The 72,089-nt window shown below is 33.7% G+C and overlaps 2 protein-coding genes across 2 annotated transcripts; both read left to right on the forward strand.

Moving 5' to 3' along the window:
• The first annotated feature begins 28,594 nt into the window (after window positions 1-28,594).
• On the forward strand, window positions 28,595-30,266 carry LOC133202228 (L-rhamnose-binding lectin ELEL-1-like). The gene is made up of 4 exons (XM_061338002.1): window positions 28,595-28,627; window positions 28,866-28,925; window positions 29,186-29,299; window positions 29,394-30,266. The coding sequence occupies exons 1-4, from the start codon at window positions 28,600-28,602 to the stop codon at window positions 29,690-29,692; spliced, it is 501 nt and encodes a 166-aa protein (XP_061193986.1). The 5' UTR covers window positions 28,595-28,599; the 3' UTR covers window positions 29,693-30,266.
• Window positions 30,267-35,347: 5,081 nt separating this feature from the next.
• Window positions 35,348-56,463, forward strand: LOC133202099 (SWI/SNF-related matrix-associated actin-dependent regulator of chromatin subfamily A-like protein 1). The gene is made up of 17 exons (XM_061337881.1): window positions 35,348-35,431; window positions 36,403-37,178; window positions 37,393-37,443; window positions 37,882-38,065; window positions 45,100-45,250; window positions 45,657-45,818; window positions 47,012-47,077; window positions 47,594-47,731; window positions 48,583-48,662; window positions 49,141-49,273; window positions 51,111-51,181; window positions 51,694-51,793; window positions 52,304-52,489; window positions 53,753-53,853; window positions 54,356-54,443; window positions 55,623-55,797; window positions 56,220-56,463. Exons 2-17 carry the CDS (start codon window positions 36,470-36,472, stop codon window positions 56,423-56,425), a joined length of 2,601 nt encoding a protein of 866 aa, XP_061193865.1. The 5' UTR covers window positions 35,348-35,431; window positions 36,403-36,469; the 3' UTR covers window positions 56,426-56,463.
• Window positions 56,464-72,089: the final 15,626 nt, after the last annotated feature.

A 72,089-nucleotide genomic window follows, 5' to 3' on the forward strand; every position in this document is an offset into this window, starting at 1 on the left:
TTATGGCCCCCAATTATGTAACATATGATGTGAATATCATAATATATAGTTGTAATTTGTTGAGATGAACATTTTTGCTTCAGTAATGCATTACAAAATATTGATCGTTAAAGAGTTATTGTTCAAAGACTTTCGGCCCCTCTCAGCCCCTAATTTGAGGGGCCAGCCCCTTTTTCTTCATATCACTTTAAAGCTCTCATGATTTTGAACACTTTTTGTTCAACAACTACTCAGAAATTCTTTTTCGTTTCTAAGATATTTGCAAAGGAAGTATTTAGGGGCCGGCCCTTCAACTCCTAAATGGTGACGTTTAGCAAAAAATGAAAGGTTGCATATTGTTTAGAACATTATTTTGGACATCTTTTGTTCAATATTGCTTATCAAAATATTTCCCACTTTTGAGATATAAAGCGTCAAAGATTTAGCACTCTGGCCCCTTATGGCCCCCAATTATGTAACATATGATGTGAATATCATAATATATAGTTGTAATTTGTTGAGATGAACATTTTTGCTTCAGTAATGCATTACAAAATATTGATCGTTAAAGAGTTATTGTTCAAAGACTTTCGGCCCCTCTCAGCCCCTAATTTGAGGGGCCAGCCCCTTTTTCTTCATATCACTTTAAAGCTCTCATCATTTTGAACACTTTTTGTTCAACAACTATTCAGAAATTCTTTTTCGTTTCCGAGCTATATGCAAAAGATGTATTTAGGGGCCAGCCCTTCAACTCCTTAATGGGGAAGTTTAGCAAAAATTGAAAGGTTAAATATTGTTTAGAACATTATTTTGAACATCTTTTGTTCAATATTGCTTATCAAAATATTTCCCACTTTTGAGATATTAAGCGTCAAAGATTTAGCATTCTGGCCCCTTGTGGCCCCTAATTATGTAACATATGATGTGATTATCATAATATATAGTTGTAAATAGTTGAGATAAACATTTTTGCTTCAGTAATGCATTTCAAAATATTGATCGTTAAAGAGTTATTGATTGAAGATTTTCGGCCCTTCTCAGCCCCTAATTTGAGGGGCCAGCCCCTTTTTCTTTATATCACTTTAAAGATCTCATCATTTTGAACACTTTTTGTTCAACAACTACTCAGAAATTCTTTTTCGTTTCTGAGATATTTGCAAAAGAAGTATTTAGGGGCCGGCCCTTCAACTCCTTAATGGGGACGTTTAGCAAAAAATGAAAGGTTGCATCTTGTTTAGAACATTATTTTGGACATCTTTTGTTCAATATTGCTTATCAAAATATTTCCCACTTTTGAGATATAAAGCGTCAAAGATTTAGCACTCTGGCCCCTTATGGCCCCCAATTATGTAACATATGTTGTGAATATCATAATATATAGTTGTGAATTGTTGAGATAAACATTTTTGCTTCAGTAATGCATTTCAAAATATTGATCGTTAAAGAGTTATTGTTCAAAGACTTTCGGCCTCTCTCAGCCCCTAATTTGAGGGGCCAGCCCCTTTTTCTTCATATCACTTTAAAGCTCTCATGATTTTGAACACTTTTTGTTCAACAACTACTCAGAAATTCTTTTTCGTTTCTAAGATATTTGCAAAGGAAGTATTTAGGGGCCGGCCCTTCAACTCCTAAATGGTGACGTTTAGCAAAAAATGAAAGGTTGCATATTGTTTAGAACATTATTTTGGACATCTTTTGTTCAATATTGCTTATCAAAATATTTCCCACTTTTGAGATATTAAGCGTCAAAGATTTAGCATTCTGGCCCCTTGTGGCCCCTAATTATGTAACATATGATGTGATTATCATAATATATAGTTGTAAATAGTTGAGATAAACATTTTTGCTTCAGTAATGCATTTCAAAATATTGATCGTTAAAGAGTTATTGATTGAAGATTTTCGGCCCTTCTCAGCCCCTAATGTGATGAGTCAGCCCTTTTTCTTTGATATCATATAAAAGATCTTGTAATTCTACACAATTTCTGTTCAATATGTTTAAACAAAATACTCATAGTTAAAAAGTTATCGTAAGAAATGTCTCTAAAATTCACTCATGATTCGCTTCCTAAATTTTGACCCCTACCGAGCTTCCATACTAGGCACTTCCGGAAGATTTGAAAACCCAGGTGATCAATGGCAACATGTCCTCTATCTTCGCTGAAAATTTCAGCACTCTAGCTTTAATCGTTTTTGAGTTCCATTGCAGACAAGGAGGTCCTCTGAATTTTGATTAAAGGGCGATAACTTCCGACCGGAAGTGAATTTCAAAAAAATGAGAAAAACATATAAGGTTCAGACAAAGATATATCTTCCCTGAAATTTTCAAGTAAATCGATCGAGCCATCTCCGAGAAATCTTCTGCACAAAAATTGTAAAGAAAAAAAAAGAATAATAATAATAATAATAAAAGTGAAAAAGAAACAATAGAATAATAGAAGGGTCTTCCGTTGGAGACGGAAGACCCTAATAATAAAAGTGAAAAAGAAACAATAGAATAATAGAAGGGTCTTCCGTTGGAGACGGAAGACCCTAATAATAAAAGTGAAAAAGAAACATAAGAATAATAGAAGGGTCTTCCGCTGAAGACGGAAGACCCTAATAATAATAACTAGTTATAATTGTAACGGGGACCGTTACAGATGTTCCCCAAACGCTCCCCAACACCCTTTTGGTGTCTTATTTCCTGTAAGCTTCATTAAATAAGCCAATGAAGTATATTGATAGTTTTTTGCATTTCACGCGCGCGCACGTGCATGCATGTGCAGGATGACCATGTCATCTCATCTATACTATTAATGCATCTTTATATTCTCAGTATTAAAACATTTCATCAAAAAAATAAATAAGTTCCAGCTATATCAAGTATATTGGTCATCTTAGCATTGCACGCATGCGCACCTGCATGCATGTTCATAATGACCATGCCATTTTGTCTACACTTATAATATGTCGGTTTATTCTTAGTATCAAAGCTTTTCATAAAAAATATAAAAGTTATGGCTACATTAAGTATATTGGTCATTTAACACATTGCACGCGCGCGCATGTGCATTCATGAGCATGATGTCCACATCATCTTGTCTACACTTTTAATATATCTGTATATTCTTAATATCAAAGCTTTTCATAAAAAAATATAAAAATTACGGCTATATTAAGTATATTGGTCATTTAACACATTGCACGCGCGCGCACGTGCATGCATGCATGCATGCATGTGCACGATGACCATGTCGTCTTGTCTACACTTTTAATATATATAAAAATTTTGAGTATCAAAGCATCTCATCAAAAAGTATAAAAGTTACGAGTATATCAAGTATATTTGTCATTTTACGCTTTGCGCGTGCGCACACGTGCATGCATGTGCATGTTGACCATGTCATCTTGTTTACACTTTTAATATATCCTTATATTCTGAGTATCAAAGCATTTTATCAAAAAATATAAAAGTTACAGCTATATCAAGTATATTGGTCATTTTACGCATTGCACGCGCACGCACGTGCATGCACTTGCGCTCAAAATGACCTTGATTCCGCAAATCTACATAACATGCCTATTAACCCTAAAAAGGTTTCAACTCAATCGGATGAGTAGTTGACGAGATCACTCGCGGACAAAAAAGTACCCAGGAAGAAGAAGAAGAAGAAAAATAATAATAATAACTAGAGCAAAGCTCGTTGCAAAGCAACGAGTGGGTCTTCCTTCTTAGCTTGTAAGTTAACGTCGTAATAAAAGGATAAATATTTGTTTAATTTCCACCTAAAGGTTACATGTTTCTGTTTAGATTGTCAACTATGCTAACATTCTCTTTCTTCTTTGACCCAAATATCAAGAGACCTCATCTCCGGAACTCTGAATCTGGAGTGAGCCTGAGGATATATAATTCAACTGTACTCTCTCCAACAGTACTCCTGAAATTGTATCCAAAACACTAATACTCCCAGACCCTCATTTCTTGAACTTTGACTTTTGATTTTTAATTTCTAGACTTTTCTATTCATTTAACATCTTTGACGCAATCATGTTAGTAACACGTGTCATACTACAGAATCATCAGTGTTTTGCTACATCACTGTCATAATAATTGCTTGACAAAACATTTACACAGCATAACTACATAGTAAGTAATCCAAATGTGTTACTGATTGAGGATATCCATTCTTTGACAATCAGTAAGTAGAAAAATACTCTTACAAAAAATGCACAGGGATGATTTCAGTAAGACACGGTGTCACTTGTGGAAAATTTTAACATAACATCTTTTTTAGCCTTTAACTTAAAAGTTAAACTTCATTATCTCAAAAACCTATATCTAAATACATGTACCATTTATATGGTGAAGTGAGTTGGTACTCCCAACCCCTTATTCTTTAAGTTTTTTACCCTGTATGGTTATCTGGAGTCACTGGATATCTTGATGTTTAATCTTGGTCCAGTTGAAATTGAGAAAAAATGGTTTTACTGTACTTCTTGGGTTCATTTATTCAAATGTTTTACAAGGGGGGAAAAAGACACATATATTTACAATTTTTTTTACATGTACATGTATATTACACATATATTCAAGTAAATTTTTTTAATAAGAATTCATTAAAAATATTTGAATCCATTGAAGTTGATTGCAGTAGATATAATGTGAATTATGAGCCTAAGACACAACAAGCAAATTTAAAGAATAGTGGTCTCATTCTGTAATTTGTCAACTGAAAAAGTTTGATGATAATAGGCCTGAAACTGTTCAAAATATGCCTCTAAATCATTTTGAAAAAGAATGGCTGCAAAATTTCAAAAGTAGGTAACCATGAACTACTTTTGAGTCAACATGATACGAGGTCCTTAGATGCATCAACTGATAAGATTTGATGATCCTAGTCCTTATAGTAAGCAAAATATCAACATTTTAATAAACGTAATTTTTGGTCAACTTTGAAGTGAGCGGTTCCCTGTGCAAATTTTAATCTACAATATATCCTCATCCTTTTGTGAAAGTTTGGTGATAATCTGCCCAGTGGTTCTTGAGAGGACGATTTTTTAGCAACCAGTACTTTTGGTTTTATTTACCTAATTACCTCCCCTTGTTTAAGGGTCACAACCCTAAGTTTACTATAAACGAGAGCCCTTGGGCCATGGATACACTGTGACAAATTTGACACTAATTGGCCAAGGGGTTCTTGAGTTATGGCCCATATCCTAACAAGAGGCCCATGGGCCACAATGCTCACCTGAGTTACTTTGGCCCTGCTGTTCTTCACCAGACCCTCCCTCCCTTGTAATACTTATTGCGGCCCCACCCTACCCCCCGGGGGCCATGATTTGAAAAATTAGAATCTACACTACCCCAGGATGATTCCACATATGTTTCAGTTTTTCTGGCCCAGTGGTTCTTGAGAAGAAGATTTTTGAAGATTTTGCCTATATATTTTAAACTTTGATTCCCTATTGTTGCCCTGCCCTACCCCCGGGGGCCATGATTTGAAGAATTTATAATCTACACTACCCCAGGATGCTTCCACATAAGTTTCAGCTTTTCTGGCCCAGTGTTTCTTGAGAAGAAGATTTTTAAAGATTTTGCCTATATATTTCAATGTAAAACTTTGATTCCCTATTGTGGCCCCGCCCTACCCCTGGGGGCCATGATTTGAAGAATTTAGAATCTACATTACCCCAGGATGCTTCCACATACTTTTCAGCTTTTCTGGCCCTGTGGTTCTTGAGAAGATTTTTTAATGACCCCATCCTATTTTTGTCTTCTCTTGATTATCTCCCCTTGTAAAGGGGGTTGGTCCTTCATTTTAACAAACTCCCCTTCACCCAAGGATGCTGTGTACCAACTTTGGTTAAATTTGGCTCAGTGGTTCTTGAGAAGAAGATGAAAATATGAAAAGTTTACAGACGGACGGACAGACAAACGGACAGACGACGGACAACTGGTGATCAGAAAAGCTCACTTAAGCTTTCAGCTCAGGTGAGCTAAAAAGTTTACATACACCGCACAAATGGCCATAGCATTAGCTCTTTGAGCCTTTGGCTCACAAGAGCTAAAAAGATAAAAAGAATTATGTATCTTAGTGTTGTCTATTTGTAATCAAAGCTATATTGAAATCAGACCAATTTCTTGAAATAAAAAATTGCACTGTTGTAGGGCAAAAAAATTAATGATATTTTACATGTTGCTACAATATTCAAAGAGGGCATGTTGCATAATTTTGAATTAAATTAGAGGGGTTATGACTGTTTCATCGCTAATTATAGATGATCAATGCGAAAACACAAAGTTGAGAATTGCAATGTCATTGAAAGTCTTGGAGAGCACCGAGCTATTAAAAAATTATTTCTTCAGACAGGTCATTTTTCAAAGTGCACAGTAAATTTTCCTTAAATCAATGTGTCCACAAACTTTCCTAACAATCCTCGTTCATGTACATGCCCTTAGCACTGAAGTCATTTGAAATATGCACATGTTAACATTTGCTGTTGTATATGCCAAAATAGCAGTTCTCTCTAAATTTTTTTGTAAAAATACATATATTACAAGTTCTTAATGTATTAAGGCCTGATGTGTCCATAATCCTAGATGGAAGGACTTTTATCCTTGTGTGACTGTTTAAATTTCACTATGCTGCTTATTCTTTCTCATCTCCAAACAGATGCTCTTCTGGCAAATATGGTCATGCTTGGTATCAAATTTCAGTTATCAGATGGCAGTCACACCTATCCAAAAAAAATTGAAATTTCTCATTTAAAATTAAAAAAAAAAAACTGTACAACTTATAAATGATAAATAGCAATGTTAATTTTACTCGGACAGCTAAGTGGCACAGTCAGAGGCTTCAGTCAAATGAAAGTCGAGTATTCGTTGAAATTTAAATTAATTTTTCATGTCATTTTCCTTTTTTAGAGACTGCTAGCCTGTACAATATTTAAACTACGTTATAACCATTATACAACAAATTATTGAATCATTAACATTTCCGTAGTAATAAATTATTTACAACTCTGTATATGATAAGCATCATAGTGACACCTACAAGTTGCACATCATTTTTTTCAGCAAGCACTTTGCTACACTGCAAATGTGTCCCATAATTATTCTAATCATTTTTCTACATAAACTATCACATCAAACAGGGGATATCTCAATTTTTTTAAGAAATTTGACCGGGTCTTTTAGTACAAGACTATCCCCTGCCACCTTTAACTTTCAAAGTTTGTTTTTTAATTAAAATAACTTTCCATATTTAGAAAGTGCAATCAATTCTGAGTAAAAATATACTAAATATGTCTTATTTCAATGAAAAATAAAAAAGTTAGAGGCAAATAACTGACCCCACCAATTGTCAACCACCTTAACCCCATATTCTTTGTGTTACTTCAAAAATGACCAACTCCTACAATCCAAAAGAATCTATTTCTTATCCAAACAGTGTTTAATGGTAACTTTGATCAATTTCAAATGCAGCTACATATAAAAAATTCAATAAGAATTGCATGCCTTCATGAAATGTACTCACATGAAACACATACTCTCCTATTTTTGATGTTTTGAGAAATCCCATTTTACCTCTTAATTGCTTGAATTTATACATCTACAGCTTGTTTGCAAAAAGAAAACCTAACCTATTTTTCAGGATATTTATTGTAATATACAAAAACCCCTCTTGCATCAAAGGTTCAAGAAGAAGTGTCCTGAAAATTGCAGTTATCTACCCTACCCTTCCAACCATTACCTGATTCTATAGAAAATATACTGTGGAAATCTGATTTTACTGACTGTCCTTTTTCTGTCATGAATTGAACAAATTTGAATCTACATTATCTGAGGATGCTTCCATGTAAATATGACCAATCATGGCTTTGCTGTTCTTGAGAAGAAGATTTTTAAAGATTTTCCTATATATTCCTATGTAAAATATTGATCGCCCATTGTGGCCCCACCCGACCCCCGGGGGTCATGATTTGAACAAACTTGAATCTACACTATCTGAGGATGCTACCATATAAATATGACCAATCATGGCTTTGCTGTTCTTGAGAAGAAGATTTTTACAGATTTTTCCTTTATATTCCTATGTAAAACTTTGATCGCCCATTGTGGCCCCACCTGACCCCCGGGGGTCATGATTTAAACAAATTTGAATCTACACTATCTGAGGATGCTACCATATAAATATGACCAATCATGGCTTTGTTGTTCTTGAGAAGAAGATTTTTAAAGATTTTTCCTATATATTCCTATGTAAAACTTTGATCGCCCATTGTGGCCCCACCTGACCCCCGGGGGTCATGATTTAAACAAATTTGAATCTACACTATATGAGGATGCTACCATATAAATATGACCAATCATGGCTTTGTTGTTCTTGAGAAGAAGATTTTTTTACAGATTTTTCCTTTATATTCCTATGTAAAACTTTGATCGCCCATTGTGGCCCCACCCGACCCCCGGGGGTCATGATTTGAACAAATTTGAATCTACATTATCTGAGGATGCTTCCATTTAAATATGACCAATCATAGCATTGTTGCTCTTGAGTAGAAGATTTTTACAGATTTTTCCTATATATTCCTATGTAAAACTTTGATCGCCCATTGTGGCCCCACCCGACCCCTGGGGGTCATGATTTGAACAAATTTGAATCTACACTACCTGAGGATGCTTCCATGTAAATATGATCAATCATGGCTTTGCTGTTCTTGAGAAGAAGATTTTTAAAGATTTTTCCTATATATTCCTATGTAAAACTTTGATCGCCCATTGTGGCCCCACCTGACCCCCGGGGGTCATGATTTAAACAAATTTGAATCTACACTATCTGAGGATGCTACCATATAAATATGACCAATCATGGCTTTGCTGTTCTTGAGAAGAAGATTTTTTTACAGATTTTTCCTTTATATTCCTATGTAAAACTTTGATCGCCCATTGTGGCCCCACCCGACCCCCGGGGGTCATGATTTGAACAAACTTGAATCTACACTACCTGAGGATGCTTCCATGTAAATATGACCAATCATGGCTTTGCTGTTCTTGAGAAGAAGATTTTTAAAGATTTTTCCTATATATTCCTATGTAAAACTTTGATCGCCCATTGTGGCCCCACCCGACCCCCGGGGGTCATGATTTGAACAAATTTGAATCTACACTATCTGAGGATGCTACCATATAAATATGACCAATCATGGCTTTGCTGTTGTTGAGAAGAAGATTTTTAAAGATTATTCCTATATATATTCCTATGTAAAACTTTGATCGCCCATTGTGGCCCCACCCGACCCTCGGGGGTCATGATTTGAACAAACTTGAATCTACACTATCTGAGGATGCTACCATATAAATATGACCAATCATGGCTTTGCTGTTCTTGAGAAGAAGATTTTTAAAGATTATTCCTATATATTCCTATGTAAAACTTTGATCGCCCATTATGGCCCCACCCGACCCCCGGGGGTCATAATTTGAACAAACTTGAATCTACACTACCTGAGGATGCTTCCACATAAGTTTCATATTTTCAAGCACAGTGGTTCTTGAGAAGAAGATTTTTTAATGATGCCATTAATTTTTCACGAATTCTTAATTATCTCCCCTTGGAAGAAGGCGTGGCCCTTCATTTGAACAAACTTGAATCCCCTTTACCCAAGGATACTTTGTGGCAAGTTTGGTTGAAATTGGCCTAGTGGTTCTTGAGAAGAAGATGAAAATGTGAAAAGTTTACAACAACAACGACAACAACGACGAAAGACAACGGACAAATTTTGATCATAAAAGCTCACTTGAGCCTTTGGCTCAGCTGAGCTAAAAAGAGTAAGTTTATAATTTGTAATTTCAGTGATATCGCAATAACTGAGCCCCTTTAATTTTAATTAATACTAAGTGATATTGCATCAAAATTTGATAAAATATATGTGACAGTGCCCAAACTATTATTATGAAACAAATAAATTTTTCTCAGACAAAAATTGCCTTACTCTGTTAAGATTTGTTAAGCTGATGCTTCAAACTCTTTGAAAATGTGTACCCCCCTTGTGTTTAAGTCTCTCTACCTAAATGAATAAGAGTCAAATAAAAGAAATATGGTGAGTTTTGAAAATGGCATACATCAATAAACTTATTTAGAGAAGAATTAGACTAAATTACATATTTCTGAAAATTGGTGTTTTCTTGAAGGTGGCAGAGGATAGTTTTTTTAAATGCCAAACATGTGCCGAGGGGGTACACATATACATGCGATCCATAAAAACATGTACATGGGGACAGTTTTCCAGGGGCTAATTAATTACACTTCATATGCCCATGGCTCACAAATTATGTCAACAAATTACATGTAATTTGCCTAGTAGAGTGCACATGTACCGAAAATACACCTGGGGTCTCCCCAAATTTTGGCTTGTTTTTCCAAGATTTGGGCCTCAGTCGTACCCATACAACCCATCCCCAGGCCCGAGCAAGCAGGATAAAACACCCAGTAGTCTGTAAATCAATGCATGCCCTAATGAAAATTCACCAATTGATATGGGGCCATTCACCTTCCCTCTGAGATACACACCTTCTTCTAAGGCCTACTGCTTTTCAGTGAATTTCCTCTGCAACTGACCATGTGTCTTAGGTTCGCATTTACAACTCTGTATATAAGCGTCATAGTGACACCTACATGTTGCACATCATTTATTTCAGCAAGCACTCTGCTACACTGCAAATGTGTCCCATAATTATTCTAATCATTTTTCTACATAAATATCACATCAAACAGGGGATATCTCAATTCTTTAAGAAATTTGACCAGGTCTTTAGTACAAAACTATCCCCTGCCACCTGAACAACAAAACCTGCTTGAAAAACATGCAATAAACAAACTAAATTTGATCACATATTTTGTAAGTTTTTCTTTGGGAGAACTTCCATTACATTTTGGGAAAATACAGGCATATTTTCAATTGGGACTGGGGCCGAATTTCGGCCCCAAGTCGGCTCTAAAAAAATCACTGACTGCACATTTTATCTATATACAGAACATCAAATGCTCGTATTTATCCTTTCTTTTCCTGCTGCTAGTACATGTACCCGTTATTGATTTCTTACCTGAAGCCATTTGAATGTGTCTTGTCAGTGACCCGTGATTGTTAAACAATTAAAGTGTAACTCTTACAAAAACAAAATTTTAATTATGAGATTTTTTGCATTCAATCAATACAATTTAAAAATGATTGATATTAATATCAGAAAGAAACACCTTTGAATTATGCTCATAACCATTCCCCAATTTACATGTATTTATAAAGTTTTATTATTCTTCATTAATTGGTACGTAGTTGCATTATATGAGATCTGAGATCTTACGAAATTGCAGGTTGAAACTTTACAATTTGGATCCGACATCTTTTAAAGTATGCCAATGCATGTTTTTTGAACAACAAAATTCCTTTGAACAAATAACAAGGACTGGTTAAGCCTTTCCCTGAGTTTGAACACTGATACGTTAATAAATGAACTGAGCAGATCCAATTTTTTTTTACATTGAATTTAAGAGTAGCAAATTTTAAACGAACAACCGACTTAACAAATTTTAGTCGATAGTCAGTATGATTGAATGATAGTCGAGTACTCGAATATTCATTGACACCCCTAATGAAACCATCAAACAGAGTTCAAAGATACTGTCACATTTTCCGTGTATTATTTGTAAAAAGTACTCTATTAAATAGATGTTTACATGCAGTCAATTACAAAATATAATATAAATAGGGATTAATTAGAAGTTTTTTTTCATGATTTCACAAAGGAAATGCACATAACTTATACACGTAAAAAATTTATTAGGGATGGCAATGGTCAACTGGGTAACCATCTAATCAGTCAGAAATATAGTAACCGGTTTAGTATGGGATGACGGGTTATGATTTTCATAACCGGTTAGTCGGTATTTTTTGTATAATATGTACTTTTTAAATAATAAGCCAGTATACATATTTTTTTTTTAAAAATTACCACTTAGATCATGTAGATAGCATGTGTAAAACTATTCTCATTCAAGCAGATGCTCGACTGTCTCCATAAAATCCTGCTCGTTGGAGTTTACGGAGACAGACAAGCATCTGCTTGAACGAGATTATTTTAAAACTGAAAAGTTGCTATCGACTTATTAAATTATTCACAATATACAGCCAATGTGAAAACAAATCCCCATTATTTTGTCATTACAGTAAAACATGCTTATAAGTGCCAGGGACAAATAATTTTGATTCATTATAAATGTATTCATTTTTCAGTTTAGTTTTCAGTATGTTTAAAAACCACAGGGAATGAAAATCACTTCACTATATGCTTCAATTCCTTATTTAAGTCTGTTCGCAGTAAGCGTGTTTTACTGTATAACCCAAATACCACTCTAAGTTTACATACCCCAATCATAAAAAATTCTATTTTCTAATTTCAAGAACTAATTTTTTACTAAACAATGTTTTACATGGTAATTAATCTAGTTCATTATCTGTAATGGTAGCCTAGTTGTAGGGCATTCATTTTGTAATCAGGAGGCCTGGGCTTGATTCTCATTTGCTGTGTCATTAACCTAAGACATAAACATACAGGTAGTGAAGGTTCCTTCACCAAGCGCCCAGCATTAGAATGAAAGTCAAAGGTTTTTCAGATGAGACCTTAAAAACCTCACAGTAGATGTTGTGACAATAAAGAACCCTCACTGCTCAATGGGCTGAGTGCCTAGTATTTAGGTCTATGTTTGAAGCCCTTCACCAGTATGTGGTAATGTCTCTATGTGAGAGAAAAATTCTCAAGTAAGATGTAAAACAACATACAATCAATCAAAGTGTCAGTAAGAAGCTGATCCTTACGTCGCAGGTTCAAATCCCACAGCTGGATGTGGAGATAGGTTCCTCGGATGAAACCGTATGAACCGAGGTTCTGTGTCACAGAAGGTGCTGGCACGAAAAAGATCCCTCACTCCCCAAAGGCCATAAGTGTCAAGTACAGGTCTATATTTGCAGGCCTCCACCTGCAAGTGGTGGCATAATAATATGACTTAAAAAAATTTGAAGGGGCAATAAACAAAACACAAATCAATCCTTCAGTCTTATCACAGAAATAATTCAAACTTTTATGTATAAATATATTTCCAAATTTCTTTTGCAATTTAACTGAGTGACATTTTTGAGATTTTCCAATAATAATACACATTTACTAACTGGGTTTGAGGGCAACATGTGTTTTGTCGGACCCAAGAACCAAACTGTTTGCCTGAGGCCATTAAGCCGAAGGGAAACAGTTTGGTTCAAGGGGTCAGCAAATTGCATTTTACCCCGAGAACACGGTCAATAAATGTTTTGTTATATCTTTTACTTTCTTTTTTTGTTTGACATACATGTATTTTGTAGTGGCTTCCGTGATGTAAATTTCCTTTACCAGCACTGAGGTAAAACTCTGTCAATTCCGTAACTTTCGAACACCAACGAATGCAAATGAGATTTAACTAATCCCGCGCATACTGTAATATGTAAGCAGTCCTATGATCTCATCGACAGGTTCAATATCTCACTTTGCGGTTCAACATAGATTTTTTTATGATTGCTCATGAAACCTTGGAAATGTTAGACATTTTGAGTGTACACTGGTATAGATTTATATAAGAACAAATTTTTAAAGGTATAACAAATTATAATATTAATTAAGGCCCTAGTTATAACAGCTATTCATACTTGTTGAAGAATATATAACAATAATTATCATGTTTATACATGTAGTATGTTAGATAGTGTATTGTTGAATTTTTGCATTTTTTTGTTTCAATAAAAAAAATAAGTCTTGGTGAAATTACATGCTCTCATGCATTTAAATATAAGGTAAAGCAATGGGGATTTGACAATGTCATGTCAGGGCTAACAAGCAGAGACTGAACCATAAAATAGATAACATACATCAGTGTTTGTGCGTACATTTATACATTTGCTGGCATATACATGTAACATCAGTGCTGTAAGCAGCTGTTAAATTTTAGATAAGAAAAATTCTAACCTTCATTTCCATGGTCCACGCCAATCATATATTAAAATGTCACCGTGAACTCTTTCATCACTCGCTACATTTATCACAGAAAACTCCGACACAAGACTGTTCATCGCTGTTAATGTGATCGTCAGAATTTCCTCGTAAACAATTTGCGCAAGAATATATATATCCCTTTAAAACTAATGCTCTCTGTACGCAACCAAGGATTTTATGTGCTTCGTAGATGTGGATTAAACGTGCATGTCTACATACGGCTCGTACGTTAAGAAAATGTACAACTGTCAACTTCACATATTTTCTTCTCATTTTCTGTCTGTAATTCCGACTTGCATGGCTATTTTCGGGGACGTACTAAAGACTTGATATACTAAAGACCTGATATTCGACCTGATGATTTTTCAAAAAATAAAATAATCAGATTGAGTGTTATACATGATTTATTTTTAAAAATTATTGATTATGAAGCATTATGCTATACTAAACTTCACTTTTTTTAAATATTTGCCAACAAAGCATCAGATCAAATCACGTTTTTCGTATGTCGGGTCTTTAGTGTCTTCTTCCCACAATGCCGCTCGTGATTGTTTACATCCAGGTTACAAACAAGAGGCCCCGATTAAGACTCTTTCTATACGGATGCGTTTGTAAATGTTGATTTACCTTTACTTGTGTAAATAACTTGCATTTATAAACGATTTAAATAACAGAAAACAGAAAAATCGAATCAAAACAATTTATTTAAAACACAACAACTATCTAAAACGGTACAAGCATGTGTTACGATGCCCTAAAAGGCGTGGCTGGTTTGTAGACAACTTGTTCCTGTACGATTCTCGAATAATTATTATATAAAATAGAATAAAATATAGCTCAGAGCTTGTTTCTATTTATACCACATGACAAGATTTAATATGTTAGAAATTATGTCATTCAAACTTTTTCATAATATTTTAATATTTTTAGGTATCCAAAAAATACTTTTATGACCTGCTGTCCCCTGAATATAGGGGCCAGCCCCTTTTTCTTGATGTTATCTGAAAGCTCTCGTAATTACACACAACTTTTATTCTATATGTCTTACCAAATTTTTATCAGTTTAAAAATTATTAAACAAAAAGCAGCAAAATTTCATAGAAAAATAATTCTTAAAACTTGCCGTCACATAGCTTCCGAACTTAAACAAATTAGCCTACAATTTTAATGTTCTGCGCATCTGCAATGTATTAGTTACAAGTTCTCCAGTTTTCATGCAAATATCATGTGTCGTTATTGAGAATTCTACTGGACAAGAGACCCTCCAAATATCGATTAAAGGGCAATAACTCATGAACGGGGGTATATATCAAAAATTTGAAAAAACCGTTTTTAGGCAATAATACATTGTATCTACCCTGAAAGTTTCATAGCAATCGGACAAAAGGTCTCCGAGAAATCGCCTGCTGAAAATCGGCGGGAAAAAAAAAATAAAATAATAATAAGAAACAGTAGAATAACAGTAGGGTCTTCCGAAGGAAGCTCGGAAGACCCTAATAAGAAACAGAGTAAAAACAATATGTTCCCCAACTTCGTTTGGGGAACATAATAATAATAAGAAACAGAGTAAAAACAATATGTTCCCAAACTTCGTTTGGGGAACATAATAAGGTATAGGATGTTTAAGGAAAAATGTCAGCTTGAGTAGATACATTCTTGAGTGATTTTGTGTGTGTGTGTGTGTGTGTGTGTGTTTTGATAAATTTTGATTCAAAAACAAACACAAGATCAAACTTGCACTTAAAACGTACAAATAACAAGGTAGTAATGTATTCCAAAACATGTGCTTCAACAAAATTAACTTCCTTTAATAACTTAGAAGGCGATTTTTCCTAATATTCAAATACTGAATACTGAAATTGAAAAAATATGTGTGCTATTTTTATTCATACGTCTTCCAATTTGATGCATTTAATTAACACAGAAACATATATTGTACCACTTAATGATACTGCATTCATCTATCCATTTGATGAAAGGCAAGGTTTCCAATATATTAACCTAAGCATGCATATATTCAATAATTGAAACTTCAATAGTTCAGGAAGAAGTAGAGTGGAGTGAATTGAATATATTTATTTTTTATTTGAATTTTGTATATTCACATCAGGTTTTTGGAGGCACATGTTATTAAGGACTTTTATTTTTACACAAAGATTTCCTTATTCAGACCGTATTTTATTCAGACCATATTTCATGCTGTGTATATAATTTTCAAATGTCATATAAAAATTCCCCATTGAAGCTTAATGAATAAAACATTTCAATTTCGATCGGTTTCACAATTGTTATCTTAATTCTGTTTGGTGGTCTGTACCTATTTTATTTCATAAACAAGCTGTTTTTGTGAAACACTGATGCCCCCACATGGCAGCTTATGGTGAAGGTTAAAATTTCTCAAATGCAAGTCAAAATCCAGCCCAAAATATGAAAATGTTGGTACCCAAAGAAAGGTCTTGTCTCGAGAAATATACCTGTGAAATTTGAAAGCCCTAGCTGCAACTGTTCAAAAGTTATGGTGAAGGTTAAAGTTTTTTTAAAGTAAGTAAAACATCAATGTCAAGGTCAAAGTTGTTTGTATCCAAAGGAAGGTCTTGTCACAAGGATTACATATGTGAAGTATGAAAGCCCTAGCACTAACTGTTCAAAAGTTATGGCCAAGGTTAAAGTTTTTCAAAATTAGGTCAAACTCCAAGGTCAAAAGGTCAAAGTAGTTGGTATCCAAAGGAAGGCCTTGTCACAAAGAATACACATGTGAAGTTTGAAACCCCAAGCACCAACTGTTCAGAAGTTATGGTGAAGGTTAAAGTCTCATAAAATTTTGCAAAAGTGGGTCAAACTCCAAGGTCAAGGTCAAAAGGTCAAATATGATGGTACCCAAAGAAAGGTCTTGTCACAAGAAATACAAATGTGAAATATGAAAGTCATAGCTCCAACCAATCAAAAGTTATGTGCAAGGTTAAAGTTGACAACAGACAGACAGATGAACAAACAGACAGACAGGACAAAAACAATATACCCCCGGGATCTTTCGATCCGGGGGCATAAAAAATATAATGCTTTTAGGGAAGAAAGACTAAATTATTTTATTCTTCAAAAACATCATGCTTAAATACATGTACATGTATCTTTATGACAACCCCGAATTATTTTTAATTTTCTGATAGAAACACAGGTCTGTGGTCCAGCAACTTGTTTTTACATATATATGTAATACGTGTTTCAAAGTTTTGACGATAATATTGTCAATCTACAGATCTATAATTGTGGGATACCGATCCCGAGGTATTTTCATAGTATTTTTAAAATATCAGTTTGTGTGGTAACTGAATACCATACAGTACAAAGTACAGTATCATGAGCTCATAAAAATGTATAAATGCTAATTATTAACACCCCGCCTCTCAAAATTCAAAAGACTTAAATTAAACTTTACGGGGTAATTTTTGCAAAGTAGGTCAAAGGTCAAGTGAATTGTAACGCTGGTATTTTTCATAATGTTTTATGACAATCAGTGCACATGATAAATAGCATAGACTTAGCTCTTAAATGTCAAAAATTTGCTGGAAATTGGCACTATTAACATTTTTTGTAAAGTTTGTCAAAGGTCAAGGGTCACTAGGTCGGTAACCATGGCAATTCTCAAAAGTCATAGTGCCAAGAAATATGTTCAAAATATCAAGTCCATATCTCTTACAGTTCTAGGGATACAAGGTGTGACAAACGGACAGCTAGACAGTCAAACAGCTAGACGCCGGATAAAATGATCCTTAAGGACATACGCAACGTAGTTTGAACTTTATTGTCTCTTTCCCTCGAGCTGAAGAGTTCCAATACTTAAAGGAACTGTGTGATACATTTTATTGTCTATATATGCTGTTGTACACTTCTTCTAAAACAAGTTTTGATAAACAAAACATCTACAATATATGTTTAGTAATTTTTGTATATTTTTCTTTAAATTATACAAAAATTTTCATCAATTGATATCTTTTCAAAACCCCTAGTAATGCATGCTGATTTTTTGTCTACGAACATTTGATGGCACTATAATCTTAAATAAAGAATATATCTTGAAAAATTATCAGTAGGTAAGGTACATTGCGTATGTCCTTAAGTGCACACAAAAATACACGCTCCTTAAGACTACACAAAAATACACGCTCCTTAAGACTACACAAAAATACACGCTCCTTAAGACTACACAAAAATACACGCTCCTTAAGACTACACAAAAATACACGCTCCTTAAGACTACACAAAAATACACGCTCCTTAAGACTACACAAAAATACACGCTCCTTAAGACTACACAAAAATACACGCTATGGCATTACTTTTGGATAACCTCTTCCTACATGTATCATACTTGTTATACATAATATAAGGATTAGCAATGTATTCTCCTCAGCCAATAAATGTAGCCTAGAAGGAAACATTACCAGCGGGAATGTGTTTTTTGTGGTGTTAAATACGTGTAACTATGAAAAGTACACCAGGTTACAGAAGACGTGTAATGGTACATATTGTGGAATTGTACATATAAAACCAGTTAATCAGTCCAGCTGTTTGAGAGGACTAGGCAAGTATGTTTCAATCTTTTATTCAAGGATTTTAATAATCTAGTAATTGAATAGATGTTTGGGCGCTGACCCAGGAATATTTCCGGGGGGGGGGGGCAGTCCAAAAATCATGAAAATCCTATTTCGTGGGACGGGTGGAGGTAAGTTGGTTTAGCTGCTTTCTTTCACTTCTTAACCTTCGTACATGTATGTATGACTCTTCCGACCAAATTAACAGGGGTCCGCGTTTTCCAGGGTGGTGGTTCCAAGGTCATTTCTTGATTATTTATCACCGAGCAAAATTAACATTTTTAAAATAAATAACTTTTTAATATATTATACTAAATTTGGACGTTTATCTACCCGGATTCTTCACTGATTATAACCAGTTAGATTTTGATTATAAGATATAGAACTATATCCGTTGTTTAGCGTAAACGGGAAGAAGGAATATTGGAGGGTAATAAAGAAGCGGCGCTGTGGGCCGTAATACAGCGTAAACGAGAAAGGTTAGAACTAGTAAAATCAGGTTTCCGAATTTATTATAATGGATGGTAAACAACAATCAACATGAATTTCCACAATAGTTTACAAGTTTTAACCGAGTTGGATGTGGCCGGTAGAGCATCGGGCCTCCAAACTGAAGAAAGTATAATGGACATAGCTTTTTGTAATATTGAGAGTAAACAATAATTGCGTCCAGGCATAGATCTAGGATTTTTTCGGGGAGGGAGTCCACCTCAGTCAAATAAAGAACAAAATCAAACCCAGAAATTCGTTGACAAGCCCCCCCCCCCCAAAAAAAAACACAAAATAACCTTTACTCCTTTACCAAACGTGAAAACATATTTCGTGGGGGTGGGGGTGGGGGGTTGAGCAACTTTTCCTCACTTCTTAAGCTTCATATAAGTAACTTCACAGGAGTCTGTGTTTTCCGGGGGCCGCCCGACCCCTCCTGATCTGCGCATGAGGTCAGACGACCCGTTCCTCAATAATATATTATTGTCATTTAAGTATTGCTACTTTAGAACAGTTTACTAAAAACTGATTTACTTTACTAGATGATGGCCTAAATTATATAATCCTATTTGAACTCACTTGAATAGTGTATAATTTTAATATTATAATTTTCAATTGGCGTCAGGCCCGTACCAACGTGTTTCAAAGTGGAGGGAGGGGGGGTGATCTTTCTCTAACTTTTCAGCATATTTTCCCCCAAAATGTCATGAAATAGCAAAAAAGAGAGGACGGTGGTTGTTATGGTTGGCGGATCTAAGTTACTGGCAATTTTTATGAAACTGAAATTATTTAATTATTTGAAAAAATGCCCTTAAACAAGATGTGTTTGTGAAACACTGATGCCCCTGTATGGCAACTTATAGCAAAGGTTAAACTTTCTCTAATGCAAATCAAATATGTTGGTACCCAAAGTAATGTCTTGTCTCGAGGAATATACCTGTGAAATATGAAAGCCCTAGCAGCAACCATTGAATAGATATGGAAAAGGTTAAAGATTTTCAAAAGTAAGTCAAACATAAGGTCAAGGTCAAATGGTCAAAACAAATGGTGCATAAGAAAAGACCTTCTCACAAGAAATATAAAGGTAAAATATGAAAGCCAACGCACCAATCGTTCAAAAGTTATTACCAAGGATAAAGTTTTTCAAAAGTAGGTCAAACTCCTAGGTCAAGGTCAAAGGGTCAAAGTTGTTGTTATCCAAAGGAAGTTCTTGTCACAAGGAAAAACATGTTAAATATCAAAGCCCAAGCACCAACTTTGAAAAAGTTGTGTCCAAGGTTAAAGCTTTCCAAAAGTAGGTCAAACTCCAAGGTCAAAGGGTCAAAGTTGTTGGTATCCAAAGGAAAGATCTGTCACAAGGATTACATATGTAAAGTATGAAGGCCTTTGCACCAACTAGGGGTGCAATGATACACTAACCTCACGATACGATACGTATCACGGTATTCAGATCACGATACGATACGTATCACGATACTTTTTTTAATTTTGCTATTCTCTCTTCTAACTGAGAGATTTATAAGTTGTAATTTAAACCGCATGAAGAAAAAAAATCAGCTCATTATTGCGTTAAAATGTTCTTTTTTAAAATACTCTTTTACTTTATGATTTTTTACTTTGAGAAATTACGCGGACTTTTTCTTACGACTGTGACGTAATAGCGAGCGCAGCGAGCCGCCGGAAGCGCCGCTCGTCACTGCGAGCCCTTAAAGCAACGCCTGGGCGAAGAGAAAATTCGGACTTTGCACATTGATCCAAATGATTTTTTTTTCCGCAGTTACCTGTGGTCCCATAATGCTTAGCGAATTGCATCTCGACGCAAATTACGTTCTCGCGGTAGCAAAAAAAATTCAACAAAAAATAAAATCACCTTGATTTAATGGATATATAGCAGATAAATAGTAGATTAAACGTTGTTGATTAAAATTAGCACTGATCAGGCTCTGTTTTGGTAATGCAGTATACATACGACGTCATATGACGTCAGAGTCTAGACGTAGCAAATATCACGTGCGGTTTGACGAGCCCGATCTAAATTAAAACTGAAATGTATTTGCGCTCGCCCTAACGGTCGCACCGTCAACATATTATTGGCAAAGGAGCTGACGTCATTAAGTCAGAGGTTGAAATGTCCATGTGTTCGTTATATAGTAATTTATAAAATTATTACAATAAAGAATTTATCTTTAGGATGTTGCTTACAATTAAAAATGAAATATTCGATGCACTATGTTACTTTTAAGAAAAAGTTCTGGCTTATCAACAGCACAATTTTGACACAGTTCTGGCAGTAAGAGGGCTAAACGAAGTATATCGTCAATTCTCATTATATCGCGGGTTCCATTGTATCGAGGTATATTCCAAAAATTGGGATATATAGCTCATATCCTTTTTGTTGATGGACTATATGCCTGTCGTCTGAATGTTGACTTTTGTGATGATTAAAAAGCATGGAACACCCGTTTGATTTTTTTTTTTAAATTTAAATAAAACGTAATTTTACAGATTTCATTTCCCGTTTTTATTTTATTTAGACCATTGAATTTATATCCTAGTAAAACCAATAATAAAGTTCATATTTTGAAAGTCTTAAGTTTGTATTATGTTTAGTTTTCATGCATATTTACACTGTAAATTTTAAAATAAAAATTGTTCTTCGTGAGAGCGCCATGCTTCCATGCTTTTCAGTACCGCGATACAATGAGACTCTCCACTTTAGGAGGTTTATAAGACTTCCTGTTTTAAAAATAGACCACAAATTAAAAGAACCAAGCTTGGGAAATAATTAGGAACGAAAAAGTTAGGCCATTGTTATATTTATGAATAGCATTTAATGAAAAGTTAAAGTAAGAATTTGGAATAACTTTTTTTACGCAAAAAAGTACCGCGATATAATGAGACACCAGTATAAGTACATGTACATATATATATATATATATATATATATATATATATATATATATATATATATATATATATATATATATATATATATATATATATATATATATATATATATTCAGATCACAATGTCAGCGCCATTGATTCAGAGGCCCGGAAATAACCCGCAGGTACCCATCGATCCTGTTCCAGTTGGTGTCTCAGCCATTTCTTTTATTCTTCCGTTAGGTCTTGCTACGGTGTGTGGGGCACTGTTTTTGTCAGGTTGGTCTGAGTTTCCTTTGCAGAATTTAGGATATATTTAAGGTATATTAGTAAAGACATACGCAACGAACTTTATAAAATTATATATATATACTGGTTAGTTTTCAGGATATTTAAGCAAAGAATTTAATAGCTACCCAAGTTATAAACTGTATTAACCTAGGTTCGGGCAGTTTGTACGCTTTAAAAAGCGCAAAGTGTAACAAATAAGATGATTTCTCCTACAAAAATCAGTTCAAATTGTATATTTTAACTGTATATATATATAAGCGATTGCAAGGCGTCACGTGATCGATTCATGTGATGTCTAAAAAAAGAAAGTTTACGTTAACCATTTCCGGAATAAGGGGAAAAAATACTATTAATAGTTAACTATAGTTTACTATAGTTAACTATATGTTAACTATAGTTTACTTTAGTTAACTATAGTAAACTATAGTAAATCAAAGTGTCAAAGTGATCACTATAGTAAATCAAAGTTTTCAAAGTGATCACTATAGTGTCAAAGTGATCACTATTATAGTAAATCAGAGTTTTCAAAGTGATCACTATAGTGACATAGTTATCACTATAGTAAATCTAAGTTTTCAAAGTCATCACTATAGTAAATCAAAGTTTTCACCATAGTAAATCAAAGTTTTCATAGTGATCACTATAGTAAATCAAAGTGTCAAAATTATCACTATAGTAAATCAAAGTGTCAAAGTTATCACTTTAGTAAATCAAAGTTTTCATAGTGTCAAAGTTATCACTACAGTTAACTATAGTAAACTATAGTTAACTATAGTATTTTTTTGTTAGGGTTGCGCTAATGACAAAAAGTCGATCGGCAATATTTCATGAACAGAGAAAGAATACGACGTGACGCTGCATAGTGTTGGGAAGCGTCTACGCAAATTTTTTCATCTACGTGTTTTGTTTTGATACGTCTAGCTTTTGAGTATAAGATAAGATAAGATAAGATAAGATATGTTTTATTACTAATTCAGTGCCCAAATGAGCATAAAGAGAACAAATTTACAAGAGAAAGGCCTAAAATATAGTTGAGAGAAAAAGAGAGAAAGAAAAAAAAATCATTTAGACGTACATGCACCTATATAAACATATACATAAAATAGACATATGACTCTTCAATGTATACATATATATATATATATACACACACACATACACACACATACACACACACACACACACACACACACACACACACACATATATATATATATATATATATATATATATATATATATATATATATATATATATATACATACACATTGTGGTAGGGGGCATCAACATTAAGATGACAATTAATGCACATGCATTTTCAAACTTAATGTTTATAAGATAGAATATAAAAAAAAATGCTAAGTACATTAGTAGTAAAGACTGAAGTACACATGAATTGAAAAATTCTGTATTTTCTAACAATTTTACTTTTATTATTTTTTTATGAGGTTTTTTTCTCTTAATAAAAGATTTGGATAAAAAGTCACATAGTTTAAATAATATATTGTGATCTTCATTTGTCATAATCCATAAAAATTTTTGATTGTTGGACAGAGTGTTGAAATTTTTATAATTGTCGCTTAAAAAGTTGAACAAAACTTTCCTTTCTTCATTATATAAAAAACAATTTGTAAGGAAATGGATTTCATCTTCAATACAATTTGAATTACAAAGAGTACATATCCGTCGACCTCTTTCTAGAGGGATCTTTTTCCCATTAATATCTTTTGTATATTCATATCTACCACGTTCAATTCTCAATTCATGTGCACTTATTCTGAATTTACACAGTATTTTCCTCTGTTCAAAAGACTTTAAAGACAAATATTTCTCAATGGCAAAGGTATTCTTCAACAAAAAAATATGTATCAAGTTTTCCATGTATTTGACCCTCATCATGTAATTTAAGCCAGTATTGGTAAAAATGCTTTTTGATAAGTTTTTTCAGTAGTCCTTTAAATGTGGTCATATTTAACTGTTTACATACAAGTAAATTAAGGTCTAGTTTGTTACATAAAAATTTAACAGTGTCATACCAGTTATTGATGTCAGACTGAGTAAGATTTTTGCACTCATTATATGCACAATGTAATAAAGATGATTCTGACATATTTTCTTAAGAAATAAACAACAATGTTAAAAAGTTCTCTGGGAAATGAACTTGGTTGGTCACGTGATCAAATCCTGTGAAGCCCGAAGGGCTTCTCAGAAGATTTGATCACGTACCAACCAAGTTCATTTCCCAGTGAACTTTTTAACATTGTTGTTTATTACTTTTATTTACATTTGAGACGAATATTCTGAATAGAACTGCATTTATTACACGAACGGCCCGCCGTATTGCTATGTTGTGACGCGCAATGACCTAGAAGTTGTTTGGTCTTGAGAGTTCGCCTCGCTCCAACATTTGAATACTTACATTGATGTTTAGCAGTCCAGTTCAGGAAATATCTGTTCATAATGAAAAAACAATGATCGCTACTGGGAATTATCTTACTATTATTGTACGAGTTCTTTATATATAAAGTCAAAAGCGGTGCTATCGTCTTCAGTTTACATACCTTCAAAGGAATTTCGGGTTAAAAAGTTAAGCGTGATTTTAGGCTAATTAGAAACATTCTTCACACCGAAGAAAGATGTAACGATCATTTGTTGAACGAAAAAAAAATATATGTTTCAATAATTTTATCTTTTTCATCGCTTTGACTGTTCAGAAGTTCCGAAACCAGTGTCACTGTGACAGAAATATGTAGACAAGATATCGTCTCGCTGTGTGATTCGGTCACGCCATGACCTCTGACCCCCAAATAAGTTCATACAGAATTGAACATATTTTCTCTTCTATAGGTTCATCTAAGAAAAATATTTGCAAATGTAAATAATAATCTATATGCCAATAAGATAGTAAACCAATGATGATTGAACAAAACATGTATATAGTTCTGAACATTGAAATCTATTTCATTATAATAATAAATTGAATTTATATCTGGATCTTTATGTCCTCTTGTTTTAATTAATTAAAATATTAGAATTTACCATTGGATCTACACCAACGTACAATGTATATATTCATTTCCTAGAAGCTTCAGACGGCATGATTTTCTCAGTGATTAATGAATATGGATGAACAGATGAACGAATGCGATTTTGATATATACGTTATAGACTAGTTTGAGGTTGCATGCTGGACATGAACATCTTTATTTTAATATTGCAGAGGAAATTTGTTTCCTCTACATGTATAAGATATTCTCTAGCATTTTCGACACTTGCATCGGCCATGTAAACATTGAATCATCGGTGCATATATTGTGTAAACATTTTGTTGTATAGGCCTAATGTTTTATGCGTCGTATTTTGTCAAAAATTGAAACTGAACACACTTCTCCTGACAGAAAGGCTTCTCTTTGCAAGTTTTCACAAATCTAGCAAAAATAATTTTTAAAATAATAATTTTTGAAAATTCACGAGGACATGAACAAAGACGCTTCACGCCGGCATATTTTATGAAGCGCATAAGCACGAAGCGACGCAAAATGTCAACAATTAGTTTCTAGTTTTGACGTCAAGTTTGGAGTTATGACGTCACAATGGAGATATTCTTGCTTCCTCATACATGTACTCATGTACCTAGTTCATGAGAAAATGATGCGAAGAATATGAAGGAAAAATATTTGTAAATGTAAATATTAAATAGCAAATAACTATTTTTTGCCAAATAAGATATTAGGATTTTTATATATTTATTGCAGGTACAAGTTCTATGAAATAACCCCTATTCATTCAATATGTTCAGACAGGTGTCTACCCCCCCCCCCCCTTCCAGGTCACAGTGCAGAAACCTCGATGTTTGTTCAGCGCATGAACAATTTGCCCCTTGGACCACTGTGTACAGGTTTAAGATATATATATTTACATTGATATAATAACGGAATGAATGATTTGGAGACGAGAGAATAAAAAAAAAAATGTTCATGTTGTTATTTTTTTGAGTACATGATTTTTTTTTTCCTTTTGTTATTCTGATTTACATATAAAATGAGCAACAAACGCAAGATTTTCAGGAAAAAAAGTATTTATTAATCTATACATATTGTTTTTTTCTTTAGTCTTTTTTACAGACTAAACATAATTAAGGTTCAGCAGCAAACCATCATGCGAAAATTTATGAAAACTTATAATATTTTAGGAAAGGGGGGGGGGGTGGGGGGGGGTGAAATGTATGTTGCTTCAAAATGAATGTGATGACCTTACTTGATATTTTAACCATAAGTCACTTATAATAATTTGTACAAAATACATGTATATAAGTTTTTGGAAAATTCATTGGTTAATTTTTTGTCAAGACGTTGAGAACTGCTCTTGAAGTGAAAATATTACTGCAAATTTACAATGAATACTCCCCAAATCAGCGGTGGTATTACTACATCTATCATTATTATATAGTCTATATTTATAGTCCCTATATAATCTATACAAACGCAAACAGTTCATAACACTACATATTCACTGGTTTTGAAGCCGTATTCACCGGAGGGTTGGTGCGCGTGCAGCGGCATTGTGACGTCACAATCAACACCTCAAACAACGTTGTAAACAATGGTTGCAACGGCCGGAGCCAGCTGTATATCTGAGCAGGAAAAACAATTATAGCCAAGCCTATCACAGGATTATTTTCTAAACAGTTCGATGTCTTACAAACAGCAAAGGGAAAACACGGAAGCTATAACTTGTAATCTGGACATTTATTTTATTTTTCAGAACTTCGTTAATGAAAGTGGTATCATCATACAGCCTTCAATGTCTTATTTACTCAAATTCGGACTATATAATAAAATAATTATGGACTCCTTCGGTGGTGAATATGGTTTGTTATTCACCAGGAAAATATCAATATTGACCTCGGCTTCGCCTCGGTCAATATTGATATTTTTTTGGTGAATAACAAACCATATTCACCACCGAAAGAGTCCATAATTGTATAATAGTTTCCGATACAATTTTTATTTTCATTGAATATAAAGCATATTATTTAATATCTAGACTAGTGGAATGTTTTTTTTTTTTTTTTGTTTCAATTTTGATACCTGTATGGGATATATAAAATTTCACCTCATAAATTTCAAAATATTGAAAAACTGCGGTTACCATGACAACCATATCATCCTTATTACCCGGTTGACCATGGTTGAAATTTTCATATTATGATACCATTACCGTAAGGCAAATTATGTGTAAAAATGAGAAAAATTCATTGAGCGGATTTTTTTCACGGACCCTTGCAATCGCTTCCTAAATATTGTAACGTCAAACGGATTGATACGTTTTTGACGTAAGTTTGTGACGTAGGCAACACAGGTTATTTCTTTTATCCAATCAAATGACGCGTTACAATCAAAATTAAATTATTTACCGTTTATACTTAAACAATAAATCAGCATGCATTACCAGGGGTTTTAATTAAATGGATATCAAATGATGAAACTTCTTCTGTTTTTAGTAATACATATATATATATATATATATATATATATATATATATATATATATATATATATATATATATTTAAGAAATAATGTATCATTTTTAAACATCTATCGGGATATAAATACGGGTTGGTCACGAGATCAAATTCCATAAAGCCCGAAGGGCTTTATGGTAAATTTGATCTCGTACCAACCCGTATTTATATCCGATAGATGTTTAAAAATTATACATTATTACTTATATTTACATTTATGACTTATTCATATTTTATATTTTCCTGATTATAATCTTTTACGCGTGAAATGTTTTATTTTTCAAACTCAACGGCACGTATTTGATCCGTTGTTTGCGCGTCTGTCCTTTATGACGTCACTGAGAAATTACGTCGAACGTTTATGACGCGAGGAACCCGTGTTTATACAGATATAGATACGCCTTGCTTTCAGTAGTGTTATATAAGGGAAAACATTTGCAAATGTAAATATATATATATATATATATATATATATATATATATATTAAAAAAAATTAACAAATGTATAATTTTATAGCTGAAGTTTCCTCAAAATTTGATTGAGAGGAGGTATACAGCATCATAAGAGTCGCAAATCTATTGCAACTCTTAAATTACAGAAAATAAGAATATCTTTTAGTTCAAAACTACGTTGTGTATGTCCCTAAATAAGGGTATTCTTCATAGAACGGTTTTGTTTTATTTCTACCAATTTAATGAATCAAACTTTGAAATATTATTTCGGTTTGTTCTACAGCGTATTTATTTTTTATCTATTATTATCAGGAACCAGTACGATGGTGATGAATGCAAGGAAACTAGAGGGTATTAAATTGGATTTTTTAAGTTAAAAAATACAATGTATATTGCGTGTATATTATATTATAATAAACTTGTTTGTAAAGCGTCTTAAGACTGTAAATAAAAGGGCTAATGCTTAATTATCTTTGCTAATTTCTTCGTGTTTTCATTGTGAGAGAAAAAATATAACTAAAGATTTTTAACAATTATGTCTTTTTTTTATGATTTATTCTTTGTTGTGATAAAATTTTTGCTCTTGAAGATGCTGAAAGCAATTCTTTTAAGAAGTTATTAGAATGCGAAGAAGAGGCCAAGAACCAAGGTACATGTACGCATTTTAACATTTTCAAAACTTTTAGGGAAATGTAAACCGTGTCAAAAAGAATACACTCTCTTCCTTTAGTGATTTTATTGTTTCAGTTTATGAATCAGAAAACAAAGTTGCAGGTGATTTATTAAAAGAAAAAAATAATTAGGATGTTTCACGTTTATATATTTTTTTGTTTGTTTTGTTTGTTTGTTTTTTGTTTGTTTGTTTGTTTGTTTTTTTTTTTTTGATGTGCTTAAATTTAACTGTTTTAGAAATGGAGAAAAACAATTTATTGAACATATTACTGGAATGCGAAAAAGAGAAAAACAACTTAAAGAACGATTTGGAGAAAGCGAAAAACGAGCTGGAGAAGGCACAAAAACCCGGTGAGTATGACTTTTTGTTTAAGTACACAAGAAGAACATCTGGAAAAAAGCATATAGATTGTAGCTTAATTTAATTGCATTTTTTCTATTTAAGAACAAAGGACCATAATAATTTGCGAGGGAGATGATGGAGAAATCCGCTGTGAAAACCCAAAAACGTTAAAAATTGAGTCGGCCATTTTTGGGCGCTCCGAATCTCAGGCTGATGTGTGTCCTTTTTCTGGTACTAGTATCGATAACACTAACTGCAGATTGGATGTACTTTACCGGCTATCAGACCTATGTGATGACAAAACCCGCTGTCCTATCCCGTCTACAAAATCTGAATTCGGTGATGTAGATCCTTGTCCTGGGACTTATAAATATGTTGAAGTTACTTATACGTGTGCTTAAATTGAAGTTAGTTATATGTGTGCTTAAGTTGAAGTTACATATAAGTTATACATGTGCTTAAATTGAAGTTACATATAAGTTATACATGTGCTTAAGTTGAAGTTATCTATATGTTTACTTAAGTTGAAGTTAGTTATACGTGTGATTAAGTTGGAGTTAGTTATATGTGTACTTAAGTTGAAGTTACTTTTATGTGTGCTTAAGTTGAAGTTTCTTATACGTGTGCTTAAGTTGAAGTTAGTTATATGTGTGCTTTATTTGAAGTTACTTATACGCGTACTTAAGTTGAAGTTACTTATACGTTTGCTTAAAATGAAGATACTTATTTACAAGTAGTGTATCTCAGAAAAGGAGATGAAGTATTTTGTTTCACATTTTCAAACAAATATCTGAACTATGACTACAAATTTGTATTCTTTTAATTTCATCTTGAGAAACAAACGTAACACTGACAATAAGTTAAGGTCATTAGTACCAACAATCCAGAGAAAAATAGCATTTATTAAATATCTTCTTCATTTTGCCGTTTTTAGGTTTATTTCATGGTAAAATAAGATTAAATTTGTATTTATTTCAGGGGATTTCACTTTTTCACGTTTTTGTATTGAATTTCAATATTATAGATATTAAAGTATAGATTTGGAGAGTATAAAAAAAGTAAGACTGGTTTGAAAAAGGAATTTTTGTTAAATATGTGTTTTAGCAATAATACGTTTTAGCAATAATAAAGCGAGTGTAAACTGTTTTTAAGGTTTCCATTTTAATTTGCTTATTATTTATTCAAAATGAAACTGACATCAGGAACCTATATTTAATTGATTCATAGGTCCATGCTGAAATTACAGGTTAACAGCAACGACTTAATGCACTTCTTTTCTTGGTAGGAGGGTGTCTTGTCTAGTGATTCTAAATTGTCTAGAGACTCTAAATTACGGAATCCGGATAGGACCATGTAGTTCAGTATTGCATCATCGCACTATCAAGGTTTGGGTCAATATTGCAATGACGCGATAATGCAGTGATGCGAGTCATGCGACCCAGCAGTCGATGCTGGATAGTGTGAAAGTGAACTATGTGGTATCATGATAGGGCCATTTACTTCACTATCGCACCATCGAGCATCGACTAATGGGTTGATGGCGCGATAATGCGATGACGCAACGGTGCGATAGCGCGCTGACAATGATGCGATGGCGCGACAATACGATGATGATGGTGTGATAGCACGATGTAGCGATAGTTATCATCGCTTCATAGTTATCGTACTACGCATCGTCGTCATTGCACCATCGTGTCATCGTTATCGCACAATCGCGCTATCGCTTCATCGTGCCATCGCATCATCGTCATTGCTGTGTCGCGCCAACGCATTATCGTCATCGCGCTATCGCACCGTTGCTTCATCGTCATCGCACCGTTGCTTCATCGTCATTGCATTATCGCATCATCGCATGCACTATCGACCCAAATCTCGATGGTGCGAAGATGCGATAGTGAACTACACGGTCCTATCCGGATTCCATAATTAATGTGGCCATATCCGAATTCTATAATTTATGTCTCGCTCCAGTTATGGAACTTTTCACCTACTAATCTACTTATAATATTTTGTGATTTTACCCCATAACAAATTTAGTATGAAACATTTCAGTCTTGATGTCACTTAAGGTCAGACGACACGTTACTCAATAACATATAATTTTCCCCAAGAATTTGTCATTGAAATATTGCTAATTTAATAAAATTCCTCACCAAAAATTAAGGTACCTTAACAGGCATTTGTGCAAGATATTAAAGGATGGTATTTCCTATAAAATCCTATTAGAAATCGCTTGTACTTCGAAGGTTGGCTAAATTATCGTATTGTGTGAAAAAACAACAGTGATATTGTTTTTAATTAAAATTATTATAATTATGATTCGATGATTAAATGATACAAATTCATTAAGCAATCCATGCCATCTTACTTTTTACAGTAATTTGCTGAAGCCCTAGCCAAATGCAATGAGAGAAACTGGGTTAAACCAGTTGCATTAATTTGGAATTCTTCAATTTAATCCCAGATGCAATAAATATTAAACAGCAATTAATTCCAATAACGTTTATTGATGAAACATGCAACAATTGAGTGTGACAATAAACATGATAAATGTCACACTCTGTTTATACATTATACATGTTATAAGATGTAAATACTCCGGCGGAACCCAGGGAAACGCCTGCCTACCTACCTACCGGGATGATCACCACCGGTATTTCCATGGCAACCCCCTCCCCCGGGGGGTATAAATGCTATATAGGTAAAACCTGAATATGTACTTGTGTCGTTATTTTGATAATTATTATACTTCTACATTTATTCTATACATATCTAAAAATTACAATATCGTGGAAAATTTATATACGATATGCCATATATAATAAAAGTTGAAGATGTCGGTGTAATATGTCATCTACATGCATTTCTTGGCTATCAAAAATAAGGATCGACGAGGCAGAATATGGAGGGTAATCGTGTTCAAAAATCCAGACTTTTAAACTTGTAAATCCGAACATGCAACCGTATCAGTGTCGTAGTCTAGATATATATGTAAGTTAAGGTAATTCCGACATATATTAGCATGTAGTTTCGAACATAGAACTGTGTTGACTAGATTTTATACTATGAATGTGTTTACTTTTGATGTTGTAAACTATATATTTACTTCGGAGTGTATGACTTTTTTTTGTATAAGAATTTACTTAGATTTTGCCTCGTTTGATATCATACCTATTCATTTCGTCTACTTGTAGTACACAAGACATTAAATTTTTATGGAGTTTTGGAATCCAGAATAGTTAGGGTAAATCAAATTCATTTTGATTGTTTGAAATATTTAAAAAAAATATTTAAAACCGACATTATATATTTATTGACTGGGTTCGAGGGCAACATGCGTTTTGTTGGACCCAAGAACCAAACTGTTCGCCTGAGACCGTTAGGCCGAAGGCACATGTATCATGATGTAAATTTCCTTTACCCGCACTGCGGCATAAAAGTTGGTTCCGTCACTGTCGAATACCAACGAATGCAAATGAGATTTAGCTGACCCCGTCCATTATGTGACGTAAGCGGTCCAACATCTCATCGACAGGTCCGATAGCTCACTCCGCGGTCAAACATCGATTTTTTTATGCCCGCTCAGTAAAACATTGGAAATGTTAGACTTTTTTTTAGTATTGATTTATATAAGAACAAATTTTTAAAGGTATAACAAACAAAATTGTTAATTTTATTCATATTCCAGAAAAATATTGTTTAATGGTAAGTTTCGTCGACTTCGGTGTATTTTCAATACTTGCATAAATGATTGGAGCGCCCCTTTGCTCTTAATTTCATTCGATCGGGTTACTTATTTTAATTTTCGTAGTCCCCAGGCACGTAGCATCGGGGGGGGGGGGGGGGGCTGCCACCCCTCAACTTTGTTCCAAGCTAAACTTTTTACTATTGAAAATGATCATGAAAGGCCGTTTGCCCCCTCCTTCTGTTGCAGTATCGTCAAATAAGGGTAGTGTAGTGGTGTATATATAAAGTTTGGTACTGAAAGATTTAAGTTGGAACCTACCATCCTACCCCTCCCTCACCCTATTGAAATTATAGGATTTTCGATTTTTTCAGGTAAGTTGAAATATTTTTTCTCTGTCTGCTCCCCCCCCCCCCACTTTCAAAAACGATGCTACGTCCCCAGGTGCGGATCCAGGAGTTTTTTCCAAGGGAGGTCGACCCCAGTAAAAAAAAATTTCCAATCCCCCCCCAAAAAACTTCCCAAACGTGAAAAGCACCTATTTCGTGGTGGTGATGGTGGGGTCCATGTTTTTAAGAGGTGTCCAAAGTCATTCTTTATTTGCTTCAGTATATACTTTTAATAACTCTGCAAATTCCAGGGGGGAGGGGTTCGGACTCCCTACCTCCCCCCTCTAGATCCGTGCATGCTCCCTATTCCAATCATCTAATTCCAACTTTCGGTTTTGCTTATAGTTGTACCATAAAAAAATGGAAAAAAGTTTACTTAGTCACAGTGAAACATAATTTTAAATTCAAGATAGAATCAGAATAAGAAAATAGGAAAAGTTGTCAAAATAAAATGAAATTAGGAAAATTAAATAAAAATTTAAAAAAATTTAAACAAGAAGTTAGAATTAATGACGATAAACTATGATTGACATATGTGACATAATTTATGTCTCAAAATAATCATAGTTTACGATTGCTAATTATAGTTTACGTCTGTTAAATATTGTTTATGAGTATAAATGACAGTTAACTATAGTTTTTCGAAGGAAAGTACCGAATGTAAAACATAGTTTATCTGATAAATATTGTTTCACGATTTGTGAAACTATGATTAACAACACTTGACTATGGTTGACGAATGCAAATTATAGTTTACAAATGAAAATTTATATTCATCAGCAAAATCTATTTGTAATATTTGTTTACAGATATATAAACATCGATCAGCATTCGTAAACTATAGTTACAACTGTTAAATGTAGTTTTACAGATGAAAACTATATATATATATAATTAACGAATCTTTAAATGAAGTTTACGGTCCGTAAACTATAGTTTACAATCGATAAACCTATCTTCTCATGCAACAGTTAAACTATGTTTTTTCTAATTAGACCATTCCAAGTTTTTTTTTCTATGTTTAGCGTCCACCCATCTTTCAAAAACCCACCTACCTATTTGCAAAAAACACAGAGACCAAAAAAAAAAAAACAGTAAGAACTGTAACATCAATCAAATGATTTGATTTCTAAAAATTACAAAATATGAAAAAATGTAGACAGATCATTAAGGAAATGATAGAATTCAGAGATTTCGACCAGAATAATCAATTTTGGGTCTCCTGATTTTGTTTTTTTTCCCTGATATTGGGTTCAAAAACCAAGGCGCACGCGGACGCTAAACATAGAAAAAACTTGGAATGGCCTTAGTGTGAATTTGGCGTGCCATAGAAATGCCCCGGTATTCCAAGATTTTTATGACATATACATGTACCAGATAGATTTTACAATTGTCTTATTTCTATATCATCCTATTGACTGACAGTGTTTCAAAAATCAATTTGACTCTGGACATTTGATATTTTCAATATTTGAAGTAAAATTCTAAAAATTCAAAAATAGAATAATATTTTCAAATAGCTAGGTTATATAGAATATATCATGATATTAAAAATAAACAGAATTCTTCTAGCTTGAATTAAAATTTATCAGTTAAAATCTAAAACTTTTTTAAGTTTTAATTTAGAAGATGGGTGGAAACTTGTTACTTTAGTGAATATATCAAAAGACAAAAATTGTGGGTGATTCTTAGACTGGTAATTAAATAAATACTGAAAAATCTATACAATCTAGAGAGATAGACTAAAAATTCAAAAGATCTGATAAATCCTCTGGGAAGGGGGGTTATATCAATTTAATTTTTTTTAATTAGAAATTGAAAACCTGTTTTGATATTTAGAATTGAATATTTTGGAATTAGATACTTTCTACGAGTTTGAGTTGTTACTCGGACCGAATATATCTAAAGTCGAAACGACTTGTTACCGTTAATTTATACGCGAAAGTTCGAAAACCGAAAGTACCCGGAGATTGAGATCCGAGAAGAAGGCAGAAAACATCAACTGATCAAGATTATCGGCTTATGTACTGTTAAGTCTTTCATATGTCGTTCAGAAGATATCTCTGGTAATAATCTTTGAGATAGATTAAGTGTAAAATATTGAATCCGAAGGGGAAAATAAAATCACTGTAAAAATGATGAAGGTTTTAAGGCTTTATTATAAAAAGGAAAGTGATAAAGTACCTAGTACTTATTTTATTTTTTCTTATGATATCAATAATAATATCTTTGATAGGGAATAATTCATTGAGCAAGAAGTTCATGTTTGTCACAATGCAACTATTCATTCGAAATTCCTCGTACTCTTGTTTTTTCACTAATCCGAGATCCTTCCGACTCTAACCCCTGCATATATATTTTGAAATGTGCAGGGGCTGCACATGTCAAAATATAAAAGCAGGGATTAGAGTCAGATGAATCTCGGATTAAGACATTTGGGGGAAATAATCAAACAACAAATTAAAAATCAATTTTTTAGAGTTTTAAATGGTACCAACTATATCATTACTAATGACAGCAGGGAAAATAATACCACTCAGTTGGAGAAAAGATGCCTATTTTGTTTTGGAAAGGGGGGGGGGGGCATTTAGCAATCCAGTATCAGGGCTTTCAAAAAGATTAGAAACAGGCAGTACTTTTACAAAAATAGGAGGTACCTAGTGAAAGTGATTTTATCTCAATGTTTTATCAAAATTTTCTCCATCAAATATTTTGGTCAGTGCAATCCTGATTTCAGACGGGTAAAAGTACCGGATACCGGCAGATTTTGAAAATTAAAGCCAGCAGTTATACAGACAATGAGAGGCCTGACACATGTCAAAAATGAAAATATGTAAAAGCTGGGGTATAAGGATATTGTCAGAGTGGTACATACAATATTATAGGAGTCAAAAACATAATGAATTCCAGGTTATGCATCTCTGTCTTGTGAACTTCCAAATATGTATTAATGCAATTTTCAAATACATACAGGCTCAAAATTATATTGCTGTTATGTTATTGGTGGTATGTATATCATTTGTTCATGTACTTTCAGATTGCAACTAATGGATTGAAATGTAAAATAAAGTACGAATCTGTTCACTTCTCTTTGGGGAAAAAAAATGTCATCTTTAACTGAAGAACAGAAGAGACGAATCGAGGAAAATAAAAGGAGAGCATTGGCTAAAAGGGCAGAAAAGCGAAGTCCAGTAAAATGCAGTCTTCAAGATCAGAAACAGCGAATAGAGGAAAATAGACAGAGAGCCCTTGCGCTCCGAGCTGATAAACACAGCCCAGTGAAAGATTGTCAATCTACAATGGTGAACAGTTTGGCAGCAAATGAAACACATAATACTAAGTCCCAGATGACTAGCTCATCTAGTATGTTCTATAATAAACAAACGTGTGTCCCTAATTCTGTAAAGCAGAGATTAGCTGACTCATACAATGAACCGATTGCTATTGGACAAAATAAAAACACTGCGAAAGGCGGCATTTCATGTTATAGTCACTCAAGATCTAATAACATAGGTGACTCAAATAACAACAAGGCTAATGCGTTAAATGCAGGACTAACAGATAAATTCAAGACACAGGCAAATCGATCAAAATTTAATAAACCAGTGTCGCAGGGGTCGAGCCAAGATTCGGAGGCAAAGTTAGCTAAGATGGCAGATTCCGTAGCTTCTTCTGGAGGCTCCACACAGACAACTCTTGTGGGAGGAACAACAGCCAAATGTCTTCTGATCTCCAGGGAGAGGTTTGAAGTCACTGCAGGATATTACCCACCCCTCATTGAGTTGTTTAAAACTATGGCGACCAAAAAATATGGTGAGTATTATAAAAATTAAGTGTTAGCATTATCAATGAAGATATTTTTTTCTGAAAACATTCAGTATTGCTTTGAGATATCTTAATAACAGGTTATAGATCAAGAAGCTATCTATTTTTCAGAAGAGGAAATCATTTTGATAACTAATTTTTCTTGATTGTAGTTGTAACTCTCTCTCTCTATATATTTAAACTATTTTTTTATTTTGTACAGATGCTGTTACCAAAAAATGGTCATTCAAGTTGGAGGATTACCATAAGCTTGGTAAACATTCCTACATGTAACGGTGACCTTTTTGGTGGTTGGGGGGGGGGGGGGGGGGGAATTAACTCACAAAAATCATTTTACATGGAATTTCATTATACATACGTACATTCATTTTCTTGTCTATGGTTCATCAGTATTTTCTTTGTTCCAATTGAAAACCTTTTACCAGGAATTTAGTTTTAAATTAGTATTTAATTAAGATAATGAAAGTTACATGTAATACATATGTACATTTGTACCCAGGATACATGTATGTTATGTACATGTACACATTACATTCGAAACTAGGGTATTTTTATATAAAAAAACAGAAATATTTACTGTAACCATGCTAATGGTAAAATCTTGTATTTAATTTACTTTTTGGATTTATGTATATCTCCTCAGATCACCATCATCATAACACATTTTATTTTATGTCTATGTGTATTACAGTGACAGGGATGAGGGCAATGAGTCCACAGGTCAGACTGGTGACACTCCCTCAGGCAATTCTGTCCACTTTCCAGCAACAACTTAACGGCATCTATCCTGACAGAGAAATTCCATCTGCAAATCTGAACAATCTGGATCACAGTCTCGTCAACTCTTTACTGCCATTCCAAAGAGAAGGCGTTAAGTATGTGTCAAGGAATTTCATTTTTTCAAGTCAATACTGGAACATGTTGACTACATGTACATCAAGCTGTTTTTTAGCTCTACTGGTCAGAGAGCTTATGCGATAGTAAGGTGTCCGTCGTCCGTCCGTCTAGCTGTCCGTCTGTCTGTAAACAATTTTTCAAAATGGTACTCCACCTACAGTTTTGGTCTGATTTCGATATAACTTGGCACACAAGTAGACTACACTAAGATACATAATTTAGTGCATCGGTTTTTGATTTTGATGAACGGTGTTGCCATGGTTACAAAAAATATAAATATCTTTGACATCCATTTAAAATGCTACTCCTCCTACAGTTTTGGTCTGATTTCATTATAACTTGGCACACGAGTAGACTACACTAAGATACAAAATTTAGTGCATCAGTTTTTGATTTCGATGAACGCTGTTGCCATGGTTACTAAAAATAGAAATTTCTGTGAAATTCCTTTAAAACGCTACTCCTCCTACAGTTTTGGTCTGATTACAATATAACTTGGCGCACAAGTAGACTACACTATTATACATAATTTAGTGCATCGGTTTTTGATTTCGATTAACGGTGTTGCCCTTGTTACTAAGTAGAAATTTCTGTGAAATTCCTTTAAAATGCTACTCCTCCAACAGTTTTGGTCTGATTTTAATATAACTTGGCACACAAGTGGACTTCACATTGATACATAATTTAGTGCATCATTTTTTGATTTCAATGAACGATGTTGCCATGGTTACTAAAAATAGAATTTTTTTTGAAATTCCTTAAAAACACTTCTCCTCCTACAGTTTTGGTCTGATTTTAATATATAACTTGGCATACAAGTAGACTACACACACTAAGATACATAATTTAGTTCATCGGTTTTTGATTTCGATGAACAGTGTTGCCATGGTTACTAAAAACAGAAATTTCTGTAAAATCCCTTTAAAACGTTACTCCTCCTACAGTTTTGGTCTGATTTCAATCTAATTTGGCACACAATTAGAATACACTACGATTCATAATATGCATTTCGGTTTTTGATTGTGGTTACTAAAAATAGAAATTTCTGTGAAATACTTTCAAAACGCTACTCCTCCTACAGTTTTCCTTTGATTTCAATATAACTTGGCACAGAAGTAGACTACATTAAGATACATAATTCTATTTATTAATGCATGTTGCAAATCCAAGTGCTACTTTGTTATACGAACAGACCAGTAGAGCTACAGTCCTATCAGAGACTTCTGGTTTTTTTTTTGTTAAAGCTCAGTGATGATTCTCTTCCAATATTTAGCGGAATTCCGCTAAATTGAATCTAAGAATCCGATATTTATGAGTGTTTTCTGATATTTTGGTTCTTTCTATTTTTGCAGCAATCTGTTTTGGTTTTTAGCTCACCTCGACGAAGTTGAGATGAGCTTATGCTATACCCCTGGCGTCGGCGTCGGTGTCGGCGTTAGCGTCAGCGTCCCGGTTAAAGTTTTAGGAGCAAGTCCATTCCCAAGTAACTATAAGCCCTACGTGGACCAAACTTGCATAGATGATGCATTTAGGGATGGACACTACCACACTTGCTTCAGATGCTGGATCTGACCTAGATTTTCCAGATGAGCGACCAGGTTAAAGTTTTTGGAGCAGGTCCATTCCCAAGTAACTATTAGCCCTACCTGGACCAAACTTGCATGGATGATGCATCTAGGGATGGACACTACCACACTTGCTTCGGATGCTGGATCTGACCTAGATTTTCCAGATGAATGACCAGGTTAAAGTTTTTGGAGCAGGTCCATACCCAAGTAACTATTAGCCCTACCTGGACCAAACTTGCATGGATGATGCATCTAGGGATGGACACTACCACACTTGCTTCGGATGCTGGATCTGACCTAGATTTTCAAGATGAATGACCAGGTTAAAGTTTTTGGAGCAGGTCCATACCCAAGTAACTATTAGCCCTACCTAGACCAAACTTGTATGGATGATGCATCTAGGGATGGACGCTACCACACTTGCTTCAGATGCTGGATCTGACCTAGATTTTCCAGATGAGTGACAAGGTTAAAGTTTTTGGAGCAGGTCCATTCCCAAGTAAGTATAAGCCCTTCCTTGACCAAACTTGCATGGATGCAGGGCTTGACATTAACACTTGTCTGGTACCAGTGAAAAAAAATTACGGACAAGTGAATATTGTTGGGCGCTTGTCCGATTGTACAAGTGCATTTAAAGAAGTCTCAAAATAATAAAAAGAACGACTGTCGAACGTTTATCGGTACTGTAGTTCAAAGACGGAAGCAGTATGTACCTAATACCGAACTTCGATCCCGATATGGATCGCTATGTAGTTGAGTTCACACTCAATCGGGATCGACGTTCTCTAATTGCATACTACTGCAATAATCTCCTATGCAGAGTTGTCGTTCGTTCCTCTCTGAATGTATGAGCCGATGGTAGAGAGTGCTACTGCAAAGGCATGGAATTTACGAAGTTTGGATTCTGTTTGATGTTGCCAGTCCATTTATGTTGTTGTTAGGACAAAGTCTAGATAAAATTTTGTGTTATGTGTTTGTTGTATTTATCAATAACTCCATGAATCAATCAAACACATGTAATGGAATTCATTTTAGTTTTCAAGTTAACAGTATTAGATCTTTATTGAAAATTTTTCGGACAAGTGAAGTTGAAGTTCGGACAAGTAAATGTCTTGGTCACTTGTCCGAATGGACAAGTAGGAAAAAAAGTTAATGTCAAGCCCTGGGATGATGCATCTAGGGATGGACACTACCACACTTGCTTCGGATGCTGGATCTGACCTAGATTTTTCAGATGAGTGACCAGGTTAAAGTTTTTGGAGCAGGTCCATTCCCAAGTAACTATTAGCCCTACCTGGACCAGACTTGCATTGATAATGCATCTAGGGATGGACACTACCACACTTGCTTCAGATGCTGGATCTGACCTAGATTTTCCAGATGAGTGACCAGGTTAAAGTTTTTGGAGCAAATCCATTCCCAAGTAAATATAAGCCCTACCTTGAACAAACTTGCATGGATGATGCATCTAGGGATGGACACTACCACACTTGCTTCGGATGCTGGATCTGACCTATATTTTCAGTTGAGTGATCAGGTTAAAGTTTTTGGAGCAGGTCCATTCCCAAGTAAGAATAAGCCCTACCTGGACCAAACGTGCATGGATGATGCATCTTGGGATGTACGCTAACCAACCTGCTTGGATGCTGGATCCGACCTAGATTTACCACATGAGTGAATTTTAGCCATATTTTTACCAAATTAGCATGGATGATGTAGCTAGGGATGGACACTTCAAGACTTGCTTTGGATTCTTAATCTGACTTACATTTTCCAGATGAGTGACCAGGATAATTTTTTTGGAGTAGCTATATAACATTATGGCCTGTTATGATTAAACTTGCACAGATGGTGCATCTAAGGATGAAAACTTCCAGACTTACTTTGGATGTTGGAACTGACCAAAATTTTCTTGATTAGTAAACAGGATAAACGTTTTCTGAACAGGTCTATTTTCAAGTAACTATAAGTCGTACTTAAACCAAACTTGCATGGATATTGATCTTGGGATGTACACTTACTAAAAAAAGAATATGCTGTGAAATTTGCCTTACTTAAAGATAAGATTCGTCGAGGTGAGCTTCATAATCTTTGATTACTTATGTTTGTCTGGGTAAAAACTTCACTGTTGAACCACTAAAAAAATTCAAGTTGTTTAGTCTTTGTTTTGATCTAGTCTGCATTATCCAGGTGTTTGCTTTTATCTCCAACTAAGGTAAACACAAATGTAGGGATGATTCGGACTTCTTTACAATGGCGTGGCGGTTCATTCATCCAGGTCAGGATGTAAAAGCTTTGGTATCGATTTTGAGGCCACTTGATCAAATGCTCAGCATGATTAGGATTACTGATGTAAGCACATAGAGGCCATGTACACATATAAAGGACTGTCAGTGTTTCAGTTCGTCACAGTTTTGTCAATCCTGAAAGATTATTGTCACCCATACCAAACCATTCTCACAATTTGCTCGACATGAGCAGCTCACGTGAGGACTAACCAGATTTCCTCACGTGAGTTGCTCATGTGAGTCTTATGCGCAATTTAACATGCAAATTAGGTGAAATGCTTGCGTGAGCAAGATTCTGCACATGTGCATTTTTTGCTCATGTGAGGAATTATTTTGCTCACCTAGAATTTTGCTCACATGAGGCTCATTAGTCTTATGTGCAACAATTGCTCACTTGAACAAACAACAATAGAATAAAATTTAGATTACAAATATAATATACATACATGTATATTTCAAAATATTTAATTCCTCAATAATATTGAACATTTTAAATAATTATATATATTTGAGCAACATGTAAAAACATGCATAAATGTTCAGTGAACTTCATTTTTCAAACTAAAAATTAACCTAAACTGAAAATTAAATAAGATTTAAAATTAAATTAAATGAACAACTAGTATATACTACATTGAACACATTTCTCTGTATTAATCTTAATTATAAATGTATAAATTATGTACAATACACATCATTGTATAAATTATCAAAAAGTTAGATTTCCAGTAGATTTACAGAACATCCAATGTAAAATGTATATAAGTCAACCGTTTTGGACTGCACTGGATTGATTAAAGTTGTCTCTAATTGACAGGTTAATGTAGATTTGTCTCACATTGCTGAATGCATGGCAATCATACTTGGGTGTGAAATAAAAATTCCAGCAGTCATAAGAATTATAAACCTTTCATCAAGTTCATTTTCCTTGCATTTCCTTTAAATGAGTGCCAACTTCAGAGCTTGGTCTATATATAAGGGGGCTAATCTGCAGATCCCTCAATCAGCAACTTTTATCTGCAAAAATTTTGAATTAAATATAAGTATTATAGTTTTCATGGTTCAGTTAAATTAGTCATGAAAGGCAAGTTAATAAAAAAGTCATATGCATCAATATTAAGCAACTTATCTTGAAAGAATAGCTAGATTATAGATTACTGCACTGAGCTGTACACTTTGACCTAATCTAATCTACCTACCATATTTACAGTTCTTAAGAGAATCTATAGAGAATTTGCAAATTATATTAAGGAATATTTGATCCATATTCAGAACTATAAACATTAATGATGTAAATTACTGTAATTACTGATAAATTAACATACTGCATTTAAATCTAAATTAAGTTTTACTAATAATAACACACAAACTTAACAGATTATGTTTTATAAGTAGCTATAGTAATCTGAAATGAGAGGGGGTATAATATACAAATCCACTTACCCTTTTCTCAGCATACTTTAGTGCCAGCAAATCTTTCAAATTTTCCTATCACTCATTGTGGCTGCATGGTCATTCATAATTGATCTTTAATATTTCCTCATCTCATGGACTTATGATACATTTGTAACTTTTAAAATATGTTGACACCCAGTCCAATATGGTGATGACATGTATTTCCCAAAGCATATTTCACTTCTTTACTATATAAAATTAATCTATATACTTTCATACCCTCACAAACATTCGTATTGAAATTTTGAACTGGTCTGAGAGACTGAGAAGTGCGCACAAATCTGACTGGCTCCCCTCATTGGACACAGCCCTAGTTTTAAGAAACTGTGGGGGACACAGCAGGCTGTTAAGGTAGAAGATAGCATTTGCAAATTGATAAGAAATCCCTGACTGGCTTCCAATTATTTGTGATGCTATCAACAGGAAGCATTAACAGTAACTCATGGGCAATTGTAATGAAGGCTTGTGAAAGCTTGGACCACACAGAGTGACAAAGTATTGTATTTCCTCACGTGAGCATTTGAAATGCTCATGTGAGAAAATGAGACTTGTAATTCTTTGGTTTTGGTTTTACCTGTAATACTGAATTTTGACCATGTCCAATATCCTAACCTCTTTCTCACGTGAGAAAATTGAACTTAGAAAAATTACTACCAATGCTATATCTTTTTATAAGGCTGTTCATACGTGAGCAATTTGAATAGACTTTTGCTCATGAGCATCCAAGTGAGCATAATTTTGCACATGTGCACTTTGGTTAGTATTTTCCTCCCTAACAGAGACTAACAATCTGCACATGAGCAAAATCAAATTCTACCTAATTTGCATACATTTCTTACTAGATTCTCATGTGAATCTCATGAGCTGCTCATGAGCATTTGTTAGAATGTTTGGTACGGGCATTGTAATCATGGCCAAAAGACCATCTGTTATTAACCTTTCATGTGTTTTTTTGATCTGAAACATATATAAGGTAATTTTATTGAGTGCACTGATGCTGCTGGCCTTGCATTCATTACATAAAACACATTTTCATGGAAAGAATCAAATGACTGCAGGAAATACATATGAAAGTCTTACTTTACTTTAACTGGAATTTTCCACAGTTGTCATGGAATGTTTTAGATATATGCCTGCATGCTAATTAAGATTTGTACACTGTAATGTAGATTGAACTGGATTGATGAAATGAAGTTTGCTTAGCAGAAACTGGTTATTTTTCTGTAGACATAATTTAATGGGAACATAAGCACTTAATTAGCACATTAAAATACCCCTGTGAGAGGGTGCTGTGTAAGCCTGATCTTCTTTGCTTTGTCCAAAACTTTCATTTGACAATTTGTAAATCAATCTATTGCCTGCTAAAATCTTACACATGCATTAAAAGTGAAAATGGAGAATTATAAAATTCGAGTAAATCAACCCCAATAAATGATACACAATCAAAAGATAATGCATATATAAATAAGACAGTGTGTCACAAAATGTGTGATTTAAACAAATTTTTTTTCACAGTGAATTTTAATGTTCAATTTTTAATGGTAAGGTCTAAGTTCAGATTGAATTTCAAGTAGGAATTTTTTGTCACATGCCAAATAAATCATACTTCAAACTAAGTGAAATGAGTGAATGACCTTTCTTGCATTTTTTAATTAAATTATTTCAGGAATTCTGGGGTTCTGAAATTGTTATCTCTTGCAGTTTTGGAGTCCACAAGCAAGGTCGAGTCCTGATAGCTGATGACATGGGTTTGGGGAAGACCATCCAGGCAATCTGTTTGGCCTGTTACTATAAGAACGAGTGGCCCCTTCTGGTGGTGGTTCCCTCCTCGGTCCGATTTGACTGGGCTCAGGTGCGTGTGTGTTTTTGCGGGAAACCACTACGTTAATGTACTGGCTTAATTTGTATTTGATAGGGCTGGGGTGATTCACTTCCTTCAGTCTGTATTAACACTTATCAAGGATATTTTTTGTCACCAAACAATAGGTTTCATGATATTTCTAATTGATTATGAAATTTTCATTTTGTATAAAAAAAAAACAGTATATTTCTTCTCAAATAAGAATGATTAATTCATTTAGTAGTTGTATGTCTATGATCTGTAGTAAAACAAAATCTGCACTTAATGAAAAAATTGTGTTAATTTTTTAAATTTTTTTTTAAAAACATGTTTAACTTGGTAAATTCAGCAATGTGAATTTCTTTTTTCCTTTTATAAACTCGTTAGATTTTTGTGTAAATTGCTTTTATAATTTCAGCAACTAGAGCGCTGGGTACCCAGTCTAGACCCACAGGAAGTATATGTTGCCATGACAGGAAAATGTAGCCTATCAGGTCACAAGGTCTGCATCCTTAGTTACGAACTCATGGCCAAGAAAGCTAAGGAACTCTTGGAGAAGAACTTCAATGTCGTCATCATGGTAAAAAACGTCAGAATGGAAAACATTTTAGGTTGCCTTCACCTGTGAAGATGTGAAATTTTACATACAATGTGAAAGTTGGTATAGGTATTGGGTATCTTATTCAAATCATAAAATGACAGGTACAAAATTTACAGAATTTAGTCTAAATTGGGGATTGATACACGTATGTATAATTAGTCTTGTATGTCCATGCAGTTACAATATAATCATTGTGTGGGCTCATTTGTTTATTTTATCAACATGGTCATCTAAGTCCTGATATTAATAATGAATGTTATAAACACACGTAAATCTGCAATTATAAAAGTAATTATAAACACACACAAAAAAAGATAACACATGAAATACAGGGATGAGTCATAACATGATATTCAACATTATGACAACAATCATGACGTACATGTACATGTGTGATATATACACTGTACCGCACTCTGAATAAAGGGCAATAACTCTAGACTAATTCAACTGAACTGATTAATTGGAGCTTTTAATCCATAAAATCCATATGGATTTAATAAAATCTATAGATTTTGAAGTAAAATTGATTTTGGTAATTTAGCTTGGTAAATCCAAAATATTTGTCAAATATTTACCTTATAACCAATGACTTTATTAGCCAGGTATTAAAAATATCTGAAATATGTACAGTTACACAATGTTCTTACCAAAGAGCTATGTTATAACCTAGCTTGATTTAAGGGTAACGAGCACCTACATCAACAAAATAATTAATAATAAAACAGTTTCAGATGCCAGAGACATGAATAACACACATGTGATTCTAACTTTAATAACATTACTTAAAGCTGAATTTTAAATTTGAAAAACTTTATTCAAATGTTGATGCATATACTGTGAAAGCACTAATTTTCGTGGGGGTTAAATTTTCTTTTTTTTTTTTTTTGGTCTGGTATGAAGAGACCCACGAATTCATATCCCCCACAAAATGTTATGTCTTAGTACCAGTGTATACCGGTATTTGTTCCCCTCAAACCAGTAATTTTTCCTTAAACCATGAAAATTTGACCCCCTTAAAAATAAATGATTTTACAGTATCTATCATAAGGCCCTGATTAGGACAGGAGATACTATAACACTGTATGTAATAATCAGGATACCTATATACAGAATATTTTTAAAATACTGAAAGGATTTTGATAAATGATTTAAAATTTTATTTTTATTAGGATGAATGTCACTTGTTGAAGAATTTCAAAACAGCAAGATGTAAAGCAGCCATGCCCATTCTTAAGGTAGGTGGCCCATTCTTAAGGTAGTTTTTTTTTTTAAAAAGAAAAATAAGAACTCTATTTGCAGTACTCTAGCTAAGTTAGATTCTTAATACAAGTTTGCATTTAAATGTAATTATAGATTATTTAAAGTGTTATTTAAGGAGGGATTCTTGTCTGGTTTCTGACTAGATGAAATATTCAAAGTATATTTGCTTATATGTCTTATATATTTAGATGTAAGGGATTTAAAAGATCATATTTTTCTTTCCTCATCATAATTGTACAACTTTAAATAGAAATTATAAACTGAGTTTGAAATCTAGCAGGGACTATATTTTTGGCTGAATGACGGCGTATGAAAAATCTCCTTTTCTGCTTCTCAAAATTACTATAGTACAATGAATTTATAAGTTAAAATGTTTAAGCAATCAAAGACTTAAAGAAAATTTCAATATATGGTTTATGAATGTTCCACACATTGATGTTCTCTGCCATGTATTTTATGGTGATCTACACTTTTTGATTTTTTGGGTATAGGCTTCTAAACGTGTGATTCTCTTGAGTGGAACTCCCGCACTATCTCGGCCCCAGGAACTTTACACCCAGATCTGTGCAGTTAAGCCCTACATGTTTCAGTACCAGGATTTTGGGGTCCGTTACTGTGATGGGAAAAAGGTTGGTGAAAATTTTTAGCTGTGTACAGTCACTGTGGTTTTTTTCCCTTATATAACTGGTACCGATAAACGGTATCATTCCCAATTTTAAAAAATGTTGATTTTCCCCAAATTTTGACTCAAACTTCCCAATTACACTACCAAGGAACAGAGTATGATGACATCATAATTCTCTTCATATGAAATGTTGTATGAGTTGACTAAATGTTTTACTTTATCATAAATCGAAAGAAGAAATCAGTTGTAATATATGGCAGAACCAATGTCTTACAGACTCGTCTTACATTTTTGACAACTTGAAAGCACGAAAATGTGAGAACAAGGCACATTAATATTTAAAACAATGAATATTTTGTTGTTTATTCTTTAGAATTGGGATTAATATGTAATAAGGTTTAAATAAACACAAAATAAAATTCATTTGTTGACATGACAGAAAATGTCGGAGGGATTTGGAAGTCCTAACTCCTTATTCTTTAAGTATTTTACCTTGGATGTCTTGAATTCTTGGATATCTCGAAGTTTCTTCTCGATACTACATGTGTATTGAGTTTGAGATAATGAGGTTTGACTGTATTTTGACGCTATTTTTCCAAATTGAATCGGTACTGGACCCATTCCCAATGACTACATAAAAATCGCTTAACGAGGATAACTAGGTACTTCTTATTTCATTCAGATACATTATTTTTACCTTAATTAATATTGCAGTCCTACATATATTTTAACGTATCTTAACTTTTAAAAAGTGAATTTTAATTTATGTTATATACAAGAGAAATTGAATAATATTTTGGATACATTCAGTAGGTAGTGTACAGTGTTGATTCTACCTATATGTCTTTTGTTCAGAACCCCTGGGGCTGGGATTTCTCAGGATCATCTAACATGGAGGAGCTACAGATTCTGTTGGAGGAGAGCATTATGATCAGGTCAGTCAAAAGTTATGTCTTACTTTAGCAGTGTAGTAGGTCTATTTATATTGTTTGATCTACTGGCGTACACCGTTTTATAGAGGTAAATGTACATGAAATTTGACCCCCCCCCCACCCTTTATGCTAAAATCAAATATTTCATAGCTACATGTATATGTAGGTATCCAATAGTAGTATAGCTTATGAAGCTATATAAAAGCAATATGTACACGTAGCTATTACGATAGGTTAGCATGAAGCTTTACACAATACACATCATTTTATTCAGCTTCAGGGTACATTGAAATTTTATTTTTACCTAAATATGTATTATATCTATACATACATTTAGCTGGTTTAAAATTGTCATTAAATGAATAAATGATACTTGCACATGTAAGTGCATATTCATTGATTGCAGTTTTGCAGCTTGAATTGTAAATTCATGTTATTTAACACCTTTAATCAGTAGATTTGCTTTTCTTTCGTGCTTCAGGAGGTTGAAGAAAGATGTCTTGACCCAGTTGCCAGACAAAGTGAGACAGATGGTCTTATTAGACCCAGGGTCTGTAAAGACAACCAAACAAATGGAGCAACAAAGCAAAACCATGGAACTCAAGTCTCTCAAAGTAATTAAAAAAATTATTGTAAACTTGGTTAATTTGAAGGGTTAAATATTTGATGATTTTCTTCATTAAGAAATTTGGAGAATGGAAAATTTGATGGTTTAATTGTCTAAAATTGCTCTTTAACAAGGATAAGAAACTTGACGAGTGGAAATTCCAACAGTTCTAAGTCAATTGCCAATATTCTATCAATGTTTCTACATTTTCATACTTTGCACAATTGCAGCTTGTGAAAGAAAACTGGAGTTATTTTTCTCTTGCAGTCTGTTAGTTCACTTAAGGCAAGCTAAGGACTTAAAGTCAGCTTTCTCAGATCACATTGTTTACATTTACCCTCGGTCTCTTACCATTGCATATTACTGATTTCTACTTAAGTCTGATATCATCCAAACTTGGCCAAAAGCACCCTTTGATAAATGGGTTTCAATTTTTGTTCATTCTCCCTGCATACTGGAACAATAAAGGAAGATAACAGTGGTGTGGAAAATTTGGGGATTATTTGATTTATATATCATAAAAATACATAAGCATACCACTGAATCCTACATGTATATGACTTTTTATACGCCCGTCATAAGATGGGACGTATTATGTTACAGCGTTCATGTCCGTCTGTCCGTCTGTTAGCTTTTTTGTGTCCGGCTCATAACTTTAATACTATTAGGACTAGAACTATCAAACTTTGTCAGCTGATACATCTTGGGTAGAGGGTGTGTTGTGCATTAAAAGTAGGTCGCTCTGACCTTTAATTAAGATGCTATGGCCAAATTTGGAAAAATCCTGTTTCGGCTCATAACTAGAAAACTAATAGACCTAGAATCATCAAACTCGGCCAATATATGCATCTTATGTAGAAGGTGTGCCGCGACCTATTTCAAGGACACTGTGACCTTTAATTTAAGTGAAATTTAAAAAAACTGTCTTTTAACTTTTTAATTACACAGTCCCAAAAGATGTAAGAATATTGCATTATCCTAATTAAAAAAATGTTAAATCAAGAAAATACTTATTTTTTTCATTATATACTTTACAGCAATCTGCAACAAATCTAATGTTATAAGAGAAATTCCACCTCTCCCATGGGTGTAATTATCAAGCACTGGTCAAGAAGAATTTTGATAACAGAAAATAGCATGTCAAATTAGAGAGAAATTAATGAGTTTAGTGTAAGGAGATAACTGGTAGAGCATCTCTGATCAAGCAGGTGTTATCTATATCTCTTGGGAATTGGGCTAAGGAATCAGCCTCTTGATTGAATAGTTTTGTTGGCTAGTCTATTTTTCAAGATAAATTTGTTGTAATTAAAAGTAATTAAAACTAATTTGATATGTATAATATAATTAAAACTAATTTGATAATGTATAATATGATTAAAACTAATTTGAAATAGTATAATATTTTTTTTATTTTAATTTTTATATCTTTACAACAAATTGCAGAGTGTCATGTCTCACTAAGATGACAAATTTATAGTCTAAAGAATAAACATAACTTGTTTTGATGTTTTATTAGGCTGTAGCATTGTTAATCAATCATAAAATATCCAATAAACAAATCTGCAGATGAACATTTAAGCTCTAACAAAAACCAGTGGAGAAATATATGATGTATTATTTGTTATAAGTAATACCTACACCACAGGAGATGTTTGTACATCAAACATTATAAGGAATGGAAAAATCATTGAAATCTTTGTAAGGTTAACATGATTTTCTTGCACTTTAAACTGTTTATGATAATTGAACAATATTTGATGGGCGTGTTATGCTGTGGTGGTGTTTTTTATTATCAGTTGAGACAAGATGTACATTGACCTTTATTATATTGTAATTTTATACAGGGAATGGAAAGAAGAGGTGCTCTTTTGGAATACTTCCATCATACAGGGGCAGCCAAAATTAAAGCCATCAAGTGAGTTCTGTTCTTAAAATATAGATTACGCCAAAAGTAAAGCTTTCAAGTATCAGTAGTTCATGCAACTGGTTTCTAATGTAGGCACACAAAAACAGTAAAATTCCTGGATGCAACATGTACAGTGTATAGACAACCAAAATGAAAGCTCTCCAGCATGTTAACATTCTTATATATTAAAATAATTTATTTCAGATTTTTTGTAAGTTATTGTCTCAAAATGAGACTAATACAAATTTTCACTGTAACCATTTGAATTTTCAAGAACTTATTTCATTCTGTATCTGACCTTTAATTTCCACAGCTCTGAAAAGATAAAATATATAAAAAAGCAGAAAAATTAGACATTTTCTCCTGAATAGTACATGTATGAAATATTCATCTTCTATTCATCTTCTCATAAAAGGGGAAATTTAAAATTTTAGTACAAAAACAATTTTATGAAATACTACATAAAAGTTTTGATGAAGAAAAGAATAAATTATATTTGATTGTATTTTATCTTTTTACAGAGACTATGTCCTGGACTTGTTGGACTCAGACAAGAAGTTTCTGATTTTTGCCCATCACCAGGAAGTCTTGGATGCCATAGAAACTGCTGTCCAATCAAAGGTTAAAATACATATTATCAAGTTAATGTGTTACGTATTTTTCAAAAAGGGAAAGGATTCCATAACTCCAAATTTAACATGATTTGGAAATTTTTTAAAAATAGTCTTGTGCATTAACATCTCAAAATTTAAAGATTTTAAGATTTTATCTGAGCAATACGGTGTCTTTTGTTGAACTACAGTCAAATTTCATTATCTTGAACCCAGTGGGACCAAGATAAAAACTGTGGGATATCCAATGACTCGAGATATCTATGTTAAAATATGTAAAGAAAAAGTGGTTAGGACTTCCACCTCGATCACTTCGACATATTCATAGTATTCATGATATCGAGGTTCAAGATAACCAATTTTAACTGTAAATAGAAGTTATTTTTGAATTCTTTTAGAATGCATCCAAGACATCAAGTATTGATCATACAATTACGTCTTTTTCATCATATTGTACTTGTTTATGTACCCAGTACAATTCTTTAACATTTTATCATTGTTTACATCATATTTTGGTCAGATTGAAAAAGGTTACATAAGAATTGATGGGAAAACCACGGCAGAACAGAGGAACTTTTTCTGCAAGAAATTTCAGACAAATGACTCGATTCGAGTGGCCATACTTTCTATCTGTGCTGCCAATGCTGGGTTGAATCTGTCCGCAGCCAGTCTGGTGGTGTTTGGAGAACTCTTCTGGAACCCTGGGGTGAATTTTGTTGATATTTTTTTCATGCAGCTCAACTACAAATTTTACTGTATTAGATTTTTTTCAGTAAAAATTTTCAATTTTACGTAAAAGTACCAGATAACAATTCTGCTAAATGATTTAGTAGACTCTTTATATAATCTCTGAATGTTGGATTACCAACATAGACCTATATAAAGTAAAAACATATTTCTCTATGTGGTTAGAAAAAATTCAACTTTTAAAGGTGCTTGGACACAGATTTGAAGTTAATATTTTCTCAAATTTTCTGTATAATATCACGACTTATATATTGCAATAGCATTTCACACGAAAATATAATTAAAAACTTATTTTATCAGGAAATCATTGGAACTACGAATTCCGGGACGTGTTTGATTAACACATCTTTGCACTTACCCTGGTACACAAATTTTAACTTTATCCTTAATATTTAAGAAAAGAAGCGATTCTGTTATGTATTAATGAAAAACAGTACATCTATAATCCAGAAAATTCAGAGTAGAAATGTTCGAAAGCAAAACCAACTCACCAGTATTGTCAGTCCGTGCTCTGTGATGTGTACAGAGTTTAACAAATTGAACACCCCCGTGAAACATAAACTGTTTTTGTAAACAGGGCACGAGCTCTGTTATTGTTAATGTTTATGATTCACCGGGTGTGTTCAATTGTTAAACTCTGCACACACCACTGAGCACGGACTTACAATACTGTGAGTGGGTTTTGCTTTCAAACATTTCTACTCTGAATTTTCTGGGTTATAGTTTTAATATTTTACTTTTATACACAACAAAATTGCCACTTTTCTTAAGTATTAAGAATAAAATTAGAATATGTGAAAGCGTAAGGATGTGTCAATCCAACGCGTCCAGAAATTCGAAGTTTTGATAACTTCGAGATGAAATAAGATTTTTATTATATTTTAGTATGAAATGCTGTAGCAACATATAAGTCATGAAATTATACAGAAAATTTGAGAAAATATTAACTCTGTGTGTCCAAGCACCTTTAACATCTGATATGCAATCATTCACTTAATGTACTCCTTCTAAATGCAGTCACAATTTTTGTCAATGTATTCACTGACACATATTCTGTAAGAGGACATATGAAAATTTGCAATAAAATGTCAACTACGTGTTTTTCATAAAATGAACTCAATGTCATGTATAGTCAATTTGCTGAATCAACATAGTTTGGTGTGTACATTAATTCAGTAAATCAGATTGAATTCTTTTGCTATTTCTGTGTTGTGGTTTACAGATTTTGGTTCAGGCAGAGGACCGAGCACACAGGATGGGGCAGAGAGACATGGTCAATGTCCACTACCTGGTAGCAAGGGGAACAGCTGATGACCACGTCTGGTAACTGTTAATGAGAGGCTTAGTTTACCACTTACCTGTGATTTTATTCTTACCTAACTGTTTATAATAGGTTAATCTTCAGTATCTGTGATTTTACTAACTGTAAGAGTTGATCTGATATACAGTAAAACTCGCTTATAAGGAAGTTATAAACAATATTCCTTAAATCTGTATAAAGAACATAGAGCAAAGTTTTCTACAGGATTCATGAAAGTTTCTTTATAACAGATATCCTTATAAGTGAGATTTTTATTACCAAGTTTAATTGATTAATGTAATGCTTATTTGGTGTTCTTTGGATGTGAAGAAACACTTTTTGTGGTTATTTATTGAAAATTACATGCACAATGTGAGTTATAGAACAGTCATGTAGATGTACAGATGTATTTAAAAATTTCTTAAGTCTACATATGTCTAAAATCAGAGTTATATGTATATTCCAAAGGTAGGGGGATACAATACCAGAGGCTTTATGTGTCACAGAATATCTCTCTATTTTTAGGCCACTCGTTCAGAAGAAATTGGAGGTATTGAGCAAGGCAGGTCTGAGTAAGGAAGACTTTTCCGCAGCGGACACCAAGACTGTTAAGGTACTGTAAACCAGGTTAAAATTATGGGTTGAACGTTTGTCGATTTTGATATTTTAGAAATGTGGCGAGTGAAAACTTGGACGATCTAATAACGGTGCTCTTTCACAAGAATGTGAAAGTTGAGACAAGTGGAAAATTTGATGATTTTTAGTAGTTAGTCAATTTCGTCTACTTATCCACATCGTCAAAGTTTCCACTTTTATATTAATAATTGAAGATTGTATTCACATTGTTGGAATAATCATATGTTCATTGTTACAATTTTAGGCACCCAGGTGACCTATTGCTGCATGTATCAGTTTATGTCCATTGTTGCATGTCACTCGTAAACTTTTAACATTTTCAACTTCTTCTCCAGAACCACTGAGCCAAATTCAATTAAATTTGGCATTTAAAACATTCCTTGGTGGAGAGGATTCAAATTTGTTCAATAGAGGGCCAAACCCTCTTTCAAAGGGAGATAATTAATTAGAATTTTTATACCTCTATTTAGAATACTGTAATTTGATTGTCTTGTTAGAAGGCTTTAAAACTTAACAAGCATTCTGAGAGTATTGCATTAGCAATACTAGTCCCCTACCGGCAAATGTAACCTGGTTCCCTTTAAAAATTGAAAATGCCATAATTCCGTAAAAAATCATTGAAGCGGAACGAAATGCAAACTTGATCTATAAGTAATCAAGGTAAAGTCACATACCAAACATCAGCTCCGTATCTCCAAGCGTTTAGAAAAAAATTACGGAAAACCCTAAAAAATTGAAAAGATCGTAATTCCGTCAAAAATCAATGAAGCGGAATGAAATGCAAACTTGATCTGTAACTCATCAAGATACATTCACATACCAAAAATCAGCTCAATATCTGCAAGCGTTTAGGAAAAAAATGCAGAAAACCAAGTGAGACAGACTGACAGACAGACAGATGGACGCACAGACTCAGAGGAAACCTGTAGTCCCCTCTGGTTTCACCGTCCTCGGAAATATGAGTATTTCCCAGTTTTTTGCCAACCCTGTTCTGTATGTCTGCATATGAGCTTTCATATTAAGGAGATGGTTCTTCCACAACATCTATCCATGTCAGCTAATTTTCTCTCATTTCTTATTTATAAATTGTGTGTTATATTGTCTTTAGTTTTTAAAATTGACAAATGAATATAAATATCAAGATTGTATTTTGCAGGATTCCAAACAGACAGATTTGATGCAGTTCTTTGAGGAAAGTTTTATGGAGGAGAGTATACTGGAAACATCACTTGATGAGGACAACCAGTCAAATACTGCAGAGGAAATTTCATCCAATAAAAATCCAGAGGCTGATCAAAGACTAACCAATCAGAATTCAGGAGCTTCTAAATGTAGCTAAACTTATTTTTCACAATATGTAGTGTTATTTATGCAATTAATATGCCATGCATAATCTGAAAGTTTTATCTTTCGGTACTAAGAAGTATTTTAATCATCAAATTGAGTTTACTTATGGTTAAACTGTTTTGTATGATTAGTTACTGTATAGAGAAATGTACGAGTATTAATCCAAAAGTAAGTCACAACTTTAATATCAAATGTTATCAACATCATTGTACATGTATATACTAATACCTCTATCTATTTTGACTTTTACCCTAAAATTTTCATTTAGATATATGAAGTACTTTTTAAAGATAGTAAAATAAACACAATGTTGGATCTCGTCTAAATATTGGTATAATAAGAATTATAGCAGTTCTGCAAGATTTCTAAAGTCTATTGTTTCGAATCACTATTTTAATTTTTACAGTGTCTGTTAAACCAGTGAAACCCAAAACAGAGCAGTCCTTATTTAACTACTTTGGTGCTAAAAAAGACAACTCAGAATCCAAATCAGGGGGCTGTTGTGTTTCTAAGGACTCTGTGATGGACAATATTGATGACGATCTCTTGTTTGATGATGATGAATGGCTAGAAGATATGGATGAGCCAAAAACTAAGAAATTAAAGTGCTGACATTTGTAGCTGTTGTAAATAAAAGTTATTGCATGTCATTTTCATTTGCATTTATGGATTTTTAGATCACTTGAGTTAAATGCTCAAGTGAGCACTCTGATATAAGTTTGTCTATAGTTCCTTCTTCTGTGCGTTAACTTTTACGTTTTTTTCCTTTTCTACATAACCACGGGACCAATTTCATCCAAACTTGGCAGAGGGTATTCTAGGGTACAGAGGATTAAAATGTGTTCTAACAAAGGGGAGATAATCATGAAGAAAAGGCAAAAAGTAGGATGGGGTCATATAAAAAATTATCAAGAACCAATTGGCTGAAAAAGATGAAAGCTTTCTAACAGTTTGTAGATTCAAATCTTTTCAAACCATAGCACATCTTGGTAAGGTTGGGCCACAATAGAGGATCAAAGTTTCCAAGTGCAGATCCAGGAATTTTTTCCATTGGGGTGGGGGAAACTATGGAAGCTGGTAGTTGTCAGGTAGAAAATTTTTTTTATCTGGTGGCCACCACATAAATAACTGGCAGCTGCCAGATAAATAGATAAAATATGCTACCTGGCACTTACCGGCTTCCATAGGAAACGAATCGTGTCTCAATTTTTTAAGCCCCTCCCCACTTGAAAAGTGGAGGATATAAAGTGTTGGGGGTGTCTGTCCATATGTTCTTCCATCCGTGAACACTTGAGGGTAGCCATGTCTGCAATTTCTTTTATACGACTAAATAAAATTTAATGAGACTTTCACAGAATCTTTATTACACAGTGTCAGTGTGCACCTCCTACATTTCATATTTAGGTTTCCCCTAGCAAAACAAGGACACTGCCATTCTTTCTATAATATTGGGGGTACCATCTGCTATCCAAAACGATTCCTTTATCACTGAATAAATTTAATGAGACTTTCTCAGAATCTTTATACACACCGTAGAAGCACACAATTTCATGGGAATAAAATTTCATTGATTAGTCATCTAAAAAGGTTTTGTTGGCATTGAATTTCGTTGTTTCCAAAGTAACCCTATTCAATATTTAGTCATATAAAATTTTTATTGTGGGATTCAATTTTGTTGATAATTGTTAACAACGAAATAAACGAAATTTAATCCCTAATGGATATTTCTGCTTTTACAGTAGGATCAGTGTGCATCTCCCACTTCACAGTTTGATTGGACAGGTATTTTTGGGTTTCCAATAACAGAACATGGACATCCCCATTATACTCGTATGGGAGCAGCAGGTATCATTTTGTGAGCTCAGTACTCACAGTAATTCTAATTTTTTTTTATTAAAAAAATAATACCGTATTTGGCCGAATATAAAAGGCATTGATGTAAAATATGCACCCCCCTAAAATTATGGAATAAACTTGATTATAATAAAATGAGGCCCATGGGCCACATCACTCACCTAAGCACTTTGGTTAGAGTTTTTGTTTCATAGATGGGGGTGCAAGTTTAAATAGTATTAATTGAACTAATTAAATAACTCTGGAAATTCCAAGGGAATGTCCTGAGTTTATACAATTCTGGCACCCCTTCCCCCCAGCTAATTGCCTGGTTTTTAATGGTAATGCATACTATGCATTTTTTTTCTGTTAGTGTAGATTCAAATTTGTCCAAATAATGTTAAATGATTTTAGACCACACTGAAGCAGTGAAATTTTCATGGAATTTTAATTTGCAAACTATAATTTATCGATTAGTGCATTTTCGAAATTGTTTAAATCATGACCCCTAGGGGATACATGTAGCCTGGAGCCCCAGTAAGGGATGAATTCTTGCATCTCCTCAGGAAATGCAACTTAAGTCTCTTTTAATCATGACCTCTTGGTGGGTGGGTGAGATCGAGAGGAGAAAAGTTTTGCTCGGGAATTATTATTATGTATTCTAGGAACAGACATACAAGCATTTAATTACAAGCATCCCCATGCAAAATCTAGTAAAAGATGTAACTCGAACTGGGATTATCATTTTGTATTATTAAAATTAGGGTCGACGTGATCATCAACACAAAATGAATCCATGTAAAATGTAATGATAATTTGTCAGGTATTGAGAATTTCCCAACAATTCAACAAATATCGATTTTGCCAATGTGTGTTATTATATGTACACTTTGCTCTGCTCCTAATGCAGAATAGTATATCTCACGATCAGAAAATATAAAATATGCTTTCAACATATCTAAATATCTTACCCCATCGCCAGTGCTTTTATTCGGATGCAAAAATGTTTATTTCATTTTGAGATGCACTTAATGCACAGTGTAAAAAGCAAAATGTGCTCCTCATAAAAGTTCCATTTTATTGGGATTTATGAAATATATTTAAAATTATTTCAATCGATAACTATGATAGAGCAGGGTTAATATATATATTGATATTTGACCCCTTCTTTTTAAAAAAAAAAAAAAATGTGGTACTCAGTATTGCATGTACATTTTCCGTGGTTACCTTTTGCGATTATCCGGTGTAAAATTTAAAAGCAGGCCCTGTAGAACACAATAGTACCCCCCCCCCCCCCCCACACACACACACACTTTTTCTGAGTATAGTATTCAGGTATAGTAAATTTTCATTAAGTTGCTGGTCCCCCCCCCCCCCACTACTTTTTGTTGCTGTAAGGTCGAACACTTGCAAATTCCAGGATTTTGACATTTTTTTCCTTTGCTTGTGTGATTATTTTAGGAGGTTGAACCCCCTCCCAATTTTGAAACCGTTGCTATGGGCCTGAAAAGTGCTAAATGTTACAGGCTTTCGTACAGCAACATGATCTGTTAGTTATCACAAGAAATTAAACAAAAAGATCGACTAAGATATATTGGAATTTAAGTTTTATTGTTTGGAATCATCATTGGATATTTCTTGCCATTTTACCTCAAAATTTTCTTTTCTACAAAAATCATTTCTCTCTCTCTCTCTCTCACTCTCGCAAAAACAAAACAAAAACAACAACATATAAATAATAAAAGAGGTACAAATATATACGCATTTACAACAAATTGAATGGACCCTAACAAAAATTTACTCTAGTTAACTATAGTTTACTATAGTTAACTACAGTGAAAACTTTGATACTTTGATTTACTATGAAACTTTACTCTGGAACTTTTTTTTTTTTTTTTTTTTTTTTTTTTTTTTTTTTGAGATTTCAAAGCTCAAAATCTCTAAAATTCGATAACAGTAATGTAAAATTTGGAAATAATGTGTGAGTATACAAATAATATTTCAATTTAATATAAAAAATGTGCATGTATGAATTTAAGAACCAAAAAATATAACGAACTGGAATCCATAGTAAAAATACTTTGATTTAATATAGTGAAAAAACTTTGATACTAATGTTAACTATAGTACTTTTTTGTTAGGGGAAGAGCAGTATACGTGATTGTTTCAATTAAGAAGAACAGACTTGGTGAGAAATTTACACGGAGAATTAACTGTTTGTGATCGGCTGCAGCTAATTGTTTCCCGGATTTGGGGTGTGATAAAATTATATAAATTCTTCCCCGAATAATTAATATTCCAATTTGTGTTAAAACATATTATATTAGCTTGGATCGTGGATGATTTATTAATACAGGCAAATTTTACGGCAAATATACCCTATTAAGAGTTAAACACCTTCAGGAGCGCGGTGTAAAACTGGTACCTCCAACCGAATATTTCATTATTAAAAACAAACCTATTATCTCTTAGAAAAAATGGACTTTTTTGTATATCTATTATGATAATTATATATGTACTTTAGATATATACATGTATAATATGTAAGTGATTGTACATGTATGTACACTACATGTATATATACAGACCCTGCATAAAAAGGCAACAATCAAAAGTATTTCTGACAAACATTTATTTGGTAGACTTGCATGTTAAGAAAAATGACACTAGATAAAATTTACATGTACATACAATGGACATTTTATCTAAAAATTGCGATGTCCTTAATCAATGCTTTCTGCATAAGACTGCAATTTCTTCATAAACATGATAAAATCCTCTCAAAATAGAGGTACATGTATATTGCAACTTACAATGTAAAGGGGTCTTCTTTATTATTAAGTGATGAGAAATATAAATAATCATTGAGCAGACATTCACGTCATGCGTTCGCCAAACAGAACTCCTCGAATTATGCCGATTAAAAAAGGCTTGACTGTTGGGAACGTTTTCGTACATTTAAGTTTATTCCTGTAATTAAACAGAAGCCTCAAATTTTATGCATTAAATACCATTTCTCGTATCTTTTGAATGACACTGGACGGACATTTTCTTAATCTCACGAGTGTGGTTATGACAACTGACCAGTTTTAGTGGTCAAGTTTAAAAGCCCCCCAACAAAGGTACTGCAAAGAAATAAATGTATTCCTGGTCGAGTAAAAGGGCTTTTTAAATTCTTGACTGAAGGACATTTTAGCCTCGGAATGTCCAATATTAGATCGACAGAACGGGGAACATTTTTTGATGTAGAACAGGGAATTCAGAGTAAGTCATTTTATCGTTCTAATTACTTTGTCACTGACTGGAATTTAACGACCCTAGATACACAAAAATATTTTTGGGCATTGAGGAAATTATGTTTAAGGGTTAAATTTTTGGGCTTAATTATTTAATTTTCAACGTAGGGTACGAAATCACTGTATTTTTTAAAATACTTTAATAGGGGAAAATACATGCAAATAAAATGTTTCATATATTCATCATGGTCCTAAAAAATGCAATGATTAAAAATTGAGTAGTGTACTGTTTTCAATTATTTTATATCTTCGATGAAAGGGCAGATTACTCTCTCTGCATAAAAATACCACAGAATCAGAACTGTGCAGCCTTTCGAAGGTTCCTAATGTACGACGGTATTTTGTGTGGGAGGGACTTCTATATCATGTCTCATTAAAATCATTAAGCTAAAACTTGCTGTACAATCGGGAGTTCCAGAGCAGATTCAACACTGGGTCACTCAGATGACCTGTATTGCTACATTGTATCTGTTTTCGTCCATCGTCGCGCATTAATATTATCTGAACATATTTTCAGCTTAATTCTTCTCTGGAACCTCAGACCTAATTCAGACAATGTGTGACAGTAAAAACGTTTTAGATGGGATGCGTGCCGGGAGCGCCCTCCCCCTCCCCAATCCGTACCTGTAATGCGTAGTGTAAGGGAAAAAAGAGATGTAGATCAGTATATGTCTCACAGTTTGATAATATTGCTTTAAATGTAAACCTTATTAAAAAAAAATGACTTGATGTTGAAACACAAGAATCTGTTCCACAAATTGAGTCACGCTCCCAGTGGGACCATGATATTTCTGTTCGATATTAATTAGATTCTACAGACAGGTTTCCAATTAATCTAGAATTCCTTTATTCTGATAATTTTTTTCTTAAATAATGACATCTGACACACAGTGGGTCATATCCTCCTTGCAGACTATTGTTTATATTCACCTGGCGAGATTGTATAGTATTGATCTTTTGATGTGTCGTAGATGGGAAGTTGATCCTCATCTCAGTGTATATATAAAAAACAAAGACCTAATAATTGCCCTAGATTGTCGAAACCTGAAATTTTCTTCTTGAAAAATGTACATATATCAATATGATTCTTTCTTTTGTATTTTGTTATCACACGAGTTAATTATTTGATAATTATGTACAAAATCTCCATTAATTTGGAGGATATAATGAATATCTTATCCGATTAATTTACAGTTTCATTTTTGAAATAAATAGGAAAAAACGTTTTCTCTGCAAAACTCGTAGATAGAAGATATGACATAGATGAAATGAAAAAAGCATATCTTTTTTTTATATTGTTCAACTCGAGATCCAGATTTGCCTCTAATTTTCCAAAAAATACTGCGTTATCTAAATGACTTGATGTATGACCGCAACGTTTTATTGAACCTTGCAATGACTTTGTATAACTTTTCATACTTGGAAATGCAATTATGATAATTACATATTAATTATCATAAAATATGTTTCCTTGAAAACGAACATGTGTATGAACATTTCCCATACATGTACTTTTTTAACTGTTATCTAACAATCAGGAGAAAAAAAAACTGTAGTTACTTTTTTGTAATAAGGTTCAACCTAAATACAAGAAGGAACAAGTCATATAAAAATATACTAATTCTGATAACCTTTGCATTGATGCTAGAAATTGATTGAAAAATAGATAAATAGATTCTTTTGATATAGAACATAACAGGATAGCCCATGACAATTCTTATACCAGTATTGGAATGAAATCTGTAGAACATTCTTGCCAGAAATTTGGTAAAATGGAACATTTTTTTGTAGATACATGTCTACGTGATTGGTTTTATTTATATTAAGTTTTTTTGCCCGAAAAAAATGTTTGAAAATGAATTTATTAATTAAAAGTTTTTTTGTTTTTTTCAGATTGGTCTACATTTTGTTTTACATTTCGAGGTTGCTACTGACTCACTGTCAGTATGAATAAATTGATCTGGTGACCTTCAGTTTTCTGACCTTTATAATAGTACAAATGGAGGTCACCGTACCCTCACTCCCTGTAGAAATAAAAGTTTACTTAAATCATGTAGCCCGGTAAATCTATGTCATTCTAAAATTATTTGGTGTTTTATCATAATCGTACTTTTATGTTGTTAATATTGTAAAGTAGATTCAAAGTACTGCCACTGGAAGAGAATGAAATATATGTAGACAATGAATAGTATTCAAGCTCAAAAGTCCATTCACACAATACAAATCAGGAGCAGAGCGATTGTGGACATCTATAACATCAGAGGTGGGATCAGGTGCCATGGAGGAGTGAGCATCCCTTGCCGACCTGTCACACAAATCTAATGATAGGTCAACTGTGTTTAATTACCTGATATTAATAGTTAGTTGGGCGTTAGAAAATAATTGAAATATAGTAAAATTATTATTTCTTCACACGAAACACGATTAGCTTTCAGCCTTTCTTGCAGTAGATTAGGTAATCTATCTCGATTAACTCTACCTACATGTATAACCAATTTTCTTGTAAGAATCATATGAACTGCACCTATCAATTGATGTAACTACAATACAAAAATTTCTTAACCATGTACCTTTCCTGTTTTTTTCTACCATATCCTTTATTTTCGGTATGTATTTGACAGTACTTCTGTTCCCTACCATTTTTGAATTATTTTAACCACTTGGATATTTTTTTCTTTATGACATTCTTGGTCTCCATTAACATTGCGTACATCCTTGAATTGTATTAGTTTGTAAGTTAAACACCGTTTTTTTAATTCATATCTTACCCTTTTTACTCACTTTCCTATGGTGAAACAGCAGAGTATCATGTGTAAGGCACTTTGAAAACTTTATAAAACATCAAAACCTTGAAGCTTAATATATATTGTATTTGAAATATTGTTTCAACTTTGAGTTGTTTGCCTTAATGGCAAACACTTATTGCTTCGCTTTCTTTGTGTGCTGTTATTAAATTATTTTATAATTTAAGGTCTTAACAAGTTTGTCTGGTCAATCTGTTCAATGATATGATTTTTTACATTCTCTCTCTCTCTCTCTCTCTCTCTCTCATATTCATTGTATGAATTTAAAAAAGTGATCTTGGTAGGGGATGGTACATGCAAAAAGTACGTGTTTTAACTTTGATTTACATAGCAATGATTTAAGGGAAACGATATATGCCGATATTCGGTAATGATTGTAATGATGCTCACTCCTCCATGGCACCTGATCCCACCTCTAAATTTTGAGGTCCGTGTTTGCTCTGCTCCATATTTGTATCGTTTCATTGGACTTTCGAGATTGAATACTGTTTGATATCTTCATATTTCATTGTAACCGATCTTATCTAGCTGTAATTATAGCTTGTTGCCTACTACCTGATCAGTATGGCGCGACGGTATCGTCACTTGTCAAGTAATTCAATCAACCATCACGGGAGGTCGGACATACACTGTAGTACGACCTTCTGGTCAATGATTGGTCAAGCATTATGCCAGTGGGTCAATACAGACATCTCACAGCAATATAAAATAACTGTTTGGCCTAATAACTAGCAAACCAATATATTTTTATAAGATAAAAAAAGAAGCTTTTTGCATCTGAGCGAAGTACAATACTGCATTTGCCATACTCTTTTTTATGCACCGAGGAGAAAGGCAGAAGTTTATCATATTTGAAGGTAAGATATGTATTTTTTTTAATATTATGTTCATGGTCACATGACCCAAGTAAAGAAAACCAATCACAGTAATTCTATTCAGGTAAAGAATCTGGGGGGATAAGCTGATGCAATTTGCCTACTTAACAACGGATACAAAAATCAGTTCTAAATGTATTTCTCGCTAATTACACGTTTTGTTATTTTTATGAATCTTTTATTTCTTAATGCATAGAATATTGAAAATGTCTGCAATGACTGCAATATTAATAATAATTAACATACCAAAATGACAGCATGTTAAATCAACACAACTGATATAAATGTGATGCGCAAGGGAGCTTTTCTGATCAAAATTTGTCCGTTTCCTACATGTCGTATCGTCGTTGTCATTAACAACTTCAACTTATTCTCCAGAACCACTGGGCCAATTTCAACCTAACTTGGCATAGAGGTTATTGGGTGAAGGGCATTAAGGTTTGTCAAAGTGAAGGACCACATTCTCTGTCAAGGGGAGATAGTTCGGTGAAAATTGGTTGGGGTCTTTTAAAAATCTTCTTATCAAAGAACACTGGGCCAGGAAAGGTGGAACTTATGTGAAAGAAAATAGTGTAGATTCAAGTTTGTTCTAATTATGACCCCTAGGGCTGAGTGGGGCCACAATGGGCAAAGTTTTACTTAGAAATATGTAAGAAAAAATCTTTAAAACTTTTCCTCTCAAGAACAGCAAAGCCATGGTTGGTCATATTTGCAAGGAAGCATCCTCAGATAGTGTAAATCTAAGTCTGTTCAAATCAAAGGGTAGGATGGAGCCACAGTGGGCAGTAAGTTTTACATAGGAATCCAAAGGGAAAAAAATCTTTGAATATCTGATTTAGAACAACAGTCTTGATTAGTCATATTTATATGGAAGCATCCTCAGATAGTGTAGATTGAAGTTTTTTTCAAATCATGACCCTTTGGGGCTAGGATGGGGCCACAATGGACAATCAAATTTCTACATAGGATTTTAGTCTTTAAAAATCTTAAAAAGACCCCCAGGATGAGGCCACAACAAGGGATCAAAGTAAAGAGGAATATCTAGGTACATGTTTAAAATTCTTCTTCTCAAGAACAGGAATGCCATAATAAGTCATATTAATACAGTTCTCTAAGCATCTCCCTAGTCGCCTGTGTGGCGCAGTGGTTAGAGCGTTTGTTCTAGAGTCGCGGTGTAAGGAGTTGATCCTTACGTCGCGGGTTCGAATCCACTGCGGGACGTGGAGACCGGTCCTTAAGATGAGACCGTATAAACAGAGGTCTCGTGTGGGTGCTGGCACGGAAAAGATCCCTCACTGCTCAATGGCTCTGAGTGCCGAGTACAGGTCAAAATTTGCAGCCCTCCACCGACAAGTGGAGGTGTCTCCATATAAGTGAAAAATTCTCGAGAGGGATGTTAAACAACAAACAATCAAACAAACAGAAGCATCCTCAGGTAGTGTAGATTCAAAGTTTGTTTAATCCATGACCCCGGGAGGAAGGGCAGGGCCACAATAGAAAATCAAACATTTACAGAAATATATAGGGGAAAAAACTTATAAAAATCTTCTAAAGACATGATCAGTCAAAGAAATATGAAAGCATAATCAGTTAGATTGATACGAGCTATACTTTAAACTTTTCAATTTCCTAGCCAAAGAACTCCGGTGAGCAATGTGGCCCGTGATTTTTTTGTTAGAATGGGTTATCTCTCCATTTCTTTTGTGAACGATCATTGAAACGCAGCTGAAAGATATTTCTTTTAATATTTGCAAAGATCTACAAAATATAAATCATTTAGTAAATTTACTATGGATGCTCCGTATACAGGCGAGGGACCAATATCGCACACACTTAAGGTCCACCTTCTGGAAGTTTGCATTAGTATTTTATGGACTTTTGTTCTTACTATTACTTCATTCACCTATTTATGCAATTTCTTGATCAGTTTTTTTGATAGTCTGCGTTGACACCGTCTTTCACTTTTGTCAGTACATGTCGTTCCGTTAGACACCCTTAACGTAATCATCCGTGCGCCGTAAGGCGAGGCTACACATAACTTAAAATGCCATATTTTGTTTATTTGAGCATATATGTCCAGAAAAATTAAAATCTGCTATGTACATTTTTTGGGGAAAAAATATACTAAAGAGTAGGGAAAATTTTTAGAACACATTATTGATTATTATCCACTCTAGACAACTTACACGTTGTCCAGAATTTTACCGGACAACTCATAGATTAATTACAGTAATTATACCTTTCTAAAGAATGTTTGGATATATTGTTGTTATCCTGGTCCGTCCGTCTGTTACACTTTCTTCTTCCTGTAATCCCTCTTACAAATTAAGCAGTAACCAATTCATCTTTTGGAATACAATTGTATGATAGGTGGTGCCCAGTAGATGTGCCAAAAGGTTTCGGAATTTTCGTTTTCACCCTGTGGACAAACTGGGGGTCGAAAAACTACGTTTTTCATTTTACAACAAGATATGTTTGTGAAACACTGATCCTCCGTATGGCAGCTTATGGTTAAAGTTTCTCAAATGCAAGTCAAACTCCAAGGTCAAGAGATCAAAAGTGTTGTTACCAAAAGAAAGGGAATGCGTCAATGGATTAACCTGGAAAATTTGAAAGCACAAGCTCGAATCATTCAAAAGTTATGGTCAAGGTTAATAATTTATAAAAGTGGGTCAAACTCCAAGGTCAAGGTCAAAGGGTCAAAATTAATGGTACGCAGGAGAAGACATTGTCAAAAGAAATATACATGCAAAATATAAAAGCCTTAGCACCAACTGTTCAAAAGCTATGGCGAAGGTTAAAATTTTTAAAGAGTATGTTACATGTAAACTCGAAGGACAAGGTCAAGAGGTCAAAATTATTGGTATTCAAAGAAGGTCTTGTCACAAGGAAATATACCTGAGAAATTTGAAAGCCCTAGTACTAACTTATCAAAAGTTATGTCCAAGTTATGTCCAAGGTTAAAGTATTTTTGAAAGTGGGTCAAAATCTAAGGTCAAGTTCAAAAATATTATTTTACACCCACGGAAAGGTCTTGTCTTGATGAATACACATGTGAAATATGAAAGCCCTAGCACCAACTGTTCAAACGTTATGGCCAATGTTGAAGTTGGCTATCTTTTTACGAAAAGTGGGTCAAACTCCAAGGTCAAGGTCAGGAGGTCAAATATTTTGGTACCCAAAAGAAGGTTTTGTCAAAAGGAATACACATGTGAAATATGAAAGCCATAGCTCCAACCAATCAAAAGGCTAGGTTAAAGTTTTTGCGTACAAATAGACAGACACGGACATGGCAAAAACTATATACCCCCAAATCTTCGATGACGAGGCCGTAAAAACCTGGCTCCGAGAAATCCTCAGAAATTTTACGAAATAGCCCTTTTATCTTTTGCAAGATGATTGGGATGTCTTGCAGATTGCGGGAGATTTTGGAATTTTCCTTTCCGCCCTATCGGTAAAATGGGGGTCGAAAACAACGTCTTTCATTTTACAAAAACCTGCTTCTCAGAACTCCTAATACATTTTACACAGTATGATTTCATTTTTAGGTCACCTGAGTCACTCAGTTGACCTATTGCTATTTGTTTTCATCCGTCGTCGTGCGTCGTCCGTCGTGCGTTAACTTTTGAACATTTTCAACTTCTTCTCCAAATCCGCAAAACCAATTTCAACCAATTTTGGCATATGGCATCTATGGGTGAAGGGGAACAAAAATTGTGAATTTCATGGTCCCCGCCCCCCTAGAGCCTGAGGGGTGGGGCTAAAACCACCAAAATTGATGCAATCTTAAAAAATCTTCTTTACTCCTGGACACCAAGCAGTCAAACTGTTGGCATGATTGTAATAAGCATTAAGCCCTCTACCCAAATTGTGAAATTCATGGCCCCAGGGTCAGGGATTCTGGTGCTAGGGCGGGGCTATATAGATCATATAGTGAAAGTGCATTATTTCTTTGAAAATCTTCTTCTCATTTCCAGGGTATTATTTAAACAAACTAAGTGCATGGTTATGATGCACAAGGATGCCTTTTCCAAAATTATTAATTTCAATGCCCCTTGATCAGGGGTTCTGGTGTTAGGGCGGGGCTCTATTGATTATATAGTGAAAATGCATTAATTCTTTGAAAATCTTATTCTCTGCTCCAGGGTATTATTTGAACAAACTAAGTGCATTGTTATGATGCACAAGGATGCCTTTTCCAAAATTGTTAATTTCTTGGCACCTGGTTCGGGGTTTTGGTGTTAGGGCGGGGCTTTTTTGATTATATAGTGAAAATGCATTAATTCTTTGAAAATCTTCTCTGCTCCTGGGTATTATTTAAACAAACTAATTGCATGGTTATGATGCACAAGGATGCCTTTAACAAAATTGTTAATTTCATGGCCCCTGGGTCAGGGGTTCTGGTGTTAGGGCGGGGCTCCATTGATTATATAGTGAAAATGCATTAATTCTTTGAAAATTTTCTTCTCTAAAACAGGGTATTATTTAAACAAACTAAGTGCATGGTTATGATTCACAAGGATGCTTTTTCCAAAATTGTGAAATTCAGGACCCCTGGGTCAGGGGTTCTGGTGTTAGGACGGGGTTCTATTGATTATATAAAGAAAATTCATTTATTCTTTGAAAATCTTCTTCTCTGCTCCTGGGTATTATTTAAACAAACTAAGTGCATGGTTATGATGCACAAGGATGCCTTTTACAGAATTGTAAAATTCATGGCCCCAGGGGGGAAGCTCTATTGATAATATTGTGAAAAAGCATAATTTCTTATAATAAAAAAATTCTCATAATAAAATCCAAATCTGTGAATTTCATGACCCTTGGACATGGGTTTTAGTGTTAGGATAGGGCTGTGTTGAATCTGTAGTGAAAATGCATTATTTCTTAGAAAATCTTCTCTACTACTTGGCAAATCGAAGTCAAACAGAATAAAAGTTTTAATAAGCAAGGATATTTTTACTAGATTTTATAACATCAGGACCAGCGCTGTATTAATTTGTATTCTACTGAGAGAAGTTATTCCCCTTTGCCATCCACTTTTGATAATTTTAATGATCAGGTAGACTTGAAAATAATAAATAAATCAAAATGAGACAAAATAACTTATCTCATTTAATGTTCTTCAAAGACCAAGAGAGGCCAGTGTGAAAGGTCACAATATGGGATTAAAAGTGGTACATAAGAACTAATAGTTTGTTGATTGTCTGCATTGCGATAGTGATAAATGGAGGATAGATTAGAATTTAATTTATGAGTTGTTACTGAATACTAGACTAATTATTTCATTGATTCTGATCTTCCTATTTCTCTTGCTTTTGGGCAACAAAGCTTCATCTATCAGTTTATCTTATACTCTATGGATCCTCTAAATTGTTGTATTATAACTCAGGTGACCGTTAAGGCCCTTGGGCCTCTTATTTTTACAAGATGCTCGGGGCTTTCCTGAAAATGTGCAAGAAGGTTTGGGAATTTTTATTTTGATCCTTGGGGCCAATGGAGGGTCGAAAATGACGTTCTGAAGTTCAAAGTTCAAATTCCTCTTTTAAAATCAGAGTTCACTTATCATAACCTTCAACTTCAGACTGGTAATGAATTTATTATTTGAAACACCACTAGGGTTCCATGGTCATATGCTCACCTGTGCATTGTATGCCCAATTTGATGTGTTTACACTAGTACATATTTCATGTAAATTATAGAATAACTTTCATGGCTTCTTCGCTTCCCAGTCACAAAGGAGCTAGCGTAAAATTAGAGACAAACAATTACATGTACATAAGTCTTATGACGACATCTAATTCAAAATTAAATGTATTTTTTTTTTTATAGATAATGTGAACAAAAAATAGTTGTTTTATCACAAGAAATAATTCTACAAGGGTCTAGTATATTTGTTTCGAATATTATAATAGATATCGTCATTTGGACAGTAATTTTTCTATATTAAGATCAAAGCAGTTGGGGAGTGAATTCCTCTGAATCTGTGTTTATTTGAATGCTGCCTCTGTTTTGTCTAAAAATGATCAATATACATGTATGTTCTCTTTAGATTGTTTCAACGCCCCGGTATATTACATGTACATTTTGTCTCTTCCCATTAAAAATGATATAAGTTCAATCTATTTCATTCTTTCAATAAATTTAGGAGGCAAATAATAATTTATGGGTTTTTTTTTCTTTTTTGACAATTTAACATCTTCTCGAATAGAAGTTATACTTACCTTGGTTGACTTACTGAATGGATCATTATTGGAAAAAAGATATAAATATCTAGTGTTATTTATATTCTATTCATGTATTCTATAGACTGGACGAACAAAAATATATTGTTTTCTCTATATAGATATTGACACTTGGTTATCATTATCTTACACAAGCAAATTAAATACATGCAGAGAGTGAAATATGACGGGTGGAAGAGTAATACGGTACAATAATTGTTGTCAAGTACCAATAAACAATCGTGATACAGATTCAGTCGTGGTATATGTTACATTACTCTTTCACATGAATATCATTTTTTTTTCAAAAAGCTGTTTAGTCCTCAAATGAATTTCCACACTTTTGTGTATTAAATTCAACGCCTACTCATCACACTCTGTATCGATTATGGCACCTGCATCAATCAAGCATAGATCTGTTGTACCTGTACTGTAGCACCGTAACCATTAATGATAATAATTAAAGTAATGAAAGTACTGAAGCGAGTTGACGTGTTATATTAGGATGAATTGGTATATGCAAAAGCTTATATCGATGAGAAAACCAATTAATTATATCAACTGGAAAAGCAAAAAAACAAAAAAAAAAAAACAAACAAACAAACAAAAAAAAATGTGAGGAATGCTTCAGACGTTCTTTGCACCTTATTCAATCTGTAAAAAAAACTTAATTATAATCTCCTACTTTGTACAAACAAGAATAATTGAAAAAGAGATATATCAAGTATCTGATATATTTAAAATACCAGGAGACAAGTTTTAGCACTGATATACCTGCCATGTTATAATTAACACCCTTTCCTTAAATTTTTTCTTTGCTAAAATCGGGCCCATTCAGGCATTTTTTTTTAACTAAATTGATATTTTATTGAATTAAATAGTTATATACTTTATTTAATCATTTGAAGCATTTTAGGCAAGCTTATATGAAAATGTATCAATACAAAGAATACCGCATTGACTTATCATACAGACAATGATGGAGTGACGGATCTGTGACTCGATCGCTTTTTTGAAAACGTCACGATGCATAGGAGAGTGATCATCCTCTTATAGGGTTATTGAACGCTAGAGAGAGAGAGAGAGAGAGAGAGAGAGAGAGAGAGAGTTTTATGATAGAACTTCCTTGTTTCCTTTCAATTGATCTTTGATTTTTTTTCTTCTTTCAGAATTTTTTACGTTCATTGACATTTTAGCATCAGAGAGGAAGAGATGATTTGCAGCAACAACAGTGAGCTTAATTTCAC

Source organism: Saccostrea echinata, unplaced genomic scaffold, assembly GCF_033153115.1.
Source record: "Saccostrea echinata isolate AGI-Se365-2 ecotype Australia unplaced genomic scaffold, CSIRO_AGI_Sech_v1 ptg000046l, whole genome shotgun sequence".
NCBI classification, from domain to species: domain Eukaryota; kingdom Metazoa; phylum Mollusca; class Bivalvia; order Ostreida; family Ostreidae; genus Saccostrea; species Saccostrea echinata.

What these genes read in the sequence shown, in the direction of transcription:
- LOC133202228 (XM_061338002.1), top strand. Translation starts at nt 28,600, where the DNA reads ATGGTGATGAATGCAAGGAAACTAGAGG. An exon ending in GAATGCAAGGAAACTAGAGG is followed by an intron (nt 28,628 to 28,865) that starts GTATTAAATTGG and finishes TTGCTCTTGAAG; the next exon opens with ATGCTGAAAGCAATTCTTTT. An exon ending in GGAGAAGGCACAAAAACCCG is followed by an intron (nt 29,300 to 29,393) that starts GTGAGTATGACT and finishes TTTCTATTTAAG; the next exon opens with AACAAAGGACCATAATAATT.
- LOC133202099 (XM_061337881.1), top strand. Translation starts at nt 36,470, where the DNA reads ATGTCATCTTTAACTGAAGAACAGAAGAGACGAATCGAGGAAAATAAA. An exon ending in ACTTCAATGTCGTCATCATG is followed by an intron (nt 45,819 to 47,011) that starts GTAAAAAACGTC and finishes TATTTTTATTAG; the next exon opens with GATGAATGTCACTTGTTGAA. An exon ending in AACTCTTCTGGAACCCTGGG is followed by an intron (nt 52,490 to 53,752) that starts GTGAATTTTGTT and finishes TGTGGTTTACAG; the next exon opens with ATTTTGGTTCAGGCAGAGGA.